The sequence below is a fragment of the Bufo gargarizans genome, chromosome 7 (genome assembly GCF_014858855.1).
Source record: "Bufo gargarizans isolate SCDJY-AF-19 chromosome 7, ASM1485885v1, whole genome shotgun sequence".
In the NCBI taxonomy this organism is placed as follows: domain Eukaryota; kingdom Metazoa; phylum Chordata; class Amphibia; order Anura; family Bufonidae; genus Bufo; species Bufo gargarizans.
Window position 1 is genome coordinate 145,572,469 of NC_058086.1, and position 72,089 is coordinate 145,644,557.

Genomic DNA, 72,089 nt, shown 5'->3' on the forward strand with positions numbered 1-72,089 from the left:
TCCTTTGCTCATTCGTAGAAACCTCTTCCCTTTCCGGGTTGTAGGGGCATACACAGATCTCTTAGGCCTCATGCACACGACCGTTGTGTTCCGTTCCGCAAAATGGGGTTCCGTTGTTCCGTGATCTGTTTCCGTTTTTGTTTCCGTGTGTCTTCCTTTATTTTTGGAGGATCACCAGACATGAAGGAAAGTAAAAAAAAAGTCAAGTTTGCCATGCAAATGATAGGAAAACAACGGACGCGGATGACAATCTTGCGTGCCTCTGCATTTTTTCACGGTCCCATTGACTTGAATGGGTCCGCAAACCGTTTTCCGTGAAAAAAATAGGACAGGTTATATTTTTTTGACGGACTGGAACCATGGATCACGGACGCGGAAGACAAACGGTGCATTAGCCGAGTTTTCAACGGACCCATTAAAAGTCAATGGGTCCGCAGAAAATCACGAAAAACTGAACAACGGACACGCAATGAAACAACGGTCGTGTGCATGAGGCCTTAGAGTCTCAAAGTAAAATTTAGTATGGACCTCCAACCCCAGTACATGCGCGTCACTCTCTGGTCAACTTGGAATGCAAAGTGTAATTTTTTTATTAAATAGGACCTTTCATGGGAATATGGGTTACAAACTGGCATGCTTACTAGATAGAGCGGCCCCTACAGATGCAAGCACTTTTTTTTCTAAACTATCCCTTTGTTCTGGAGCTGTGTCCCCCGCTATTTTTGACGCCTGATATGTTAATTTAGACCATCGGTAAAGGGAAGAGACATTTGGTTTTCTCAATGTACGCCTCCTTCTCCCTGGCTGTGACGCTCTCCGCTACGATTATATAAAAAAAAATTAGGCTCCTCACCCACTCGTCTTCTATGCTGGAAAAAAGTGGAACAGGAGCTTCAAAGATATGGTGCTCGTTTGGAACACCATATTTCTCAAGGTATTTTCACCAGACAAGTGGCATAAACACTATATATTGATAGTGTGTATGTCCTGCTTCCCTGCACACAGCATATCATAAAGCTGTCCGCCTGCAGCCACCACTAGGGGAATATATAAACTCTTTGCACTTGAGTTCCCTCTAGTGGTGGCTTCCAGAAAATGCAATGAATCTATCGTATGTTGGGAACAGAAGCAATTCAGAGCCAAGTCATTGGTCCAACAATATTCCCGTGGTTTACCATTAGGTTATGTACGCCACAAATTCACATCTCAATTTCTTCTTGCATAAAGTGAAATTTAATTTTGTATAATAATAAAATAATATGCACCAGGGTATACGTTATACAGCACCATTCATCTCTTTTATCATCTGCTATTTCTCAAGCTGAAACTGATGCGGTGCAGGCCCAGAGGTGTGAAGATTGCACAAGCTGTATTGTATTACAGTATAGATAGGGAAAAAACACACAGCAGTCTGCAGGGAAATCACACAGACTGTGTGCTGGGGCGCACAGAGAAAGGAGAGGACCCATGGCAGACTCTACACAGGAACCTTCATGGCCTATCGATCAATGTTCTATAAAAATGAGGATGTTTTTGTAATGGAGAGCTGTTAAGGCGTACCTGAGTTTTCACAAAAAGTTTGCATAGCGGCTGTGCTTCTTTGCAAAATCATAACTGTGAAGGAACAGTTATGTTTCGGTTTCCCGAAAGTTTCTCTCAGCCATTTTATTCTCTTTTTCAGCTGCACAGCCAGATGCATTTTTCTCAGAAGCAGCAGGTGTCTCCCTTCTGCTAGCACTGTATACAGTGACCTCACCTCCCAATATGCTCTAGGGAGCTCAGGAAACTGATAAGAAGGGAGAGATCAGACTTACAGACATATAGGAGCTTCTCTGCTCTTCAGAATCAGGCTCAGAATCTCAGCTAGCTCTGCCACACTCCCACTTCCTCTCTATGCCATCTTCTGAGTCTCTGTTCCCAGGGGCGCATCTTGCCTGACAACAGGCAGCGGTCTGCAACTTAGGTGGAAGTAAGACCCCTAGTGGCCATGACTTTCCAGATTTTTTTCAGGTGGATGCAGGCAGATATTTAAATTAAGTTAGAAATTTGCTAGTTTACACCTATTAAATGAAATTGTGTGAAAGTGCAGTGACTTTAAGTCATTTTACATAATTGTGTGGTGTTGAACAGGAAGATGACATTGAAAATCCTTGATTGGATGTTACAGAGGAAAAAAATAAAAAATATGGGAAATTGTGGTTATATATATTATTACAGTTGTATATATCTCCTCACGTCTCACGTTACGACCCAACAAGGAGTTTTCACAATGTCCGCAATGACATTCCATTAAAGGGAACCTGTCACCCAAAAATCGCCTATTAAGCTGTTTACAGTACCTTATAGTGCTGTATACTCGGTTCTTGATGCACTTTTTGTTCGTTTTCCCGCATGTCTGCTCATTCAGAAATCGTAGTTATATTCAGCTGCTGCCCCGTGCTGCAAGTCAGGCTTGAAGTCACGGGGGCAGCGGCCTCGGCGTCTTACATGGCCCTCTCCCCGCCCCCTGCCTCTGTTACTGACAGCCGAACTCCGAATCCGGGACCGCGCTCAACGGCCGCATGCGCAGTAAAGGGCGGCAGGAGCGCGGTCCCGGCTGCCGCGCGTACTACGCGCCGTCTTACTTTCGCCGCACTGCGCATGCGCCCGACATCCTGTATCAAACGCGCCCGCGCCCAGATGCCGGGCGCGGGCGCGTTTGATACAGGATGTCGGGCGCATGCGCAGTGCGGCGAAAGTAAGACGGCGCGTAGTACGCGCGGCAGCCGGGACCGCGCTCCTGCCGCCCTTTACTGCGCATGCGGCCGTTGAGCGCGGTCCCGGATTCGGAGTTCGGCTGTCAGTAACAGAGGCAGGGGGCGGGGAGAGGGCCATGTAAGACGCCGAGGCCGCTGCCCCCGTGACTTCAAGCCTGACTTGCAGCACGGGGCAGCAGCTGAATATAACTACGATTTCTGAATGAGCAGACATGCGGGAAAACGAACAAAAAGTGCATCAAGAACCGAGTATACAGCACTATAAGGTACTGTAAACAGCTTAATAGGCGATTTTTGGGTGACAGGTTCCCTTTAAAGGGGTATTCCAGTAGATAAAAGCTATCCCCTATCCACATGATAGGGGATAACTATCAGATTGTGAGGGTTCTACTGCTGGGACCCCCACTGATCAGCTGTTTGAAAATGCAGCAGTGCTGGCAGTAGCGCCACAGCCATCTCACAACTTTTCTTAGGCCAGTGACGACTTTAACAGTCACATGGCCTAGACGCAGCTCAGCCCCATAGAAGTGAATGGGGCTGAGCGCGATACCAAACATGGCCGCTATACAATGTAAGGCGCTGTGCTTAGTAAGTTGCGAGAAGGCCGTACACCGGCGCCTTCTCAAACAGCTGATTTGCGGGTGTCCCGGGTGTCAGCCTCCCTCTGATCACATACTGATGACCTGTCCAGAGGAGAGGTCATCAGTATAAAAGTCTTGGAAAAGCCTTTTAACTTGTTTACTTTCACTTTTATTCTGATTTCCGCAATATATTTCCTAAGTATTTGAATGAAAATGTTTTCTATATAAGTTGTGCACTAAATCTGATATTTCAAGACATGTTTTAGATGTTTTCTTTTATGTGGCTTCATTTATTGGTGCAGTCACTTCCCACTGCATGAGGTCTGTCGCACATTGTTTCTAATGTTCTATGCTTGAGCGGACCTAATTAAGGAGCGTTCCGCTCCAGAAACGCATCCTCCCAATAAATCTTGAGAACTTACCTGCAGTGTGATTCCATTGACAGCACTATCCAGTTGAAGCAATGCACCTTGTTTTTATTTTTAGATAGATGTAATGTAGAGGCTTTTTGTGCTGATATTATGGATGCAACACTCAGACCTCAGATATAGCACTGTGACCGCTGCAGCCAATCTCCACACTTAGCGATCACAGTGGCTTGAATGCTACATCACACCAGCCGCCTGGATAGCTCCAAGGCTGGACAACCGCTTTAATTAGGGTTACAGTTTGTACGTGTGTGTGGATGGAAAATGATATACTCATATTAACCTCAGTATTTGCATGCAAAAGTTAATTTCTTTAACACATACAGCAGTGAAGGCAGACGGGTTGTATATATGAGCTCATATCCTACAGTTATTGGCAGATTATATTTTATTTGCATATGGACTATGCTAGAGTCTGCATTTTAGTTACAAATTTCATTTTTTTGCAATTTTTGCTTGTAATTAGGGATGAGCGAAGTGAGCTTCGTTTTCTTGATCCAAAGGTGCTTCGCTCAAAACTTTGTTTTAATGCTGCACAGAGATCCGTCTCCTTACAGCATTAAAATGTATGGCCTCCGACGAGGTGTAATGAATTATTACCAAAGTCTCGTGGTACTTTGCTGAATGACTTCAGCATTTAAATATTAAATTGGAAAACCAATAAAACAGGTATCCGAAGTCGGCTTCAGTACCGACTGGTACCTCGGTACCGAAGCCGACTTCGGAACCAAGTTTTAAAATGGTTTTAAAGTTGAAAAATCAAATCCTAAAGTTATTCACCGTAGTCCCGCGAGACTTCAGTAATAATTAATTTCGCCTTGCCAGAGCCCATACATTGTAATGCTGTACAGATACGAATCTCCGTATAGCATTAAAATAAAGTTTTGAGTGAAACGACTTCAGATCTAGGGTCTGAAGCTCACTTCAGTCATCCCTACTTGTAATCAATGTTTGCAAAGCTGCATGAAGGTGGTTGTGTGTGTATGTATTATTTTTTATACATGGTATAGAGCGAAAATGTCGTTTTTAATAACATAGCGGCTGTTTACAGTGGACAGTACATATTTTTAATACATTGATGATGCCTAAAATATTGCATTAACTTGAGTTTCTGTGAGAGCACAAACTCTTGTTGATGTATACATGAGCTATGCAAACATTTAAATAATTTTTTGCATTCTTTTTATGTGTAAACTCTTTGGATGTAAGAGTTAGGCGCGATGTTTGTTTTGTTTTGCTCTTTTTAAATCATTCAGTTTTTTCACAAAGTTAAATGAAGGTACGTATGATATAACCGTCAACAGCCCATCAAGACAAGTGCAATCATAAGTGTAGCTGGCCAGCTAGGACCTGTCCTAGGTTGCTAGTATAGCTTATATGTGTATAGAGCAAGACCTGCTAATAACCTTAACAGTGATGGCCAGTTCGCAGTGTTCGCCGACGAACACATGCGATCTGCCATCTTCACTCCCAAGTCCGGCGATGCAGAGGTAAGTCCTTACCTGTGCTTGCACCGCGAGCCGCTCTGAAACACATGCGGTCACCGGGAGCAGGCAGTTCAGAGAACAGCCTTCATCGGGCTGTTCTCAGAACTGCCTGCTCCCGGTGACCGCTTGTGTTTCAGAGCGGCTTGCGGCGCAGGCACAGGTAAGGACTTACCTCTGCATCGCCGGACTTGGGAGTGAAGATGGCAGATCGCATGTGTTCTTCGGCGAACACTGCGAACTGGCCATCACTGAACCTTAATACAGTTCCTATGTTTATGTGTTAAAGACAAAAGCAGAGTTATTAACTGTGGCATCATGTTTTGGATGTCATATAACTGTTATATTTTGAGGCAGAAAAAGATAATATGCCTTTAAGATTCATTTTGTAATGTAAGGTAAGCTCAGTGAGAGACAACAGAAAGCATAGTGTTAATTTGTTGTTGCTGGGCAGAAGTCTAGACCAATCGCAGCCAGCTTCTAACACAGCAAGAGTTTTCACCAATCACAGCCAGCCTCACATACAGCCTGTCTGGGAATTCCCCTAGCAGGAGCTGCTAGAATCATTATTCACCAGAGACAGGAGCTGAAGAGACATTCACTCCACTGAGAGCTGTGTTTTTATGGAAGCAGAGAGGCCAAAAAAGTTTCACCAAATTGCAAGCATGCAGATACAAATTGCTAATACAAATTGCAAGCATACAATTGCAAACCACAAATTTAATTTGCAAGCTACAAATTGCAAGCTACAATTGCAAACTACAAAGTTCACAATTCAAATTCCATATTGCAATCCAAATTGCATACAACCATACCAGATCATTCTCAACCAATCTGCAAATAGTTACTGTAAACTGCAAACCCAGTTTAGCCAGTAGAATTGTTAAATCTCAGATATACTTCTCAGAGAGATCATAAAGTGCTTAAATAACTTAAAGTGACCATTTTATGTTGAATGACAAGCTTGAACAGTTAAACCAAATTCTTATGCATACTGCCATTTTGTGATATCTTTTCAACACATATTTTGTACATAGACTATCTGCTGCGGAGGTTGCAGTGTTATATATGAAGAAAAATTGAAGTTAATAAAGAAGTTATTTGAAGCATTTGGTGTGCTCTTTGAAACAAACTGTTTCCATAGAATTACAGAGTAAGGTTATATGCACACAACCGTGCCGTTTTTTGCAGGCCATTGTAGAAATGCCTATTCTTGTCCGCAAAACGGATAAGAATAGGACATGTTATATTTTTTTTGCAGGGCCACGGAATGGAGCAATGGATGCGGAAGTGAATGGGTCCACATCCGAGCCACAAAAACTGCGGCTCGGATGCGGACAAAAACAACGGCCGTGTGCATGAGGCTTAATAGACAGTCTGGTTAGACTAAAAGTTAGAGATGTCAAAATTCTTCTAATGCCACAGCGCATAAGGCACTTTATAGTGCTGCGACTGCCATAATAAGGTTGTGTGCTTTCAGGAAATATATAGGTTTTGAGGGTGCACTTTGTTTTCAAAATGCATAATTTCAGGATTTTATAGGTTGTTTTTTTCTTTTAGAATTTCCAACTTAAAAACTGATTTGTGGCCTTAAGGTTAGTTTCACAATAGACAATTACCGAATTGCAGGTGAACCTTCTACAGTGAACTCATCTACTTGCCGAACTATAGAGAAACACTCTATGGCAACGAGTTGGTAAGACCATTCTTTTTTATAATTTTTGACTAGTACACGGTCTACTATATTTGTTTACATTACAGTATTTCTGTACATACACTTTTTGTTTTGTGTGGTGCCTTTGTTTTTTTTGTAATTTTTTAAACAGTCTCTTAGTAAAAGTTAGGTTTTATATGGTCCCCCTCCCGAGTGGAGGTATTTTTTATTTTGTGACTTTGGGATTCATTGCTTGGTAGCAGGAAACTGCACTCCAAGCCAGTATAATTTAGTTTCACAATAGTGTTATAACCATCCGGAAGGCTGTTGCGGCAGAGGACAAGCCTGCCGGAGTTCATTGTATACGTGTCACCACCAGACATCTGAGAAGCTCTGACAGATGCCTTTCAGAACCTCCTCCTTGAGCTTCCTTTTGTTTTGCTTTCATTTTCTCATCTCGTTAGCCTCTCTCAGCTGTCATGTAGTTGCACTGATTGCATCCCTTTAAATCCCTTCCCAGACTGCTTCACTTTGCGGTTTATATTCCTTCCTGGAGTGTGTGCATGCTGATCCTACTTCTGAGTCTTCTACAGATAAGTTTTGTTCATTCATTTGTGTTTTTCTGTTTGCTGGATCCTAGGTGACCCTGACTCCCTCCGTATCAAGTGTAGGGAACCGGTGGCCGTGTCCCCTCACTATTATAGGGTGTTCAGGTGTTATACAGTCGAGGTACGAGGATATGCGATCATCTACCATTGGGATTTTCGCATAGGCTGAGCAGTCAGGGAGAGAGCCAGGTCTGATGCAGGGCTCTCCCTTTTGTTCCTTAGTTTTGGATCCAGTGAGTCGGATATTCATTTTGTGTCTTCTAGTTTCCTGTACACCTTCCGTGACAATACGCCATAGCTGGAAAGGGCCGGAGCTCTGCCAGGTCTGTTGACTATAATGGAACCCGGTGGGAATCTGGCCTGTTTCAGACATTAGCTTGCAGTAGTTTTCATCCACCCGAATCCCAGTAGTAATGCCGGACACAGGCCAGGTCCCATTATAGTCAATGGGTTCCATTGTGGAAAGGCAGTACACGATTTACTCCGGCAGGCTGTTCCTTTGCCAGAACAGTATGCTGGGTGGTTTAAAGCTCGTGTGAAACTAACCTTACAGTTTTGGTGACTTTATGAAGATGTGTAAATGTAAGTAGTATGAATGAACTCTGCCTGTATTGAACTTTTATTTTTAGGAGGTGTGGTGTGCATAACTTTATACTTGGGTCACACTTTTACCCACTAATATCCACTTTTTATGATAGCAGTTTGATGCAAAATTTCACAAAGGTAGCATATTGACAATGTGCCATGGTATACAAAATATATAGGTATGGTTGGTTAGTATGGCCTCAGTTATGACTTTTCCCCAAGCAGCATGTTACTACTGTGTCCTGTGCCACTTGGGGACATTTCAACACTGAGGTCAAGGATTGGCTAAAGTAGTGCACATAACTCCACCTACGTATGTACAGTACTGGGACTGAAAGCATTGCTGAGAGGAGCATCTGTGCTAAAACTAACCAGTAAGGAGCAGGTAAGGGAATTTCTTTAGGTTGGGCACAGTACTGGACAAATGTTCCCTAAAGCTGAAATACCCCTTTAAAGCTAACCTGTAGCAAAATTATGTTCTAAATGTATATCCTGCAAATGAAAGCATGACAAGGAACAGTAATGAATGTACAATAAAACAGTTACAATATTTTACCCAATATACAGTAGATACCACAGATAACCATGGTAAGTAACATTGAGCTGTTCTGTTTTGTGAGCAGATATTTGAAGTTTTTGCTAAAGTTAGGAATATTTAGTCCACTAAACTTGTGCACGATTGATAAGAACGAATAATGGAAAGTACCACCATATTATTTCATCTTCAGGCCTCTTGATACAAAGCATATACAGTAATTGTGAAATGTGCATGGGTCCTTCATGTGCTCAATCTGATTATTATCTCTCCTATGACAGTCCAATTCCCACAAGCAATGTAATCAGGAATGCCAGGTTCCCACACAGGTAGATAATTAGCAGATAAACCTCTGATTTCACCTGAAATAAAGAAAGGGAAATGAAATTCAAAGAGAAAAAACAAAACAAATACAGCATAAGGGCTCATGCACACGACCGTGGTTTTGGTTTGTGAGTCAGATGCGGACCCATTCACTTCGACGAGGCCGCAAAAAATGGTGACAGCACTCCATGTGCTGTCCACATCCGTATGTCCGTTGTATCCGCTTAAATATAGAATATGTCCTATTCTTGCCCGTATTACTACCGACAAGGATAGGATTGTTCTATTATGGGCTGGACGTTCCATTCTGGTCATGTGCATGAGCTCTAATACATAGAGATGTAAATAGATTAAAGAGAGTCCATCAGCGTTCCTGGCATGTCTGTTTTTGTAAATGCTTCCATTCTCCTTTAACCCCATTCCGACATCTGCCGCAAATGGGCGGGCCGAGTAGATAGGTTATAATAGCGTGTCACCTGGCTAACAGAAGCCATCAAAGAATACACCATTGTATAAGGGTCCATTCACACGTCCGCGGATCCGCAAAACACGGACATCGCCGGCACTTAATAGAAAATGCCTATTCTTGTCCGCAATTGCGGACAAGAATAGGAAATATTCTATTTTTTTGGGGATCGGAATTGTGGACCCGGAAGTGCGGATCCGCAATTCCGGATCCGGGCAGCACATCGAAATGAATGGGTCTGCAATTCCGTTCCGCAAAATGCGGAACGAAATTGTGGACGTGTGAATGGACCCTTTAAGCTGTATTCTTTGATAGCTCCTAATTGTGGAATAATACTAAACGTAACAAAGCTTATTTGCTAATTATTACCGAGGCTTCTTTGCTTTCCTTGTCTGCTAATTTATTCATTTCTAAAGATAAAGAAAAAAAGAGACATAGAATTTTAAATCATGGTTAGTAGGTAACTTTTCAAGCCTGGCCTGGATTTGATACATCTTATACTTAAATGTGAAGTTAAAAAAGTTGTGTTGGTGAATGAAATGCAGACCAATATCTGGTTAAACTCTACTAATAAATTTGAAGCCTTCAGTAGAATACCTTCAGTATTCCACTAAAGAAATCCTTTATTTATACAATCACATGGCGCGGTTGTGCTGCAATTGCGATGAGCATCATGTCACCGTAAGAGCCACAGAGAGCTCCAATTAACTAATTAGGACCGCACCGTTTAGTCAGTCTGCATTGTTAATGGCTCCACAGATCACACAATACGGCCATGCAGACCAACTAAAAAGTGCAACCCTAATTACTTAGTTGGTGCTCACTGTGACTCATATGGCCACATGGTACTTGATTGCACCTTGGCTACATAGCAACCACGGCACGACTGCACAGTTTGGTTGCGCCCCTCGGATATGGGAGATCAGTAAGTAAAATCAAGTTTAAACATGGCTGCTCTATGCTTTTTGCTAACTTTCTTTACTTGTAGGCTGCAAACTTTATTACTATTATAAGGGCACTATAGGAGCAGACAGGGATTGCTGGAGCTCTTCTCTTTCCAACTGTTGACTTTATGTGCAGGAGAAGATGGCCCAGCCACACATTCAGGTTTCTGTATGCAGTTTTGGAAGCCAAAACCCAAAATGGATCATAAAGAGAGAGAGTATAAAGGACAGTGTCACGAGTTAGAGATCCAGGAACAGACCTCTGCGTCATCAAGCAATAATCAAACGGAAATCAGGTACCGACACACAGGAGTTTATTGCACAAACAAAAGACCAGGGAAGGCAGCACAGACAAAACATGAGCTCTATGTACCGTCAGCACAGTGGGAGAAAACTCCCACCGCGCCACTGTCTAGTAATACTCCAGAGGGGCATGACTAAGCAACTCCTGGTATTCACTAGGGCCACTGATGGTAGGGTTAGGCTTTGCAGCAGGAAGTTGCCAGGGTCCACTTCAGAGCGTAAACTAGACAGTGACAGCAAGAACGACCGGACAACAGGTACCAGAAGGTACTGGCGGTACATAGGCAAACATAACATAGACAGGCACATACAAACAAGGCAACTAGTAACACAAGCAGGAGTACATCGCAAGGAACCAGGAGTGGCAATGAGCAGAGAAGGACTTGCTCCACCAGAAGTAAACTGCATGGCCTTGCCCATGGCACTCTGCAGCAAAGAAAGCTACAGCAAGGACTTGCTGAACAGAATAACCCCTAACGCAGAAACAGAACCCTCCATACGGAGGAACGAATATGAAATAGGGGAAGACAGGTACGAAACAAGACAAATCAGGGCAGAGGAATAAAGAAATAATAATACACACAGGGGAACTCAAACATAACTGGCAACCCTGATAAGAGAAACACAGGAGAAAGGACGACAATGAGCAAGAAGGCGAACTCACAGAACATATACTGACACGGATCCCATGGGTCAGCAGCATAGGAGACAAAGTACAAACAAAGAGAAGGACAAGACAAACACACACTAGAAGAGCTGACCCAGAACTAAGGGAAATTCAGCCAAATATACAGATTCAATCAGTGCAGCAGAGAGGCCACACCCATGGAGCAGACATAGAGGATTAACTCCTAATAGGCACACAGGGGAGTTAACCCATAAAGAACCACAAACAACACACAGGAACAGAACTGCAGCGAGAGCAAAGACAGAAGGTCACAGCCAGAGGTAACGGCTGTGACAGACAGATACTAAGTCTCTGTTTTGAATCCACTCCTGGTTTTGTCTTCCAAAACTACATCAGGAATCCTGATCATCTGGACATACCCATATTGCTAAATTAACTTGAATATAGTTTCTGGACAGGGAACTACAAGATGTGTGTCTGTAGAGGGAACTTGCAGGTCACTAAAGTAATTTGAATACAGCAGCATTGCAACATTGTCACTTCAACTGTGAGCTACCAGGCGTGTAGAAATATCTTTTATATGGTGGTCATCTTCCTGTTAGCGAATTAGGAAAGAGAGGTCAGAAACATAAACAGCTAGACTTTAAAGAGTTAGGCTAGTTTCACTTCTGCGGCAGAGCTTCCCGCAGGCTGGTCCTGGAGAGAGCAGCCTACTGGAGTTCTCTTGATTGAGCACTGCCGGGTACTGCTGCCTGCCCACTGGATCCCATTGACTATAATGGGGTCCGGCAGAGATCCGGACATCACCTGGCAAAAACCACTGCACTCAGCAGTTTGTGTCTGGCCGATTCCCGGCATTCTCTGCCACAGATGTGAAACTAGCCTAACTATACTTCACATACAGTCTATGAGGCTGTCTTCACTTCCGTCTTCAGCACCAAAGAGACAGCGTTCAGTGAGCACTTTTAACTCCTCGTTTTAGAAATCATTTTGAGCCTCAGCTGTTGGACCCCCATCGATCAAAACTTTGATGTATCAGTATCTCATATCAAAAGTTGATGTAAAATGTAGATACTCTTTAAAGGTAAACGCTTAAAGAGTCTATATGCAAGTCACAAATATGTTCTTATTAAAAATTCTCTGCCTGTGTCTAACTTTGTTAAGTGCTGCCCCCTTGTTTGGTCTCCTTGGACCACACAGAGATCCCACCTTGAAATGGCCTATAATGAAGGTTCATGTGATCTGATCCCTCTATCAATCTCCACTGAACAATGCTTCCCAGGGGACACTAGAACATGCATTGTGTGAGGATGCTGATGGACGTAGCTGGTCACATGACCCTCTATCATGGCCTTCTCAAGATGGGAGTTCCATGTGGTCTGAGGAGGATGCTTCACTTTTAAAAGGGAAGCATTTAACCAAGCAACACATTGGAACAGAACTTTTATTAGTAACTGATTAATATCAGATCAATGGGGGTCTGATACCTCACACCCTTGCTGATCATTTGTTCGGGAGTAGCTCCAGCGCTGGGTCTACATGTTTTATCAAAACTATAGTACCTAATGATCTAAGAGAACTGTGAAGTTTTCCCACTGGAAGTAGAGTTTAATAGCTGGATTTTCTAGTACATAATGAGTTGTCAAATTGTTCCATGATTTCCACTAGATAACATAAATAAATAAAATAGAGAATAATAGTTACTTTAAATGCAATTTGGTTACCTTTCCTGGCTAGATAAGCATTGATCTCAAAGCAAATGACGGTTAAAGCTCCCCAGCCAACAAAGCCTCCCATGACTTTAACCATCCATCCGAGTCTCTGATCGATGAACTGAAAGCCCAGGAAAAGATTTGCCACTGTAAGAGATCAGTAATATTAAGAGTTGCCATTCTTCTTCAGAGCCTTTATTTGTTACAAATTTCAGCTCTCATAGCTATATCTTTGCCATAGGAAAGGTGAAACACGCACCTGCCAAGACTTTCATCACCAGGGCATTGGCTACATGAAACCAATAAAAAATGTATCTCCTAATAGAACAGGAAGGAAATAAAATTATAAGCATGGACCCAGAAGAAGCCCTGTCCTCACATAGTTCATAACTTACTGCTTGCTCTCTGGTGAAGGTCGAAAAAAGGCAATTATGGGTTGGAAAAAGGCCAGAATCATCACAATGCACCCAAGAATAGCATGAGTGCTGACATACTGAAAATAAAAAAAGAAATAAAATAATTGAAAACTAGAGGTCACATGTGTTGTATATTCTGCAAACAGATTTGCACATTTTATGAAATTGTCAGTTTCCACCTCATATGGATTTGTACAGCCAGTATTAAATTCGATGGGAAGGTGTATGCATCTCTATACAGAAAGCTCCCCCTAGTGGTAGCAGAAGACAGCAGTTTATCGTTTAATCTGGTTCTTCCACAACAGCAAGATCTGAATGGTAAACGTTTACATGTGGATGCCTGATAATAAGCATTATTCACCATGATCTGCAGCTACACCATGATCTTCTTACCGGGTCCCTGCTAGTTGCTGCTTCCTAGTCTGGCTTGTCATGCAAGAAATGCCTGGAGATGCCTGTATAAACAGTCACTGGCTGCATTGGGTCACTAAGAAGTGACGACCAGCCAGGACCTGGTAAGTGATGTATCAGCAGTGGTGGAGGATCAGTGAGGTGAATAATGTTTATATTTGTTTAACCCACATTGCCCCATATATAGAAAATGTATTCTGTATCAAAAACCCTTTGAAGGGATACTTCCACCAGAAAGAGGTATTTTTTTTAACTCCATATTCATAGAACAATAGTTTTTCCTTTACGCTGAAAATGAAATGCTTATCCCGGTTGTTACAAGTTATCTCCAATGCACGGGATAGGGGATAATGATCGGCGGTGCCCCCCTAATAATGAGGCCCCCCATACCGCTTGGACCTCCTTGAAATGAATGGAGCGGCAGGTCGAGCATGCAAAGTGGTGCTCCATTCATATCTCGGCCAATAAATATTATTTTGATTTGGAATGACTGGACTATTTAGGGTACTTGCTGAAAATTTAAATCCAGTAATAATTCAGTGTTTTTAGTGTTGTGTGTTTAATCAGGTTCCCTTTGTTTAACCTGATATCATGTTTGTGGTACTGGGAGTTAAACCTGCTCCACTGTAAATGAATGGTGCAGGTTTAAAGCTCTTCCTCCTGCAATCTAGTCCATGGGAGAAGACAGAAGTGGATTATTCCCGCTTCTGCCTTCTCTTTTTTAGGGCATACTGGAAGCGGTGGACCCAGATGATCTCTGATGTCACCATGGGGGCTGTTTTCCCTGTAGCTGAGTCTCCTATATGAAAACTGAAAATGCCATTAGAAAAACTATGCCTGCATCCACACCCCAAAAAATTACTAATAAACAGCCCAATGTGTCACAAAAAAGGAAAAACACTGCAAAATGATTTAGATAGCTTAACAACAAAAAATAAAAAATAGGGCTGTAAAATCCCACAAGTGTTAAATTACAAACATAAATGTCAGGTCATTAAAGGGCACTAGGTTGGGTCTAGGGACTGCAATACATACCTTTTGTAAAGATTTTACTACCAAGTGTAGCGTGAATATGAACATTTATTCTGTCAGATTCTGCTCCTTAACCCCTTGGATACCGGATGTTTAATTTTTGCATTTTCATTTTTCTTCGCGGAGCCATAACTTTTTTATTTTTCCGTTCACATAGCTAGCTGTATGAGGACTTGTATTTTCTAATGCCACCATTTAATATGGCATATAATGTAGTTGGAAGCGGTAAAAGAATCCCAAAAGGGGTCAGTAATTCCAAAACTGACCTGTGCCCTTCATTCTCTGGGTCAGTACGATTACTACAATACCACATATGTGTAGGTTTTGGTGTTTTAATACAGAAAAAATAAAAAAAAACTTAGAAAAAATATGTTTTTTTACATCATCATATTCTGGCTCCAATAACTTTTTTTTATAGTTATGTCTACTGAGTTGTGTGTGTGTGGGGGGAGGGCTTATTTTTTTGTGGGACGATCTGTAGTTTTTTTTTATACCATTTTGGAGTGTGTGTCACTTTTTGATCACATTTTATTCAATTTTTTGGGGGTAAGTGAAGCGATAAAAAAATGGTTAATCTGCCATTTTTCTTTTTCCCCTTACACCATTCGCCGTAGGGGATAAGTATTTTTATATTTTAATAGTACGGGCATTTTAGGACGTGGCAATGCCTACGATGTTTATATTTTTTATTGTTTAAGTATTTAGCCCCTCTAGGAGGCTACAATATTCACTAGCTTAGGCCTCCTGCACACAAACATGTGTGCCCCTTTGCCGTATTGCGGACTGTATTTGCGTGTCCGCAATACATGTGTGCCGTTCCGTGAGCTGCAGATGCGGAACAGAAGCACGGAACAGAACCCTACGGAAGCACGACGGAATGCTTCCGTGGGGTTTCGTCCCGTACTTCCGTTCCTCAAAAAGATAGAACATGTCCTATCGTTTGGTAGAACAGCCGAATCACGGACCCATTAAAGTGAATGGGTCCTCGATCTGCTGCGGCTGCCCCATGGACGGTGTTTGTGCATTGCGGCCCGCAGCACGACCACTGGGTGCACATGTTCGTGTGCAGGAGGCCTTATACTGTAGTTCCATAGAACTACAGTGTAAGCTGAATTTGCCATTATCCTATGTTGACCTGCCACCATCAGGCCAACATAGGAACTGCAGTTGTAAGACATGGGTCTCTTCAGAGAGAGTCAGCATATTAGATTGAAGGACTAGCTTCCCCGATAGCTGCACAGGGGAGCCTGTCTTAACCTGGAAGCGTGTGCTTCTGGGTTTTTCGCTATTTAGATGCCCTGGTCGCACCTGACCATAGCATCTAAAGGGACACCTATTAAAATGTGGCCTTAAGTGCATATAGATGACTGCAGGTGCACATTCAGAACAATATACACCGATAAAACAGAAATAGCACACTGCTTCTAAAAATCCATAAAAGATATATCTTTATTTAGTTAACATAACATTTTAAAGACATGTATATGGTTTTGCTATTCGAAGCCACGAGGAGGTGTAAAGATATGGTCATATTACAAATATTGCAAAATGTAAATGGTATAAACAATACAAATATAAATTATTCCATTTACAATATTTGTAATATAATATGTAATATGGAAATCACTGACCAAAACACTGACATGTGAACTAATCCATACAGTGGTGTCTGAGTTAAATAAAAGCTTAGAAAGTGGCTGTAAATGTGATAAAATAATAAAAGAAGTGATAGCACTTTTCTCCCCTGCCACTTCTAGTATCGCGCTCTGGTCCTCCTCGCCACTGTTCGTGGATGCAGAACTGATGTTCCATGCACACCACATCACTGCTGTAGCCAATCATTGTCCTCAGCAGTCACATCCTGTATACTGCTGAGGCCAATGATTGGCTGCAGGGTTACCTGTGTGGATGGAACGCCACCACTGCAGCTAGTAGGATGAGTTCAACGGTGTAGGACGGGAAAGCTATACTGGAAGTGACGGGAGAAAAGCGGTAAGTTGCTTCCCTTGTTATTTTATCACATATACAGCTAGCGCCTTCGTTTTTTATTTAACTCACACAACCCCTTTAGCATGCATATGCTGAATTTATGCTATCAGTAATATCAAAATAATGTTACTACTTACGTACACCCATCCTTTAGCTTGTACAAATGATAATACAAATGCCACTATTGTTGCAGCCACTGTCAAAACCATGAACACTAGGTGAGCCTGCAATTTAATAATAACACATGTTCACATTCTTTGGTATCAGTTATAGCAAGGAGTAAACACTGTAAAATATACATTGAAAATGACTTCACATAATCTCTAAGAAAAATTAGTATATTTAGGTAAAGTTGGAGATGTGGGTCAGGGTTTTAAGAATGCTTTAACAAATTGTGGATCTTGGTGGTACTTGTTCTCCTAGTGGTGAGCACCTAGTAGACATAAGGAATCTTATAGGCCAGGCAATGCTGAGGTAAGAAAAAGGCATTCAAATTAGCTCTCTTTCCAAAAGAAAAAAGAGCTGTGCTTCTGGTGCCACCAGTTGGAGGGTATGTACCTATCCTATAAGTCAATGTTCAACCTTTTAACTAGTTCAAGACCTGGCCATTTAACTACCTACCCTGCCAGGCTAATTTCTGTATTCAAATTTTTTTTTCTAGCACATACATTTTTGAAAGTCATAACTTCTTTTTTTCATTCGGTTATGTAAATAATTTGGGACTTTATTTTTATGTTATTTTTATTTTAGTATCTTTTTTGTTTTCATTTTTTTATGACTAGGAAATTGAAAAAAGGGAGGAAAATAGCTTTTCAAATTCTTTTAATTTTTTTTGTAGAACATCATATATTTTTTATTTTATCCCCTTCCATAACAATCATTTTTATATATGGTATGTATGGGTTATGGTTGATGGGTGTGGGGCTATAAGCTTCAGTGTGGCATGTAGTTGTTTTTTTTTTTTTTTTTTTCAGTTTTACACTTTGTTGCCCCCATAAGGTCATACAGAACCTTTTGGGGACATTCAACTTTACATTTTTTGTTTTGTTTATAGTGCTGATTTCTCCTGTAGCTGGGGCTGGCATATTAGCCCCATTTACAGGGAGGAATACAGCCCCAAGGGAGGTTGTACATGGTGCTACAACCTCACTGCAGAGCTGATCTCATGGTCCCCGGCAATACATGACCGGGTTCCTGCAGTGATCGGGCACGCACAGCTCTTCTGCCTGATTAGCATGACGTACTCAGGGGCGGACTTACCACCTGTGCAGCGCGTTTGGCTGCACAGGGGTTCAGTGCGGGAGGGGGTGCCCGTGAGAGGTTTGGAGACAGGGCACAGGGAGATCAGCACTTCCATTGTGGAAGCGCCCATTTCTATATTCATCCGTATCGCCGTCCTCAGGACAGCAATACAGATGGATGCTGTGGCGGGGCAAGGGAAAGGCATGCCTGAGCCGTACAAAGTGGGACACAGGCTAGAAGAGGCCTGCACCGCTTCACTGACAGTATGAGTTTATTTTTTTATTAACACTATGCTGTTGCCCACATGGGGGGAGAGGAGCACTATGGAGGCATCTACTATGGGGAATTATTTACTGGCACAGATGGGGGGGAGCACTATGGGGAAATCTACTAGGGGGCATTATTTACTGGCAGACATGGGGGGAGAGGAGCACTATGGGGGTATCTACTAGGGGTCATTATATACTGGCACACATGGGGGAGCACTATGGGGGCATCTACTAGGGGCCATTATATACTGGCACACATGAGGGGAGAGGAGCACTATGGAGGCATCTAATAGGGGGCAATATTTACTGGCACACCGGGGGGAGAGGAGCACTATGGGGGCATCTACTGGGAGCCCTATATATTAGAATTATACTGGCACTATGGGGGGAGAGGAGCACTATGAGGGCATCTACTGGGGGCCAGGGCCGGCGCTACCATAAGGCAGGCCAAGCGGCTGCCTTAGGGCGCGCCCTGCGCAGGGCGGAAGAACGGAAGAATGAATGAATGCCTTTTTTTTGCACTTGCTTGTGCTGCAGCGCCGCCGCCGTCAGTGAACCTGCCCGCCCCCAGCCTGCGTGTGCCGGCCGGCAGCTGCGGCGCTCGTCATAGTCAGGGCAACATTACCACCCGTCCCCAGCCTGCGTGCGTCGGCCGGCGGCGCTCATCGTAGTCAGGGCAACAGTACACAACACAGTCACCTGCAGAGGGGGCGTGACTGGTGTGAGAGCGGCACGGCGGCGGCGGGTAGCGCAGGTACCATAGGCGAGGCTCGAGCTGACTGATTGTGTCTGAGTCAGACACAGGCAGCCGCGCCCGCCAGTAAGATGAGAGCAGATGATTCAGATCAGAGTCAGACGCACACTGGCCCTCTGGCAGCCAGCAGCAGCAGGAGACGTGGTCAGGACAGGACAGGTCAGGACTTGTTAGGGTAGGCGTAGGTCTGAATTGAATTTTTAATGCTATTTTATAATAATTAATATCAGATCATTTGTTTTAAAATTAATTCAAAATGATGAGATGAGCGCCCATGAGCAAAAAGCGCTAGGCTAGCGCACACACTGACTAGCGCCAGAGCAGAGGCGCTCAGGCTTAGCATGGCATCAATGATGTGTTTAATAAAATTAATTACAAAACAATCATTAATATTGGGGGGGTCACACACCCCGCCCCCCCCCCCCTAATATTAATTATTGTTGTTTTGTAATTAATTTTTTTAAACACATCATTGATGCCGTGCTAAGCCTGAGCGCCTCTGCTCTGGCGCTAGTTTGTGTGACCGTGACATGATGGAGGGCGGGCAGGGGGGACAATGTAAATGTCTGTACTCTGAGTATGCCACTGTATGTGACATGGGAATGGGGCCAGGCCGCCAGGAAGGGTCGGGGGGGGGGGGGGGGGGAAATGTTCCATGGGGGGGTAAAATGGTAAAATGTGACACAATAGGGGGTAATGATGTGATCATGGATGGGGCCAGAGCCGTCCGTCAGGGGGGGGATTAAGTGCCATGGGGGGGGGGAGAAATGTGACACAATAGCCTATTGTGTGTCACATTTCTCCCCCCCATGGCACATCATTCCCACCCCTCCCGCCCGGTCGGCCCTGGCCCCATCCATGATCACATCATTACCCCCTATTGTCAATAGGGGGTAATGATGTGATCATGGATGGGGCCAGGGCCGTCCGGGCGGGGGTTAATGATGTGATCATGGATGGGGCGCGGGAAAGGGGGGGGGGCGCTAAAATGTAGCTTCGCTTGTGTTGGCAAAAATCCTTGCACCGGCCCTGCTGGGGGCCCTATATATTGTCATTATATACTGTAACACATGGGGGGCACTATGGAGAAGTGGGGGAGAGGAGCACTATGGGGGCATCTACTGGGGGCATTTTATACTGGCAAAAACTATATGTGCAATAAGGGGGTGGGGATGAGTACTATAGGGGCATTTTATACTGGCACACATTATGGGGACACTATGGGGAAGGGGGAGGAGCACTATGGGGGCATCTACTGGGAGCACTATATAGGAGTATTTTATACTGGTGCAAATTATGGGGCACTTACCCTGTATGTTTTGTATTGCTGTATGTAATGTTAGGAGGGAATGGATTAGGTTGAGAATTTAGCATGGGGGTGGGGGGGACCAGACACATTCTTTGCACAGGGGCCCACTGCTGTCTGTGTCCTCCCCTGGATGTACTATTATGTCAATTTGCGGGAAGTCACTTTCCGCTGTGATGTAATAGTACATCACATATCAGGAAGGAATTAAGATTTGAGTATTGCGTTGTTTTTTTAAAACTCTTAAACACCTATTGCAGCGATTTTCACACATTATCATTACTTGCTGTCCCAGTGGAGAGCAAAATCTAAATTCCCTATAGTATATGTTAGGAGTGTGGGAGGAAACCGGAGTATCTGGAGGAAACCCACGCAAACACGGGGAGAATATACAAACTCCACGCAAATGATGTTCTTGGTCAAATTGGAACCCAGAACCCCAGGGCTGTAAGGCATTAGTGCTAACCTCTGAGCCACCGTTCTGCCCCACCGAATATTTATCTATCTATCTATCTATCTATCTATCTATCTATCTATCTACAAATTATAAATAAAGAAATTCCGCAGCACATCCACGTAGTAGAAAAATAAAAAGACTTTATTCACCCAGCGTGCGACGTTTCAATCCTCTCAATGGGATTTTCCTCAAGCAGTGACATGGTAGGTTGTGCACTATGCATATTTAAGCACAGACCCATAATTAAGCAATTGATATATCAATTACATTCATTACAATTAGTGTACAAAAATTATACAATAAACAATATAGAAAATATATAATAACACAGTTATATCATATCAAAAAACATATACGTGCAATAATGTGACATAAAAAATGTCCCCAATTCATTCAATATATAATATACAGAGACATTCATTAATACCAATAAAAATCAATTCAGGTGTGTATCATCCAAATAATTGAATTGTGCAGGTGTACCTTCGAAAATGGATGAACACAATTGTAGAGGTATGCAGCGGGGATCCATGCTCGTGGATGTCAGCGTCTCAGACATACCATTGCGCATGTCTCAAGGACCTTCCTGAGGCTCTCCATCACATGATCACATATCTTAGTCATTTCCTAAAGTGCGCATGTCCAAGGACCTTTCGGCATGTGATCATCCTGCGGTCACATGCCCGGACATGTCACATGATCGGAATGAGTCAGATCGGAACCACAATGTATGTTGATAATACAGATTCATGTATAGCTGATAACATTAGCAATAGTAGTGATCGCATATAACCATCAATCTACAGGTTATACCCATATATACATCCAAGTTTGTATATGTGAAACATACAACTTTTACACATATAATTTATACCTCCGTTGCATCAGCCCGTGTCAGAAATGAAGATCCGGCACACAGTCATGGGAATCACAGAGCCCGTGAGCCGTGCGACTAGGGGGGGATCGACCCCATTCCACAATGTATCGATCCACACGAGGGGCCACATATAAGAGACAAATGTCATAAGGGGGATGTAGGTGGGAATACCATAATAATATATAGGGAGGGGCGGAAGTACCGCCACTTCTCTCATTCAATGTTGAGTACAGTATAGTCGTTGTTTAAAGAACCCCTAGTCTTGTCGAGGACTTCAGTATGAGTGGCCAATGTTGTCATCATCAGGTCACAAACTGAGTAATTCCCCCTGTCAGTTGGTTACCATTCCTGGAAACCTAAACAAACAGACCCGGGAACATCCTCTAGATTACAGGGACTCGCTTATCCATATCCAAAAATATATATATCTCCCACCCATCTCCCCAAAGACAGTTGTTCAAAAAGAGGCCAATCAAGTTGTGAATCTAGACACGCGGATGTGTCGACCCAATACCCCCGTTCGCACAAAGCACCAATCCCGTTATCACATGCATGTATGCGGATCCAAAAAACGCCCGGGCAATGCAACGGGGGACATAAGTAAATCGATCATGTTGTGTATTCAATTTGAGATTACATCACATACAAAGTACATTCATGTATTATGCGATATTAACACAATGTCTTGTGAACCTTCATACTCAAGGTTTAATCGTAAGAACAGAAATATGAAAAAGATCTATATAAAAAAGTTATAATGGTAAGTCTCATGATGGTCCAATGCAGAGACCTTCCATCATTCCCCCTACTGCAACCACGCAAGATGTTCACCCTTAATCCTAGAAATGAAAAAAAACAATATAAAGATGTAAAATCACCCTGTTCAATGAACAGGGGGCACAACCACATATTATTCCTGATAGAAGCAGGAGAGCAGAATCCGAGGCACAAACACCTAAGACAATAACCAGGGTCTATAATCCACATTCAATCCCTGAGGTTTTACTGTATTGAGTTTGGCAATCCATCTCATCTCACATCTCTTGAGTAGAGCATGTCTATCTCCACCTCTCCGTGGAGTGGGGATGTGATCCACCAACATGCATTTGAGGTCCCTCTCCTTGTGACCCACATCAGTAAAGTGTTTGGGGACTGGAAGATCCATCCGTTTTTTGCGGATGGTGTAACGATGTTGGTTAATCCTACTTTTAAAATCCCATGAGGTCTCTCCAATATATAATAATTGACATGGGCACCACAAGATGTATATGACAAACGAAGATTCGCATGTTAAGAAGTGCTTGATATAATATTTTTTGTGTGTTAGCGGATGTATGAAGAAACTCCCCTTTTGCATATATCTACAGTTGATACAGTGTAGACATGGGAAACTTCCCAATTTAGGTTTATGCAAAAAGGTTTGACCCTGTTCTTTTTGTGGACCTATATCGGTATGGATAAGTCTATCCTTAAGGTTCTTGGTTCTTTTGTATGACATGAGGGGAGGAAGATGAAATTCTTCAATACCCTCATGTCCACATTTTAAGACCGACCAATGTTTCAAAATGATTTGTCGAATTTGTGAACTGTCTTCCGTATATACCGTCACCAGAGGAATTCTCTTGTTTTGTTTGTTAATATCACCTTCACTCCTAGTCAGTAAGGATGTACGTGATTTGTCCTGGATTGTAGTAAGATGTTGTTCTAGTAAGGTTGCTGGGTAATCCCTATCTAGGAAGGACTGTGTCATGCCCTTCAAAATCCCTGATAGTTCATGATTGTTACTCACTATGCGTTTTGCACGATAGAATTGGCTAAGGGGGAGAGACTTGACCATGGCCCTGGGGTGTGCACTGTTGTATTTCAATAGTGTGTTGCGATCGGTGGGCTTAGTATATAAGCTCGTTGATAACACACGGTCATGTAGACACACAACCGTGTCCAAAAAGTGTATTTTATCACGTGAGTGTTCTAAAGTAAATTTAATATCTGCATCGATGGTATTCAGAAATTGAAAAAATTCCATTAGTGCCTCCTCCGACCCCGTCCAAATCAAAAAAATATCATCTATGTATCGCCACCACCTCAGAACCTGTTGACAGGTTCTGAGGTGGTGGCGATACATAGATGATATTTTTTTGATTTGGACGGGGTCGGAGGAGGCACTAATGGAATTTTTTCAATTTCTGAATACCATCGATGCAGATATTAAATTTACTTTAGAACACTCACGTGATAAAATACACTTTTTGGACACGGTTGTGTGTCTACATGACCGTGTGTTATCAACGAGCTTATATACTAAGCCCACCGATCGCAACACACTATTGAAATACAACAGTGCACACCCCAGGGCCATGGTCAAGTCTCTCCCCCTTAGCCAATTCTATCGTGCAAAACGCATAGTGAGTAACAATCATGAACTATCAGGGATTTTGAAGGGCATGACACAGTCCTTCCTAGATAGGGATTACCCAGCAACCTTACTAGAACAACATCTTACTACAATCCAGGACAAATCACGTACATCCTTACTGACTAGGAGTGAAGGTGATATTAACAAACAAAACAAGAGAATTCCTCTGGTGACGGTATATACGGAAGACAGTTCACAAATTCGACAAATCATTTTGAAACATTGGTCGGTCTTAAAATGTGGACATGAGGGTATTGAAGAATTTCATCTTCCTCCCCTCATGTCATACAAAAGAACCAAGAACCTTAAGGATAGACTTATCCATACCGATATAGGTCCACAAAAAGAACAGGGTCAAACCTTTTTGCATAAACCTAAATTGGGAAGTTTCCCATGTCTACACTGTATCAACTGTAGATATATGCAAAAGGGGAGTTTCTTCATACATCCGCTAACACACAAAAAATATTATATCAAGCACTTCTTAACATGCGAATCTTCGTTTGTCATATACATCTTGTGGTGCCCATGTCAATTATTATATATTGGAGAGACCTCATGGGATTTTAAAAGTAGGATTAACCAACATCGTTACACCATCCGCAAAAAACGGATGGATCTTCCAGTCCCCAAACACTTTACTGATGTGGGTCACAAGGAGAGGGACCTCAAATGCATGTTGGTGGATCACATCCCCACTCCACGGAGAGGTGGAGATAGACATGCTCTACTCAAGAGATGTGAGATGAGATGGATTGCCAAACTCAATACAGTAAAACCTCAGGGATTGAATGTGGATTATAGACCCTGGTTATTGTCTTAGGTGTTTGTGCCTCGGATTCTGCTCTCCTGCTTCTATCAGGAATAATATGTGGTTGTGCCCCCTGTTCATTGAACAGGGTGATTTTACATCTTTATATTGTTTTTTTTCATTTCTAGGATTAAGGGTGAACATCTTGCGTGGTTGCAGTAGGGGGAATGATGGAAGGTCTCTGCATTGGACCATCATGAGACTTACCATTATAACTTTTTTATATAGATCTTTTTCATATTTCTGTTCTTACGATTAAACCTTGAGTATGAAGGTTCACAAGACATTGTGTTAATATCGCATAATACATGAATGTACTTTGTATGTGATGTAATCTCAAATTGAATACACAACATGATCGATTTACTTATGTCCCCCGTTGCATTGCCCGGGCGTTTTTTGGATCCGCATACATGCATGTGATAACGGGATTGGTGCTTTGTGCGAACGGGGGTATTGGGTCGACACATCCGCGTGTCTAGATTCACAACTTGATTGGCCTCTTTTTGAACAACTGTCTTTGGGGAGATGGGTGGGAGATATATATATTTTTGGATATGGATAAGCGAGTCCCTGTAATCTAGAGGATGTTCCCGGGTCTGTTTGTTTAGGTTTCCAGGAATGGTAACCAACTGACAGGGGGAATTACTCAGTTTGTGACCTGATGATGACAACATTGGCCACTCATACTGAAGTCCTCGACAAGACTAGGGGTTCTTTAAACAACGACTATACTGTACTCAACATTGAATGAGAGAAGTGGCGGTACTTCCGCCCCTCCCTATATATTATTATGGTATTCCCACCTACATCCCCCTTATGACATTTGTCTCTTATATGTGGCCCCTCGTGTGGATCGATACATTGTGGAATGGGGTCGATCCCCCCCTAGTCGCACGGCTCACGGGCTCTGTGATTCCCATGACTGTGTGCCGGATCTTCATTTCTGACACGGGCTGATGCAACGGAGGTATAAATTATATGTGTAAAAGTTGTATGTTTCACATATACAAACTTGGATGTATATATGGGTATAACCTGTAGATTGATGGTTATATGCGATCACTACTATTGCTAATGTTATCAGCTATACATGAATCTGTATTATCAACATACATTGTGGTTCCGATCTGACTCATTCCGATCATGTGACATGTCCGGGCATGTGACCGCAGGATGATCACATGCCGAAAGGTCCTTGGACATGCGCACTTTAGGAAATGACTAAGATATGTGATCATGTGATGGAGAGCCTCAGGAAGGTCCTTGAGACATGCGCAATGGTATGTCTGAGACGCTGACATCCACGAGCATGGATCCCCGCTGCATACCTCTACAATTGTGTTCATCCATTTTCGAAGGTACACCTGCACAATTCAATTATTTGGATGATACACACCTGAATTGATTTTTATTGGTATTAATGAATGTCTCTGTATATTATATATTGAATGAATTGGGGACATTTTTTATGTCACATTATTGCACGTATATGTTTTTTGATATGATATAACTGTGTTATTATATATTTTCTATATTGTTTATTGTATAATTTTTGTACACTAATTGTAATGAATGTAATTGATATATCAATTGCTTAATTATGGGTCTGTGCTTAAATATGCATAGTGCACAACCTACCATGTCACTGCTTGAGGAAAATCCCATTGAGAGGATTGAAACGTCGCACGCTGGGTGAATAAAGTCTTTTTATTTTTCTACTACGTGGATGTGCTGCGGAATTTCTTTATTTATAATTTGGAGGTGGATCGCCGACTCAGCCGCTGGCACTCCCATTACAGAACACGGATAGTGGTGCTGCCCACATTGCTTTTTCTATCTATCTATCTATCTATCTATCTATCTATCTGTCTGTCTGTCTATTAATCATGCAATATGGGACATGATTATAAATATCACATTATGGTACATGATATGGTGTGGCTTTACATTACCTGGAACCAAAGTGCTTTGCCCAAAATTGGTTTCTTTGCAGCAGTTTTGAAATATCGAGCAATAATCATCCCTAAACTTCCTGTAGTCATCCAAGCAATAAGCATGAGGGCCCCTGCAAACGTGAAAGGATGCGATATCATATCACTTAATGTACAATTCTGTCACACAATTTTTAGCTATGTATTGAAACGTTATGTATGAACTGTCACTTATGCACAAAAGACATGTGTGTGCAGAGCAGGATTTTAGAGCAGCACTAGCTAAATGTGCTGTTTGGTCTTTAAGGGAACCTACCACCATGAAAATGCAAAGTAATCTTGAGGCAGCATGTTATAGAGCAGGAGGAGCTCAGCATACTGATATATAGTTTTATAGGAAAAAATTCAATATAAACTGGAATTTACTCACTTATAACTATGCTTATTCTGGCTTTAAAGTCATAGAGGCGGTCTTATCAGTGATTGACAGCCTTTCCTCTATGACTGTGCATACAGAGATAGCTGTCAATCACTGATAGGGCCGCCTCCTGGACTTCAAAGCCCAGAATGAGCAGAAATAATGAATGTAATAAATTACAAGTTTTACTGAATCTTTTCATGTGAAACCATACAGTAATTTGCTCAGCTCCTCTTCTATAACATTCTGCCTGCAGCTCAGACACCATGTTCAATGTGACAGGTTCCCTTTAAAGGTCCCCACAATATGTTGGGTTGCCACCACTAGTCTAGAGTCTAATGATCTGTTAGTGTTAGTCATTCATATCTGATGCTCTTTAATAATAGTATAGACTCTGGATTCACAGTGACAGGCTTGTATATTCATGCACGAGAGTGTGACTATAAAATTAATGTAAGGGGTTCCCATATTAGGGCAGTGTCCATATGTCATAACAAGGCATATGGACACCATCGAGAGGGGGGTCTTAAGCAGGAAAACCTGCTCCTTTATAATATCCTACAGAGAATGGAAAGCCACTCTGTGACTTGAATGACCAGCATATAATGCTATATTCCTCCTGCAGCAGGAGGAACAGCTAGTCACTGGGGACGAGAAGCCAGACCTATGGCCATCAGTCAGCTTCTGTTTGAAAAGGGGTTGTGTTCGTGGCTAACTCCTTTATTTGTTTTTTGCTTTAGAACTAGTATTATAATCTCAATTAAAAGGGTTATCGAGAAATGGATAATGATGACCTATCCTAATTATAGTTTATCATTATCACATCGGCGGGAGTCCAAGCACACCTGCAGCTGTCAATGGAGCTGTTACCAGATAACCCCTTTAACCACTTCACATCTTGTCCATTTGCCCCCTTCCTGACCAGGCCTAATTTTGCCAATCTTACATATCTCACTTTATGTGGTAATAACTTTGGAACGCTTATCCAAGCCATTCACAGATTGTTTTCTCGTGACACATTGTACTTTATGCTAGTCATAAATTTGAGTCAATATATTTCACCTTTATTTATGAAAAAATCCCAAATTTACCCAAAGTTTTGAAGAATTAGCAATTTTCTAAATTTCAATTTATCTGCTTTTAAAACAGAAAGTCATACCTCATAAAATATTTATTACTTAAAATTCCCCATATTAGAAGCAATTCTTAAAATTTTTAAGAAAATTGCCAAAACCCACTTTTTAAGGACCAGTTCAGTTCTGAAGTCACTTTGTGGGGCCTACGTAGTGGATACCCCCATAAATGACCCCATTGTAGAAACTGCACCCCACAAGTTACTGAAAAGCGATTTTACAAACCTTGTTAACCCTTTAGGCTTTCCACAAGAATTAAAGGAATTTTTAAATTTCACTTTTTTGACAGATTTTCCATTATAATCAAATTTTTACTAAAGAGCTGGTTGTTACGGACGCGGCGATACCGAATATGTATACTTTTTTTTATTTATTTCACTTTAACAAAATATTAGCATTTCTGAAACAAAAAGAAAATTAAAGTTTCAGTTTTTTTTTATGGTGTTTATCGGACTGGGTCGATCATGTGATATATTTATAGAGCTGATCGTGACGGATGCGGCAATACCAAATGTCTATTTTATTTAATTTTTTCTGTTTAAAAAAAATATATATTCTTTACATGGGGAATTTTTTTTTTACATGTGAAACCTTTTTTTATTTTTTAACACTTTATTTTATTTTTACACTTTGCAAGACCTCACTGTTGATTTCTCCTGTAACTGGGGCTGACATAGTAGCCCCAGTTAAATGAGAAATACACCCCCCAGAGAGGCTGTACAGCGCAATACAGCGCTGTCCAGCCTCAGTGCAGGGCTGATCGAGGTTTCTGAAAGACCTCACAGCTCTTGCACTCTCCGGCCCTGGCGATCACATGACCGCCGGGCCGGAACTGGAAGCGCATAGTGCTTCCTGCTCTGTATACACAGTGCTCGGGAGCACTGTGTATATATCGATCTAGAAGGCAGGGACACCTGGGCACTGTCCCTGCCTTCTCTAAGGGTTGCCCTACTATCACTGACAGCGGGCAGCCCGATCAGCGTGCAGCTGCGATCTCTGAATGGACGTTTTAAAACGTTCATTCAGAGATAGAGAACCACCTCCCGGACGTTTATATTCTATGGGCGGATGGGAGGTGGTTAACAATTGATTGTCCCTCTATCAAGTGGATAGTGGCTATAAAAAGAGCATCTCTCTATGTGGAGGTCCTAACAACTCCATGCATTTCATGAACATACCATTGATTCATTGGGCACCATATACATATAATGTTTAATTATTCCTGTGGTGACACTGAGAAGAAGCAGCAGTGGAAACACCTGTGATCAACTACTGTAATTATTTGGGGACCTTTCTTACAAAAAGTGATTGTCTCCTTTTTGACTATTATTCATATTTATTATCACTCCTATAAACAATATATGTAAGGCTACTTTCACACTAGCGTTCGGGTTTCCGTTCGTGAGCTCCGTTTGAAGGAGCTCACGAGCGGACCCGAACGCAGCCGTCCAGCCCTGATGCAGTCTGAATGGAGGCGGATCCGCTCAGACTGCATCAGTCTGGTGGCGTTCAGCCTCCGCTCCGCTCGCCTCCGCACGGACAGGCGGACAGCTGAACGCTGCTTGCAGCGTTCGGGTGTCCGCCTGGCCGTTCGGAGGCGTGCGGATCCGTGCGGATCCGTCCAGACTTTCAATGTAAGTCAATGGGGACGGATCCGTTTGAAGATGCCACAATGTGGCTCAATCTTCAAGCGGATCCGTCCCCCATTGACTTTACATTGAAAGTCTGGACGGATCCGTACTAGGCTATTTTCACACTTAGCTTTTTTTTGCTAAAATAATGCAGACGGATCCGTACTGAACGGAGCCTCCGTCTGCATTATTATGATCGGATCCGTTCAGAACGGATCCGATTGAACGCTAGCCGAACGCTAGTGTGAAAGTAGCCTAAAGGGATAAAACTGGATTTACACAGACCAACTAAACAGCAGATTGTCAGGAAGGAACGCTCTTTCCCGGCAGTTGGCTGCTCGTTCAGTGAAGGAGACAGCTGCATTTAGATGTAGCTATCTCCTTCATTGTATGAGGACAGGGGCTCTCTATTGTGATCCCTCGTCTTCATACAGATTCATGGTTTCTGATCAGCAGATCGCTGTTTAGATAGCACGATCTGCTGCCCGGAAGCCATGATCTGAGGTGCCTGCATGAACTACAGGAACACCCGATCAACTATCGTTTTGGTCATTTATCGGGTGATTGGCTGCACATTTATATGGTTGTTCCAGATAATCTGCCTGATTCTCGGGCTGTATAAATGCACCTTAAACATGAAAACTCAAGTTTGAGCGTAGCTAAGCATATCTCACCCTCATCATATTATTTAAATTAAGATATTGTATTATATTTTTTGTTTTAACACAACAAAATATGAACAGTAATAATCCACCCCCTTATCTTATTAACACTACGAATGTTCAGACTTATGCTGCGATTTGCGGGTTCCTTGCAATCAAGGGCAGATCCAGATGTTCCTGAGGCTTCATAAATATGTTTATTTGCAGTCACCATAGGAGAGCACACTGGCAACAATTCATACTGCTCCACATAATAATAACAAGATAAAGTGCAAGTGCAATTATGTCAGTATAATAAATCGTCAAAGCAGAATATATTACCCATACTGTGCCTCCTCCGGGATGGCACCAACCCTGATACGCGTTTCGGCGAACCTTCATCCCCAGATATGTTGGGAAATCTACTGTGAAGGGGGCACATATCTTGGCATATCTACTGTGAGGGGGCATATATCTTGCCACATGGGGGCTCATTGAGACTTTATCGCCCAAGGGCCCACATGAACCTGGAGCCGGCCCTGCATGGGTCTTCCGTATTCCAGTGGCACTGCTAGGCTCAAAATTAGTTTCATGAGAATCTCCTACCAATGGTCCATGAAAAACACAGACTAAACCCAGATGGTATCCATGTTGTGTCCGTGGTTTTCATGAACCATAGACCATGATGTGAGTGAGGGATCTGTAATCACAATAGGGCATACTTCAGTGGAAAACCACTGACGTGTTAATACACACATTAAAATGAATGGGTACGTGTGCTGACCATAAAGAACATGGACAGCACACGTCCATGAGTCACTGATGTGTGAAGGAAGCCTTAATCATTTATAATTGTATTGCATGGCAGAGTGGTCAGACATCAGAGCCTGGTTGCGACAACAACCTATGCAAATAGTATTATTTGGAGGCTTTGTCAGGAAGGTGGAGGCAGTGTTCATACTAACCGTGCGTCTTTACCATTATGGGCGTGCTGTACTCTTTCTGAGTCACATTGGAAGCTACAGCGAGATTAATTTTGGTGTCACTGGAGAATACACCTGGCCCATGAAATCGGATTCTTCCTGGAAAAAAAAGCGTTAAAGAGTTAAAACAAGGTTCTCACAACAACTAGAAGCTATCAAGGAGGTTGCACTCTGTATAATGTTCTAGGTCCACCCTCAGCAGAATGCCCGTACTTCTAACATACTTCTTCAAAGATTTCAAAATAGCTATTATGGGTACATTCACTCTGTAGCTGCTCAAACGGATTTTTTTTTTTAACGGATGTTTTCTCAGAAGTGACCATTAAAACTGGCCCCTTTCAATTGTAGGGGTCTTTGAAAATGGCCAAAATAGGACACCCTATTTTTTAATGGCCATTATTCACTTGATGTTAAAAAAAAAAACGCCATATGAATATTTCCATAGACTTCCACTAGAATTTTCCTGAAAATGGTCGTATGGCAACTGTTAAAAATAAAATGTCATGGTGTGAATGCACCCTAAAGGTTTGAATCTATAGTACAGATAAACAACATTATTATTGGGGAACATAACACATGAAAGGGGTATTTATATTTCATCATGTGATGGCTTATATCTAGGATGATCGGCGGGAGTCCAGCCTGTCGGACCCCCACAGATCCAAATAATGAAGGGGATAGTCGCCACCTGTTGTGCATGGATCTATTAAATGATGGTTTCCAGGACTAAAGTATTGATAAGCTATGCTCAGTATAGGTCATCATTATCTGATCAGTGGGGGTCTAGCTCCAGACTCCCCATCAATCAGCAGTTTGAAGAGGCTGTAGGCTTGGCCTAAGTAAATACAGTAGACCTGAGCTGGAACACCAAACGTAGCCACTATACAATGTACGACGCTGTGCTTGATAAGCTGTGAGGAGGGCACAGCACTCACCAAAGCGCCACAGCCTCTTCAACCAGCAGATTGGCTGGGATGCCGGGAGTTGGACCCCCCCGCCCCCCCCCCCCACGATCAGTTATTGATGACCTATCCTAAAGTAAATGAGGTTGTGCTGCAGTCAGTCCCCTACAGAGCTTAGTGCCGTTGTGAAAACATAGAGGGGGGTGCATTGCTGAGCAAGCAGTAATGGATTGCCTACTACATGAGGGTGATCTGTCTTCATCTAGCTCCTTGTATATTCAGCAAGGAAATTAGCTATGTATCTATTTGAATCATGAAATCATACTAATAATTGGTCTATCACCTTTCTCCAAGCACATTTGATAATGTATCCATTTGTTGTACATAGTGAACTAGCATGTACTTCAAACTAGATATTACAAACCGTTTTCAGCAGATCCATAAGCAAATAATATGTAGTACGTATCAGAACTGTTACTGGATCGGGCTTGGCGGGCAGGAAGTTGCGTTGAGATCTGATTTCTTGAAGTGAAAGAACATTGTATCACGCCGCTGGTGAATGATGTCATGCTGACATTTACATTACCCTGTCAGATAGGATAAAGATAAAGAACACCTTAATAGGGCCGTCATCATGTAAGTAAATCTGAGCAAAAAAACAAAAGAATGCAGAGAATTGTCTTATCTCACTTCTAGCCAGTTGTCCAGTATTTTGCCATTTATAAGTGCATTCCCAAACTCTTCTGCTTCAGAGGCCTATTACCTGAGAAACGTGTCTCATTTTAGTATATTACAACAGCATGTGATCCATAAATGCGGTTGTGGCTGGTTAAATGGGTTGTTTGTGTTGTTTTTTATAGGGACACTGTTAGGCCTCATGCACACAAACGTATTTTGTTTCTGGGTCAGTTCCATTTACTTTGCGGATAGGGTGCAGATCCATTTATTTCAATAGGTCTCCAAAAAATGCGGACAGCACACAGTGTGCTGTACACATCCGTATGTCCGTTCCGTTGCACCAGAAAAAAAGATAGAACATGTCCTATTCTTGTCCGGTCATGTAAATGTAGCCTTAGAATAATACAAAATAAAAAATAAATGATATTCACTGTCTAGAAATCCCTCTGTTCCAATGCTGCTGCTTCCAATCTCCCCACCACTGCAGCCATGACTTCATGTTTTGGCTGCAGCAATCAAGTGGCTGTACACTACACATGACCACTGCAGTCACTGGCTTCAGCAGTATATGTCATAAGACCACTGAGACCAGTGATTGGTTACAGTTGTCATGTGAGGTCAGGAGTGGTGGCACTGGAATGAAGGGTGTGTTGGGTTTTTATTCCAATAGTGTATGATTTTTTCAAATATAAAGTAATTACTTGGACAACCCCTTTAAGTGAATGGTGTTGAACTGCAGCAGGGGCAGACTGGGAATGTAAAGTGGAAAAAAAAACAACTAAAAGTGGCCCCATGATGTAGGCAGGTCCAAAAAAGACAGAAGGCAGGGCCAACACAAAAAGGTTGGGACAACAGAAGTAGGCCGGGCCTGGAATACCATAGTGCAGCACAAAATACCATCTCAACAGAACCAAATACCACCGTGCTGCACAAAATACTAATGCCCTCACCACAGTATTCAATGGTATCACTGTATTGAAGGCAGAGATACAGCTGAGTTCAGGAGGGAAACTGCGGCAGCTGGCAAAATAAATGCTGAGAGCATCAGATCATTATATACCCGGCTGGCAGCCATGAGGAGAGCTCAGGCGGCCCCATGGGCATTGGCCCACCAGGAATTTTCCCTTTAGGGTCTATGGCCAATCCGCCCCTGAACTGCAGTACCAAGCAAAACCTCTTGTACAGAAGTGCTGAACAACAGTTGCAGCAAGTGTGATGATTGGTTGGCGTCCTGGTTTGGACCCTCACCAATCATTCATTGATGACCGATCCTGAGGATATGGAATGCCCTTTTAATTTTACTTTAACTTTTTTACAAAAAAAAATTTCTCTATATATTTAGGAAGCCTTGCTGAAGATCCAGGGGTGTATATTGAGGATCAGTATGTATCTTTAGAAATGTAAAATGCACATGATGGAAAAGAGATGAGACGGAGAAGATAACTATGAGAAGGAATCCAATGGGTGACATTGATCTGACAAAAAACAGTAACAACAAAACAACACTGTTCTACTAGAAAAAAGATGTCACAATGACATATGTTGTCTGTTGCTTGATGATAAATTCCGTATATGTTATTCATATGGTAAATATATGGCCTCTATAGACTTTGAAGGACACCTTCTCTTTCTTCCAGTAAGAACTTACCAAAGGTAAACTGAGAGGTGTTTTCCTTCCTTCAGTGTAGGCATGCTGGATTTCTACTTGTCCATTTGAATTTATCCCACAGATGTATACGTCATCTTCTCCCTGGAAAACAGAGAATCTGAGCTCACGATTATTTAGTTTTTTGTAAACTGAAAGATCACATCTCCTTTAAGAAGGACCTGTTACCATTCGTGACATGCGTATTCATGAATATTTGTATTCTCCGTCAATTCTTGAGCAGATCTCTACATTGTGCCATTACTCAGGTATTCCACCTAAAAATGTATGAATACATTGACTCATGGGTGTGTGTGTGTGGGGGAGGGGGGGGGGGGTTCCAAAATTGTTTCACATTATTGGAATCAGTACTGACAGTATCAGACTATGTAGGGACACACCGCTTTGACAAAGATAAAACACATGGATTGCACATCCACATCCAAGAATCAAAACAGCACCATTTCATTTAAAAGTTTCTAAAAGGAATAATAGCAGAATGGCAGATTTATGAGAAAATATGTTATTTAATGAGGAATAATTGTACTGTATTTACTAAAACAGACATGACAGGAGAGGTGACAGGTCGTCTTTCAGTAGAATGTAGGCAGTTTTAGTTTTCTCACCATGAGCTGGTCATCTGAAAAGCCAATTGAAACATATCCTCCAGAAAGGCCGCTGATCTCAAAATTATATGCACCGTCATCAGTCATAGCAGAGGACATAAAGAAGCAGTTACTACTTTTGGAGGGGTCACAGTCAGAAGGACTGCTGAGGCAAATCTTCTGTGTACCGCAAGTCTCACTGGAAATGTAAGTAGGAGGAGGAGGATGGCTGGACGAAAGAGAACTCGGAGGTACTGAACTACTGGCACTTGAAGTGTTGGAAGCAGCAGTAGACGGCACAATGGGGCTGTTTGTTGTGTTGGAAGCAGCAGTAGACGGCACAATGGGGCCGTTTGTTGTGTTGGAAGCAGCAGTAGACGGCACAATTGGGCTGCTTGTTGTGTTGGAAGCAGCAGTAGACGGCACAATTGGGCTGCTTGTTGTGTTGGTAGCAGCAGTAGACGGCACAATTGGGCTGCTTGTTGTGTTGGAAGCAGCAGTAGACAGCACAATGGGGCTGTTTGTTGTGTTGGAAGCAGCAGTAGACGGCACAATGGGGCTGTTTGTTGTGTTGGAAGCAGCAGTAGACGGCACAATGGGGCTGTTTGTTGTGTTGGAAGCAGCAGTAGACGGCACAATGGGGCTGTTTGTTGTGTTGGAAGCAGCAGTAGACGGCACAATTGGGCTGCTTGTTGTGTTGGAGTTAGGGTTGGAAACCTAATGAAAGGAAAATAAGCACTGGAAATATTATTCTGCATGAATGAAATAATCAATATCTAAAGAGAACCTGTCACATTGAACATGGCATCTCATCTTCCAGCAGTATTTTATAGAGCAGGAAAGGCTGAGAAGATTGATATATATTTTGTGGAAAAACACTCTGTATAACTTATTATTATTAAAAAGGGGTTTTCTGACCCAATACACTCCTCTGAAATGTGGCTAATAATTGTTGACCCAGACATCTCCCAATATCTTTTCCCTCTGTATCCAGGTGTCTATGTGACTCCCATTCTCCTTCCTGTAATTCTTTCCCCACCAAACTCATAATTCTTATAGATGCCTTCACCAACCCCATACAACCCCTCTCCACATGTGGCAAGGAAGAAAGAATAGTTCTGGCCAAGGCATTGATGGTGGTAGTAGTAAGCACAGTGACAGTCCTCACCCTGCCACTCTTTGGGCCCTGCAGTGAAGGGAGGGGAGCAACCTTTCTTTCACACCCTAGTTTGGGAGTTCCCTTGCCTGGTGGCGGTTGGGGTGCTCTTGATGTTGGTGAGTTTTGGGGTTAAAAAGGCAGGGGTCTCATGAGATGCGGTTCAGTACAATCCTGTAGTAATGCATTTTACTGCTAATGAGGCGGCTTGGTTTAGGTGAAAACAAGTCCACTGAATTCTAGTGAAGCAACTGGGCAGTTGTTACATATGTGCTCCTGCAAGAATAGGCACAGGGGCATTTATCATGAGAGCAATATTTGAAGTCAGTCTGCATTGTCTTACCTTGGCCACATTTATCAAATGTCATGTTTGAATTTGTCTTATCCTTCAACCTAACACTTTTGTCTAGGAAAGCTACTCCGGGTTTCCTAATCCACCCTCCTACTGGAGACAGTGCCATGTTTTTGCGACTTTTCTTTTTTTTTAAATGTCTCAATGATAAATCTGGAGTGAAACCCATCAACATAGCTAACCACACCCACTTTCCTACCCCCATTGCAAAACTGGAGTGAGTGATGTAAAAATGTAAAAAGTCGCAAAATCTTGTGTGAGTGCAAAAAAGTTGCACAATTTTGCACAATTGCTTTAATTTTGCACAAGCCAGTGCAAAAGGTGGCAAAAGCCCTATATTTTTGGACTTTTTGACGCCATAATTCTGGAGTGAAGGTATGATAAATTAGGGCCACAATCTTTATATGTTGTATATGTTGCATAAATTACCTTTCCTAAAGCAATTTGGTAGTTCTCGCTCTGAATCCCTTTACAGACAAACTATGCAATCTTCCCAAATCTGCCAAGGGGTGCAATTTTTCACTCTCAATAATTCTGTTTCTCTGTGCTCACAAATGCGGCACTACAGTGCCCAGTTGAGGGGTGTAGTCCCTTTAACAGTTGGCCAGTGTGTCTCTTAAATATGACTGAGAGCCCCCAGCCTGATAAGTGCAATACCTTCACTGGCCTCCTCCAGCACTCTCCCTGGTATGTGGCCTCTCTACACTCCATTAAATCTCATTCAGCTTTTCCTCAGAGGCTGGCACTTGTTCCGCAGGGCAGGTGTCTCTCTGATCACTGCAGACTAACTGAACTAGTGCAGCAGCCTCCTAGCAAGAGGGGTGGGTCCAGCCCACATCCAGCAACTGTTCCTAGGGCTAGCTAATTAACCCCTCATCCCTACACATAGCCTGTGGGACACAAGGTGCATAACACAAACACATTACTAAATTAAGGCCTTTATGGCAGTGAACCCCTTCAAAGCAAGGACCACAGGGTCACTGCAGACAGGCATCACATGACTGGGTTGGGGAGCTGCTAATCCTCTCCACGTTGGGATAAGTATATCTGAAAGCTCTTAATTTGGGAGTAAGGAGACCAAAGGACAGTTGTTATATTCTGGAAAGCCTGTTAAATTGCATTCTCTGACTTTCTATGCCTAGGAGACAAGTGGTTGGTCTGACTGAGATCTGTCTTTGTATGCACAGTCATACAGAGATCGCCCACTGGCCTCCAAAAGGGTTCCACAGCTTTTTTAGCTTTCAGACCCAGTCTGTTATACCTGCTGACAAAACCATACTCACCTACTCCCTTCTGCTCCGTTCCAGCTTGTAAACTTCTGGATGGAAAATGTCACATGTACTGCTGCATCCAATGACTGGCCTCAGTGATGTGTTCCCAAGTGACATGTGCCCCAGCAGTGATGTGGCGCTTGAGAGACACATCCCTGCTGATCAGTCATTGGCCGCAGCTGTATAGAAGTTTACAGGATGGTGACAGGAAGCCTGCTGATAGGAGCTAGAACGGAGTAGTGGGGAGCGGGTGAGTATACTACAACAGGCTGGGGTTAAAAGTTAAAAATCTTCACAAACCTGGACAACCCCTTTAAGCACAGAAAGAGCAGGGATTTAAATTAATAAAAACACAAAACTAAATCTTTTTCCCATAAAACTATATCACTATGCTAAACTTCCACTCTATAACATGCTGTCTGCAGATAGTACTGAACATGTGACAATGTAATGTTCCCTTTAACCTATAGCTTAGGCCTCATGCACATGGCTGTAGTTTCGGTCCGCATCCGATCCACATTTTTTTGCGGATCAAATGCACACCCATTCATTTCAATAGGGCCACAAAAGATGCGGACAGCACACTACCGTATATGCTGTCCACATCTGTATGTCCATTCCGCGACCCTGCCAAAAAAGTAGAACATGTCTTTTTCTTGTCAGTTTTGCGCAAGCATAGAGGGCATTTCTAACAAAGGGGAGGACGTGCGGATCTGCAAAATGCACACGGCCTGTATCTGTGTTTTGCGGATCAGCGATTCGCAGACTGCAAAAACTGGTATGGTCATGTGCATGAGGCACATGAGAAGTAAACAGCTATTGAGCTACACAACATATATTATATAATTGAACGGGCTGTGCTGTGGACCGTTTATTCTCAGGATCAATGGGGAGTCCAGATCATAACGTGATGGCATATCCTAATCTTCACTAGTTCCCAACATCTGACATGTCAGAAGTTGTGCAAAATGTTCTTTTAACAAGATGTGGTACTGCTGATCAGCAAAATATTTACAAGTCAATTTACAAAGCCCCAGAAGAGAGCGTTTGGATGACAGTTATCTCATGTGTATGGCTGGCTTTATGCACACTCCCAAAAGACAAGTATTTGAATATTGATAAACCAAACAGCAGATAACCTCTTGGATAAAAGATTGAGTCACGCGATACGGTATACAGCACTCCAATGTTAACAGTGTTCCAGAAATATGAAGGCAAAGGTGGCTTAAAATAATGAAGGAACAGGAAATATTTTAAGATAATATTTTGTTAATTATACAGTATTTAATTAATTAATATTACACTATTTTGAATAACTACAAAATTTTGCTTGACACATGGGGCTTTATTTTTGTCATTTAAATTTTTAATATTTTAGTTTTATTTTTTATAAAAAGGAAAAATGTTAAAATAAAGTGGAAAATTTATTATTTCACATTTTTGTTTGTTAATAGCACAAAATGCACCTAAAATACTCTTATATTACTTTCCCGTTCCATAATAGTTGTTTTGGTAGTCATCAAAGAGCTGCAGCAGAAAGAACACACCCCTGAGAAAAGACAGTTTGAAGAAAATCCAGTACAGCAACTGGAGCAATGGACAGGGGAAGCTCTGGATCCATGTGAGGTAGTAAGTTGGTTCCAGCTTTGTTAGTAGGAGCTTGTCATGTACTATATGATGTCTGATTTTAATTTTTACATTAATCATGGGATAACCCGTTTAAATGCGTTTTCTGGATCGCTGTGGTTTTGAAGATATTTGCTCATAAAGTTGCTTACCTCCTGTACATCTTCCCCATGTTTTTTTTCAATTTGGACTCTTTTGACCAATTTTCATAATTTAACCCCTTCAGGACCCTGCCATTTTTCGCCTTAAGGACCAGGCCATTTTTTGCAAATTTGACATGTGTGACACGTTTACTTATCCAAGCCATTCTGAGATTGTTTTCTTGTTACATATCGTACTTCATGACAGTGGTAAATTTGAGTCAAAATATTTAATATTTATTTATAAAAAAATACAAAATTTACAAAATATTTGGCAAAATTTGAAAATCACAAATTTCAATTTCTCTGCTTTTAAAACAGATAGTGATACCTCCTAAAATAGTTATTTCATTACCATTCCCATATGTCTATTTCATGTTTGGATCATTTTGTAAATGACATTTTCTTTTTTTGGGACATTAGAAGGCTTAGAAGTTTACAAGCAAATATTAAAATTTTTAAGAGCATTTCCAAAATTTGTATAATATATAGGTCTGAAGTCACTTTGTGGGGCTTACATAATAGAAACCACCCATAAATGGCCCCATTTTAGAAACTACACCTGTCAATGTATTAAAAACAGATTTTACAATCTTTGTTGACCCTTTAGGTGTTCCACAAGAATTAAAGGAAAATGTAGATGACATTTCAGAATTTCACTTTTTTGGCAGATTTTGCATTTTAATCCATTCTTTTCTTTAACACATCGAGGGTTAACAGCCAAACAAAACTCAGTATTTATTACCCTGATTCTGTGGTTTACAGAAACACCCTATACGTGGTCGTAAACTGCTGTAAGGGCACACGGCAGGGCGCAGAAGAAAAGGAGCGCCATATGGTTTGGAAGGCAGATTTTGGTAGACTTGTTTTTAGATGCCATGTCCCATTTGAAGCCCCCTGATGCTGCCTTACAGTAGAAACTCCCAAAAAGTTACTCCATTTTGGAAACTAGGGGATAAGGGGACAGTTTTATTGGTACTATTTTGGGGTACATATGATTTGTAATTGCTCTATATTATTTTTTTTGTGAGGCAAGGTAACCCAAAAATGGCTGTTTTGGCGCCGTTTTCATTTTTACAACATTCATCTGACAGGGTAGATCATGTGCTATTTTTATAGAGCAGGTTGTTACGGACTACGGACGCAATTATATCAAATATATTTACTTTGTTTGCTTGTTTCAGTTTTACATAATAAAGCATTTAAAAAAAAATCTGTTTTGTGTCTCCATTTTTTGAACGCCATATTATGTTTATTTTTCTGCCGATCATCTTGTGCAGGGGCTTATTTTTTTGCAGGTACCATTTTTGGGTACATATAATTTTTTGATCATTCATTATTACACTTTATGGGGCAAGGTGACCAAAAAATTGGTTGTTTTGGCACAGTTTTTATTTATTTATTTTTACATTGTGAAGATGAGGGGTTAGATCATGTGACATTTTATAGAACAGGTCATTATGGAAGTGGCCATAACTAATATGTATACTTTTTCTTATTTATTTAAGTTTTACACAATAATAGCATTTTTGGTACCGAAAATGTATGGGCTAATTTTTTGCGGGATGAGGTGACGGTTTTATTGGTACCATTTTGTGGAACATACACCTTTTTGATCACTTGGTGTTGCACTTTTTGTGATGTAAGGTGACAAAAAAGGCTTTTTTTGACACAGTTTTTATTTTATTTTTTTATGGTGTTTATCAGACGAGGTAGATCATGTGATATATTTATAGAGCCGGTCATTATGGACGTGGTGATACCTAATATGTGTGTTTTTTCCTTTTATTTTTCTATTTTTTATTATAAAATCAGGGGAAAGTGTTTTTTTTTTCTTTTTGAAACTTTATTTTCTTATTAAAAACACTTTTTTTTTTTGCTTTTTTTTAAAACTTTATTTCTGTCCCACTCTGGGACTTCAACTTTTGTTGTTCAAATTCTTTTATTAGAGAACAAAACAATGAAAAGCAGCCCGAGTACAAACCGAGGCTGTGTACAATAGTTGTATATATTCGGATGATCACAAATAATATATGCAAATACATTTTAGGAAAATGGATGTGGAAATATAACTCGTGATCACATCTTCCATTGTAAAGGTATCTCATAATCTCAGTTATAGGTGGAGAGAGACAAAAAGCTCCAACTTATACTGCAGAACAAGAAAATAACAGACTAGGACAAGAACACATAGGGAAAGGAGGGAGAGGGGAGGGGATTTCCTGACGAGACAAGTAGTGGTATAATAAACAGGGTAGAGTAAGTCCCAAGGTGCACGGACCTCAGGTAGAGTACTCCCTAGCTTAGACAAAACTATTAGTGCTGGCAAAGATAATGGAACTCTACATGGAAGGTGTATTCTCCCTAGGGACCGGTGACACCTCTATTTAACCAATTGACATAATCAGGAGATCCCTTGAACAGGATCCAAGGAGTCCAAATTTTTAAAAACTTGGTGGAGTTACCCATGTCCTCCGCCCATAGCTCCTCCATTTTGTAATTTTTTTCAAAAGTGATGAGCCAGTCCCTAGGGAGAGGGGCTGATGTGGATTTCCAGAACCTAGGGATAACCAGACGGGATGCTTGTACAAAGAATCTCAGGAGACCCTTTTTCAGAGCGGAGGTAGAGCTAGGAAACATGGAAAGCAAAGCGCCCTCAGGAGCCCACCTGGAGGAGCTACCACTGACCATGTCATACAAATCATTGATAGCTTCCCAAAAAGGAGTGATTTTGCTGCAGAACCACCAAATATGAGACATGTTGCCCTCCTCCCGGCCACATCTCCAGCAAGAGCTAGGGCATGTAGGAAGGAAAGAGTGTAGTAGGGCCGGGGTCCTGTACCATCTGGACATAATCTTAAAATTCTTCTCTTGGAGTCCGCAGCTTACAGATAACTTATGAGATAACTTGAATGCCTTCTCCCAAAGGTCAGAAGGAAATGACTACCTCAGCTCTTTTTCCCAAACCCTTACAAAGGGTAAGTCGGAGATACTATCATCTTTCCCCTGGAGTAGCCCGTATACTAGAGACACTAAGTGTGTGTGTGTGTGTGTGGGGGGGGGGGGGGGGGGGGAGTTTGGGTGCACAGCGCCACAAAGGGGGTAAGATCTCTAGAGAGAGAGTTATTGGGGCCTAAGGAGGATAAGAAATTTTTTAAGCCAATGTACCAAAGCCATGCCCCTTTAGGTGCCCCAGAAATTACTTACGACCCATGCCCAAAGGGAAATCAGGATTGTTAAGAAGGGGAGTCATAGGGCTGGGGAACTGAGTGAGACCTAGTGGTAATGCAACTCTATCCCAAATTTTCAGAATGCCCGAGGTCAGCAGGGGGAGGCGCAAGGGTCTCCTAGGTTTAGAGATCCAGAGTAGATTTTGGGTTGGGAACCCCACCTCAAGTTTCTCGAACTGGACCCACCTTTTAGATTGTCCATTGTGGAACCAATCCAGTATGTATGAAAGGATTGCCACTTTATGGTAGTTTGGTAGGTCTGGGACCCCCGCGCCTCCCCTTGGTCTGCTGTGCACCAAAAATCTCATCCCCATCCTAGGAGAGGAGCCTGTCCAGATAAATTTAAGGAACATAGATCGAAGAGTTCTGAAGAAGGTGTTTGGGAGGGGCATGGGAATGGTGGGAAAGAGGTATAAGATACGTGGGAGAATATTCATTTATTTTGAGTGTGTGTATCCTGCCGAACCAAGACAATGGTAGCCCCTTCCAGGCCCTCAAGTCCCTCCGAACGTCCTCAATAAGGGGGGTGAAATTCAAAGAGAAGAGACTAGCTAAGTCAGAAGGAATGGCCGTACCCAGATAAGCTATGTGGCCATGAGCCCAGCGGAAGGGGAAAGAGGACTGCAGATTGTTGACCAATTCCTGGGGCAAAGTAATATTAAGGACCTCCGATTTGTGGAGGTTCACTTTAAAATTGCTAAGGTCTCCAAAGGTTGAGAATTCCTTCAAAATGTTAGGGAAGCTGACCAGCAGATCTGTGCAGTAGATGAGGAGATCATCTGCATAGATGGCAATCTTTGACTCCAAATCACCCATGCTTAGGCCCAGGGCCGGTGCTACCATAAGGCAGACCAAGCGGCTGCCTTAGGGCGCACCCTGGGGGAGGGCGGAAAAATGTGACATGGAGGGGGAGAAATGTGACATGGAGGGCTGATGTGACATAGGGGGGTGATTTGACATGGAGGGGAAAAATTGTGACATGGGGGCTGATGGCTGACATGGGGGCATGATGGCTTACATGGGGGCTGAGCTGCGAGGGGGGGGGGCGCCAAAATGTAGCTTCGCTTGTGTTGGCAAAAATCCTTGCACCGGCCCTGCTTAGGCCCTTGATGGATTCATTGGCCCTAAGGGCTCTGGCTAAAAATTCTATAACCATAATGTATAGCAGAGGGGGACTTCAACTTTTGAGGGTCTGATCCCCTCTGCAATGCATTACAATACATCTGTATTGTAATGCATTGCCTGTTAGTGTATTACACTGAGTAATACACTAACAAGTTGCCTAGGAGACGAGCCTGGGGCTGGATCTCCTCGGCCCCCATAGAAGGCAGGTCCAGATGCTGTGCAAGGCATTGGGCAGCCTGTGCATGACATTGGGCTGCCTCATCACCCATCGGGTCCCATGGCACCACGGGGACCCGATGGGCTCCCTCGCCCGCCACATGCACCTTCTATGCCACAGTCAGCGCTGACTGTGGCATAGAAGGGGTTAATCCGCTGGCATAAGCTTTTACAGCGATGTCGGCGGATACAGCAAGGACCTGCCCGATCACCATGACTTAATAGTACGTCAAAATGCGGCAAGTCGCTAGCCACCATGAAGTACTATTACGTCATATGTCGGGAAGGGGTTAACAACACCCAGATAATTTATAGCTCCTCCCACCCATCTAGTTACATAGACACTCCCCTATCACTGCCACTGTTGCTGCTTTGACATGCTCATGGACCAGGGCCGTCTTTAATATTGATTGGACTCTGGGCAAGAGGGAGAACACAAGTGCCACTGCCGTATTCATGGGTCCATACTTTATTAACTAAGTAGTAGGACATGCAGGGCATACATGGGGGATGTCCCTGCACTTACTATCATTTCTCGGCGCCGCTTTGTTGCACCGCTGTGGCCCCCGTCACATTCTCCCGCACTGTAGGCTAAGTAACAGCATCGGAACACCGGGGAGGAGACATCAGCTTTTCTCTGTGGGCGTTCCTCAGGGGCGTAACTAGAAGTGACTGGGCCCCTCAGCAAATATTTGTAAGGGCCCCCCTCAGCGCGCTTCACACCTCCCTCCTCCTGTGTAAACCCCACTCCTTTGGCACAGTGTAGCGGTATACTGTATATTGTGTGGCACAGTATAGAGGTATACTATATATTGTGTGGCACAGTGTAGCGGTATACTGTATATTGTGTGGCACAGTGTAGAGGTATATTGTGAGGCACAGTGTAGCGGTATACTGTATATTGTGTGGCACAGTGTAGCGGTATATTGTGAGGCACAGTGTAGAGGTATACTGTATATTGTGTGGCACAGTGTAGCGGTATACTGTATATTGTGGGGCACAGTGTAGAGGTATACTGTATATTGTGTGGCACAGTGTAGGCTATATGTGCATAACATAAACATACTCCACATGAACACTTACAGTTACTTGGCTTGGCCCTTGGGGATCTCGGACGCCACTTCCACACTTTGACCGGGGGCTCGGCGGAGCTGATGTTGTGTTTTATCCTAATGAGAAAGATTTTATAATAAGGATTTGGAGAAGGGGCAGAGGGATAGCAGAGCAGGGAGAGGCCGGTGCTGCTACTAGGGGGTCATACCATGAGGCAGTAATAAAACCCACCATAATGCCCCCCCCAGTAGTAATAATTCTCCTTATAATGTGACAGTGCAAAAAATACCCCCTTGTAATGCCCCCAGTTGAGCTAATGTCCCCATAGTGCCCCCATAATGTGCCAGTATAAAATACCCCTATATAGTGCCCCCAGTAAATTCCCCCATAGTGCTCCTCTCCCCCCTTCCTGCTAGTGCCCCCCAAAATGTACCAGTATAAAATGCCCCATATATAGTGCCCCAGTAGATGCCCCTCAGTGTCCGGCCTCTGATAGGCTGCCGGCCTAGTGTCCCCCATAATGCCCCCCAATAATGTGCCAGTAAGTGCCCCCCATCATGTGCCAGTATCAAGTGCCTCTCCCCCCCCACATGTCCCAGTATCATAGTGCCATCTCCCCCCATGTGCCAGTATCAAGTGCCTCTCTCCTTCCCACCCCCCATGTGCCAGTATCAAGTGCCTCTCTCTTCCCCCCATGTGCCAGTATCATAGTGCCATCTCCCTTGCAAAAAAGTGCCAGTATTAAGTGCCTCTCCCCCCATGTGCCAGTATCATAGTGCCAACCCCCCCCCCCCACATGCCAGTATCAAGTGCCTCTCTCCTCCCCCCCATGTCCCAGTATCATAGTGCCATCTCCCCCCCCCAACTAAAAAGTGCCAATATCAAGTGCCTCTCTCCCTCCCCCCTCCCCATGTGCCAGTATCAGGTGCCTCCCCCCCCCATGTGCCAGTATCAAGTGCCAACCCCCCCTCTCCCCTCCAGGTGCCAGTATCAGGTGCCTCCCCCCCCTATGTCCCAGTATCATAGTGCCATCTTCCCTCCCCCCCACCACCACAAAAAAAGTGCCAGTATCAAGTGCCTCTCTCCCTCCCCCCCCATGCCAGTATCAGGTGCCTCTCTCCCTCCCCCCCCCCATGCTAGTATCAGGTGCCAACCCCACTCCCCCCCATGTGCCAGTATCAGGTGCCTTCCGCTCCCCCATGGCAGTAACAGTCGGGTATAAAAAATAATAATAAACACTTCTACTTACCTCCATGTCAGCGATGCGATGCAGCCTCTTCCTGTGTCCCGCCTTGTATGTCCTTATATGGACTCAGTGCTTGTATTTCAGAAAAGAGTCTGCTGGGATTCGAACCCACGACCTTCTGCTTCAGAGGCAGAGCAGCTAACCACTAGACCATACGAGCTGCCTTGATGCTGACTGAAAAATTATGAGACTTCTACTGTTATAGCTGGCTAAGTGTACATCTATACACATGGCAGCTGCTCATATATAGAGATGTAGCAGAGCTGAATGTGCTGAGACAGCTGTCATATACAGATATAGCAGTATCTCAGATATATCTCTATATGACAGCTGTTCCAGCACACTCAGCTCTGCTATATCTCTATATATGATAGCTGCCCCAGCAAACCCAGCTCTGCTACATCTATGCATATGACAGCTGCCCAAACACACCCAGCACTGCTATATCTCTATATGACAGCTGTCCCAGCACACTCAGCCCTGCTATATCTCTATATATGACAGCTGCCCCAGCAAACCCAGCTCTGCTACATCTATACACATGACAGCTGCCCAAACACACCCAGCACTGCTATATCTCTATATGACAGCTGCCCCAGCACACTCAGCCCTGCTATATCTCTATATATGATAGCTGCTCCAGCACAACCAGCCCTGCTACATCTATATATCTTTAAGTATTGCTATACAGTAGATAGATATATAGAGATATAGCAGAGCTGAGTGTGCTGGGGCAGCTGTCATGTGTATAGATGTAGCAGAGCTGGCTGTGTTTCGGCAGCTGTCATGTGTATAGATGTAGTAGAGCTGGGTTTGCTGGGGCAGTTGTCATATATAGAGATATAGTAGAGCTGAGTGTGCTGGTGCAGCTGTCATGTGTATAGATGTAGCAGAGCTGGGTGTGTTTGGGCATCTGTCATGTATACATGTAGTAGAGCTGGGTTTGCTGGGGCAGCTGTCATATATAGAGATATAGCAGAGCTGAGTGTGCTGGTGCAGCTGTCATGTGTATAGATGTAGCAGAGCTGGGAGTGTTTAGGCATCTGTCATGTGTATAGATGTAGTAGAGCTGGGTTTGCTGGGGCAGCTGTCATATATAGAGATATAGCAGAGCTGAGTGTGCTGGGACAGCTGTCATATAGATATATAGCAGTGCTGGTGTGTTGGGGGCAGCTGTCATGTGTATAGATGTAGCAGAGCTGGCTGTGTTTCGGCAGCTGTCATGTGTATAGATGTAGTAGAGCTGGGTGTGTTTGGGCATCTGTCATGTATAGATGTAGTAGAGCTGGGTTTGCTGGGGCAGCTGTCATATATAGAGATATAGCAGAGCTGAGTGTGCTGGTGCAGCTGTCATGTGTATAGATGTAGCAGAGCTGGGTGTGTTTAGGCATCTGTCATGTGTATAGATGTAGTAGAGCTGGGTTTGCTGGGGCAGCTGTCATATATAGAGATACAGCAGAGCTGAGTGTGCTGGGACAGCTGTCATATAGATATATAGCAGTGCTGGTGTGTTGGGGGCAGCTGTCATGTGTATAGATGTAGCAGAGCTGGCTGTGTTTCGGCAGCTGTCATGTGTATAGATGTAGTAGAGCTGGGTTTGCTGCGGCAGCTGTCATATATAGAGATATAGCAGAGCTGAGTGTGCTGGGACAGCTGTCATATAGAGATATAGCACTGCCTGGTGTGTTGGGGGCAGCTGTCATGTGTATAGATGTAGCAGAGCTGGCTGTGTTTTGGCAGCTGTCATGTGTATAGATGTAGTAGAGCTGGGTTTGCTGGGGCAGCTGTCATAAATAGAGATATAGCAGAGCTGAGTGTGCAGGGACAGCTGTCATATACAGATATAGCAGTGCTAGGTGTGTTTGGGCAGCTGTCATGTGTATAGATGTATTATTATTTTTTTTCCCCCCAGTCAGTTGTAATGCAGCCTTTATGGCTGTGAGGGTAAATGCTTTGCCACTGATTCCCTGATAGATTGGAGGTTGTGGGTTCGAATCCCAGACCAGGAGACTTTAGCAGACAGTAAAATTAGATCACACTAGCGGCTGCTGTGAAGGGGCCCTGAACACGATATTTAACTAACTTGAAAATAAACTGTCACACACGCTGCTGGGGCGAGCTGCTTCCCCTGCTTCCCCGGTAGTTACGCCACTGGCGTTCCTTCTCGCTGGCTGTAGCGCTGTCCAATCGAAGAGCAGAATGTCACAGAAGGTGAGTTTTTTTTTCTCCCTGGCTGTGACGTGCTGCACTGCGATTGGACATCGCTACAGCCAGGGAGAAGGAGACGTCCACAGAGAAAAGCTGATGTATCCTCCCTGGTGTTCCAATGCTGTTACTTAGCATACAGCGCGGGAGAATGTAACGGGGGCCACCGCGGCGCAATGGAGCGGCGCCAAGAAATAATAGTAAGTGCAGGGACATACCCCATGTAAGCCCTACATGTCCTGCTACTTAGCTAATAAAGTATGAACCCATTAATGGTCCTCCAGTGGCCAGCAGGGCTCAAGAGGCAGTTGCCTTGGGCCCCCCAGGAGCAACTGGGCCCGGGGCAGGTGCCCCTTTTGCCCCGCGTTAAAGACAGCCCTGCCATGGACATAACATCACAGGAAATCAGAAAGAGCTGCATGGACATGGTCATTTGACCACAGCCAATAACTAATAATAGGAGCAATAAAGGTAAAAGAAAATACATAAAAAATAACAGCTAACTCCATTAATGATTATTTTAAAGGATGTTTTTTTTTATAATTTTTTTTTTTTCAAAAAAGAGATAAAAATGTACGATATACCAGTTCGTTATCAAAATACAGAATACAATGCAGCATATTCTCATCCTATGTTAAATCTCCCTCTTATTTTATACCCACCCACCTGTCCCTCCAACCCCCCTTTTCTTCCGCGGAGCTGCCGCACCTAATGTTTTTATTTCCAGCTACCCCATATCCGCTGCCAGACTGCTTTTTTTCCTACTGTATGGGCAAGATTGTATTCGTACAACTTTCCCTATTCATATATTCTATCCATTCCTGGAAATTGGGGTATTTAGTGGAACCCCAGTGTTTAACTATTATTATTTTAGCCAAAGCAATGCCCCGAAACCAAAGTAATTGCTCAGTTTTATTTTTATTCGTCTTTTATCCCTGGGCATTCCCACAGCAAGTGTTTGTACTCTCCTCTGTCCTTGTTGCATTTATAACAATTCTGTTCTCTGTCTTTATAGATAATGTGCAATAGTGCTGGTGTGTAGTAAAGGCGGTGTATAATTTTTAAAAGAATCCACGTATGGGCAGGGGAGACCGTAATTGTTCATATCAAAATTTATCAATAAATCCTAATGTGGTGTCAGGGAGAATTTCGTTTAGAGGCTTAAACTGTCCTTTATCAAAGACCTGTGCAATTAAATGTATCCCAATATATTAGGCTACTTTCACACCAGCGTTAATATTTTCTGGTGTTGAGATCTGTCATAGGGTCTCAGTACTGGAAAAAAACGCTTCCTTTTTGTCCCCATTCATTGACAATGAGGACAAAACGTAACTGAACAGAACGGAATGCTCCAAAATGCATTCTGTTCCGTTCTCATACCGTAGAGCAAAATGCAGCATGCTGCGGTTAGCTTTCTGTCCTGTGGAGCAAAACGGATCTGTTATGACCTATAATGCAAGTCAATGGGGACGGATCCATTTTCTCTGACACAATAGAAAACTGATCCGTGCCCCTTTGACTTTCAATGGAGTTCATGCCAGATCCGTCTTGGCTATGTTAAAGATAATACAACCGGATCCGTTCATAATGGATGCAGATGGTTATATTATCAGTAACGGAAGCGTTTTTGCTGAGCCCTGCAGGATCCAGCAAGAACGCTAGTGTGAAAGTAGCCTAAGTTAACTAATATAGGTTTTCAAGTGAAAGAAGACCAACGGAAGGCTTGAAGGACTATAACTCCCAGCATGTCATTGCCAATGACCTGTATAATAGAAAAAGTTGCTTAAAACACTTACAGTGAGCTCAGGACCTTCAACACCCACCCAGAATATACTCTTTGATTGAAGAAATGTTGCTCTAAATCAATGAAAAAAGTCATTAGAAACACACATAACTAAATACATTTAAATACATACATTTTTGAGTATTTGAAACCGTGTCACAGGCTGAGATCTAGAGAGAAATATACAATTAAAATATTTTTTTTTGGGGGGGGGGGGGGTACTATCTTTTTTTAGCTATGGGGAGCCTCCCATTTATCTTGATCATCTTTGAGATCTTTCTACACCTTGATTAGAGTCTACCTATGGTAAATTCCATTGATTGAACATGATTTAGAAAGACACATCCATGTCTATATAAGGTCTCACAGCTGGCAATGCATGTCAGAGCAAAAAGCAAGCCATAAGGAGGAAAGAACTGTCTGTAGAGCTCAGAGACAGGATTGTGTGGAGGCACAGATCTGGGGAGGGGTACTAACAAAATTTCTGCTGCACTGAAAGTTCCCAAAAACACAATGGCCTCATAATTCTTAAATGATGTTTGGAACAACCAGGACTTTCATAGAGCTAGCTGTCCACCAAACTAATTAATTGGGGAAGAAGGACCTTAGTAAGAGGGTAGACCAAGAACCCCATGGTGATTCTGGCCCAGCTCTAAAATCCTGTGTGCAGATGGAAGGAACTTACAGAAGGTCATCCATCATTTTTCACTCCACAAATGTGGGTTTTATGGCAAAGTGGCCATAAAGAAGCCCCTCCTGTGTAAAAGACTCATGAAAGCCCATCTCGAGTTTAAAAAAACAAAACACCTAAAGGATTCTCAGACTGTAAGCACCAAAATTCTCTGGTCTGATGAAACTAAGATTGAACTTTTTGGCCTCAATTGTAAGCGTCATGTCTAGAAGAAACCAGATACTATTAGTCACCTACTCAATACCATTCCTACAATGAAGTATGGTGGTGGGAGCATCATGCTGTGGGGGTTGAGGAAAAACTGAATGGAGCAAAGTACAGACATGTTCTCAATGAAAACCTGATCCAGAGTGCAGTGGACTTCAGACTGGACTGAAGGGTCACCTTCCAACAAGACAATGACCCTAATCACCCCACCAAGCCAGCACAGGAGTGGCTTGGGGACAACTCTGTGAATGTACTTGAGTGGCCCATCCAGAGCCCAGACTTAACCCAATCAAAAATCTCCTCAGAGACCTGAAAATGACTGTCCACTGTGCCAAAGGTCCCCATCTAACCTGATAGAGCTTGAGAGGCTCTTCAGCAGGGGCGGACTGGCTATAGACCCTACAGGGAAATTTCCCGGTGGGTTGATACCCAGGGGGTTGCCCAAGTCCTCCACATGGCCGCCTGTCATGTTCATGGCGATCTGATGCTCTCAGCATTAATTATTGCTAGGAGCATCTGCTACTTATGCACCTGGCTGGCAGAAAAAAGTGCCCGCCTGCCTTCAACTGTATGGCCGGTGATAGAGTTGAATGCTGCCCCCCCCCCCCCACCTTCTTATGTTGACCCTGCTTACTTATATTGGCCCTGCCTTCTGTCAGTTAGGGCCACTTTTAGCTTTTTTTTCCAGGACCACTTTAAGTTCCCATTCCACCCCTGATCTTGGGAGAAGAATGGCAGAAAATCCCCAAATTCAGGTATGCAAACAGTGGCGTAGCTATAGGGGTCGCAGCGGTCGCAATTGCGACCGGGCCCCTAAGTCAGGGGGGCCCACGGGGCCCCCTCAGCCAGGAGAACGCGGCCCGCAGCTGATATCAGTTTTAACTGCGTGAAACCAGATTCACATGGGGCGGAGGCGGGCGGAGGCGGGGCAGAGGCGAGGCCCTGCGTGACGTGCTCTGTGCAGGGCAGGCTAAGTAGGAGGAGGGAGGGGGAGCGGCTTCAGTTGAGGTCAGAAGACGAAAGAGGAAGCTGTGTGCAGCCGCCGGTACTGACTGACTCCGCCTCCTCTCCTGGCTGACTCCGCCTCCTCTCCTGGCTGACTCCGCCTCCTCTCCTGGCTGAGAGCTCCCCTCCTCAGCTCCTCCTATCCTGAGCCTGCGACTGCCTGCCAGACTGTCTGCTGTGCTGAGGTGAGCGTGGCTGGCTGGACCATCCGACCGGACCAGGGTCCTGGTGGTCCGGTCCAGACCAGTTAAAGTGTATGTCTGTGAACTGTGATTGTCCCTGAGTGAGTGAGTCTGGTCCGGGGGCCCTAACCCGCCTGGTGGGAGCGCCTGTGGCGGTGACATAGTCAGTGATAACTAAGCCCAGCAGCCCCAGACCAGTCAATACCCGCTCCTTTAGGAAAAAACAAATCAGTACTCTCATCAAATGTGACTGCAGGCAGCACAGCAGCAGGCCAGAAGCGATCGATCAGCCAGGATTAATGTGCACAGCCTGGGTGGGAGGCCCCCCTTACCCTGGCCTTAGGCAAGTGACAAACTGCCCCCCCCCCCCCTCAATCAGAGGCAAGTGACAAACTCAGCTCTGCTACATCTACAATGAGCAACTACAACAAATGTAATGCCAAACTGCAGTTCCTCTATGTGATTGTGATGCCTTGGATAGCTTCCACTGGACCCACAGCCTGTGGGTCCAGTGGAAGCTATCCAAGGCATCACATAGAGGAACTGCAGTTTGGCATTACATTTGTTGTAGTTGCTCATTGTAGATGTAGCAGAGCTGAGTTTGTCACTTGCATAAGAATGAGGGGGGCAGTTTGTCACTTGCCTAAGGGAGGCCTCCCACTGTGCACATTAATCCTGGATGATCGATCGCTGCTGCTCTCACATCTGATGAGAGATTTCCTAAGGGGGTATTGACTGGTATTAGGGACGGGCTGGTGGATGAGGGCAGCCACTCAGTCCTGCCTATGGATCACACAGTGTGCACTTAGTTATGCCCAGGCCCCATGCCAGGGGGTCCCTGATGTATTAACTGACCAATAACATGGAGATCCCAGTGCCAGCTGCCTTGCTGGTGGACGATTGGCATATACTTCTGCTGTGGGTCACAGCAGAAGTATATGCCAATCGTCCACCAGCAAGGCAGCTGGCACTGGGATCTCCATGTTATTGGTCAGTTAATACATCAGGGATGTATTAACTGGCGGCGTGATAAACTGGGTGTGGAGCACAATCCTGTTAGTTTAGCTTGAACATGGTGGGTGTGCAGGGGTCTGGTGGTGTTAGGAAACGGTATTGAGGGTAGGGGGGCCCCAAATTGAACTCTTGCACCAGGGCCCATGAGCCTATAGCTACGCCCCTGTATGCAAACCTTGTGGCATCATACCCAAAAAGACTGGTGGCTGTAATAGCTGCCTAAGGTGCTTCAACTAAGTATGTGTAAAGGGTCTGTATGCTTATGTCAATGCATTATGTTAGTTTTTCCCCTTTTTAATAAATTAGCAAAGATTTTGAACATTCTGTTTTCGCTTTCTTATTAAGGGGTAAGCTTAGAGAAAAACTTAAATTTTTTATTTTTTTTAGCACAAGGGCACAATATAACAAAATGGTGTGAAGACTCTGAATGCATATGCAATGCATTATGTCTAACATAAGATGATGCTCATAGAGGATTAAACTAGTTGGTGCCAAGAATGCTCTGAACCAATGTTTGAGGGCTGTATACTGTGCTTGGCATCCAACTGAAAAGGACATTTGGGGGAAACATTGTGAATAGATGCTGCTTTTAGCCAATGGGTGGCATCATAAGTGTTCTCAGCTCCGCTGACTGTCTCTCTTCTCATTTCTCCTCCCAAATGCCCTTTTCTGCTTTATACCTGGAATAATATTCAACCCCTCTTCCAAAATACAGGTTTGCAGCAGAATCATGGCACAAGGAAGTATAATCCCATTGCCTGAGAATAAAATGCAGTGTAGGACCTAAACTAAAATAATTAAAAATGTTGGTTCAGTCATGTTAAGAGTTGTCCACTACATGTCTAAAAACTGTAACTTTAAGGCCTCTTTCACACTACAGTATGTTGAATTCAGTGTTTTGCGTTCCGTTTTTCACGGATCCGTTGTTCCGTTTTTTGCTTCCGTTGTGGTTCCGTTTCCGTTCCGTTGTTCCGTTCCGTTTTTCCGTATGGCAAATACAGTATACAGTAATTTCATATAAAAAATTGGGCTGGGCATAACATTTTCAATAGATGGTTCCGCAAAAAACGGAACGGAAACGGAAGACATACGGATGCATTTCCGTATGTGTTCCGTTTTTTTTGCGGACCCATTGACTTGAATGGAGCCACGGACTGTGATTTGCAGCCAAATATAGGACATGTTCTATCTTTTCAACGGAACGGAAAAACGGAAATACGGAAACGGAATGCATACGGAACACATTCCGTTTTTTTGCGGAACCATTGAAATGAATGGTTCCGTATACGGAACGCAAAAAACGGACCGTATACGGAACGCAAAAAACTGTAGTGTGAAAGAGGCCTTAGAGCCAGCAGGGCTGGTGAGGCCAACAAATTACTTTGCTGTAGCCAGTTTATTTAAAGGGGTTTTCTGAGATCGGAAAATGTTTGGAAAAAGGTCTGAAATGCCATAAAATAAAAGAAGCATCGCTTAAATCCCCCACCACTCCAGCAATGCCTTTGTGGTCTCAGTCGGTGTTTGACATGTCTGTATGTTACTGACCTCAGTGATTGAGTGCTGTATACCACTGAGACCAGTGGGTGGCAGCAGAGGTCATTACTACTGCAACAAAGTCATCCAAGACCTCGGAGATCACCAGAGTGATGACAACGGAGGACAGTGGAAAATTTATTAGGTGAGTAATTGTTTTTTTTGTTATTTTATTTGGTTCTTTTTATTTGGTTATTTCTTCCCTGTTCTCTTAGGTCTGCTAATAAGGAGACAGTGCTGTACAGCAAATCTCAGCCAGATTAAATCTGCAGTTATTGTGTCCACTTGCTCCCAGATAAAAGCACACTCACTTAATTATTACACTGCTGATAGACGCTGGTGCCACCCACAGAGCTGAAATGTTGTTTTTTTTGCTTGAATCTGTCTGGGTAACAGTGGAATCCTGTGAAAGACACAACAAATAAAACAACAAATAGATTTAGCAAATGCTTCCAATGCTGGCCCGCTTTCTTAAAAGTGTTAGTTACAGTGGATAAGATTATGATTCACAAATAAGTAGCTATTAAATGTATAATTTATTCCGTTAGAGATGGGACCTGGTCTGCAACTGTCTGTCTAATGAAGCATTACAATAAGCAACTCTCTGGTGTATTACTTAGGATGCCCTTCATCTGAATGGACTTGTGTCAATCAACTAAGGGGTCTGTGATCATGCAGTTCCTAGCACAATAGTTTAGCATAGTCAAATATGCAGGGGGGGGGGGGGGATACAATTTCTCCTTATAGAGAGCGCCTAAACGGCGTGAGGAGTCTTATAGGCCAGGCAATGTTCCTCTGGAATTCTGGAAAGAGGGTATGCAAATGAGCCCTTAGCAAGCTGTGCCTATAATGCTACCATATGTAAAGCAGCTATCCTGTAAATCAATGTTCGATCTCTTCAACAGGCCTTGAGACATGAATTGGATAATAACTAAGCCATCATCTTATCTCCAGACAGCTGTTTCAGGATGATTGCCCCTCATCAGTACAGAGCAGGGAGTACTGGCTGAGAGGCCTAGGTTAGGATTCAGGGAATACTATTATCTCCTTAAGCCTCATGCACACGTCCATGGAACACGGACCGTGTGATACTGGCCTAGATTTCTTCTGAGTGCAAGAGCGCACGGCTGGGTTGCTAAGACGCCGTGCGCTTCCTGCACTCAGAAGAAATCCACGCCGGTATCACACGGTCCCTGTTCCACGGACGTGTGCATGAGGCTTTATGGAGAGTGCCTAAACCAGTGATGGCGCACGGGTGCCAGAGGCGGCACTCAGAGCCCTCTCTGTGGGCACCTGCGCCCTGGAAAAAGTCTATGACGTACCAATATGCTTTCGACTTTTCCTGCCATTTATCAGCACAGGACGCACTATGAACAGCACAGGCAGCGCACTGAATGTAGGCTATTAAGTTATTATAGCTATATGATAAAGTACATGAAAGATATACTATATTGTATTCAAGTTAAATTGCCGTGTTGGCACTTTGCGATAGATAAGTGGGTATTTGGTTGCAGTTTGGGCACTCAGTCTCTAAAAGGTTCACCATCACTGGCCAAAACGGTTGAACATTGACTTGTAGGATAGGTGTCTTACATCTGGTGGCATTAGAGGCAGAACTTACTGATTTGCATCCCTTCTTCCCAGGATAACCAAGGATGAATGCACACTGTAAAACAAAACTGATTAGATGCACCATCATGACAGTGAGCCCCGTGTCTTTATGTTTCATGACAAGGAGAGTACTTCACTATTTTTTAAATTCTAATTCCCCTCCGATCTCCGAAAAGTGGTGAATTTGTGGGGCATGGTAGGAATATTACTATTTCTGTATATGTACTCACCACATTCTCAGCACAAGTGAGATTTCTAGATTTAGGGTCTGTCACAATGAAATGGCCAACAATTTCATTTTCTGGTATACTGCGTGCTTGAAGGAGAAACCCTTCGAAATATGTTTCAGGACTTGCCTGCAGAGTGACTGAAAGAAGGCAGTAGAGTTATTTTTTACTTTTATTTGTTATGTCCATATTACCATGACTCTCATAATTAAATGTTAGCAACTTATGGAATCATCCTCCCCCCTCCCACCGTTAATTATTTATCAGTCTTGGAAACCTCTTGTGTTCAACAGAGGAAGTGGAAGTGCTCCCGCCTCTATTGGACCAAGCGATACATGACCCAGATCAGCTCTGCCTTTGACTATTCTAATGATAGAGATGTTCTTTCCCCTGTAACTGAGGCTACTATTGATGCCCCAGTTACAGCGAAAAAATACACAATGAAAAAAATGATTGACCCCCCCAGAGGTCATTTATGACTCTTCGGGAGACATATTACGTAACAAAAATGTATACTACATTAAGGGGGGGGGGGGGGGGGGAGAGGGGTACCAAAATTTTACTATTGATGGCCTATCCTCTGAAAAGGCCATTGATATTTAATTGGTAGGGCCTGACGCCCTTGCACCACAGCTATCAGCAGTTTTGGGGAAGCTCCAGCGGACAGCACAGTCCATCCATTGTGTAGTGGATGTTGCTGGCTACTTCAGCTCTGCTCCACTACACAATGGATGAAGCTGTGTAGTTGTGGCAACAACTTCAGCTGCTGGAGTTACCCTGAATCAGCTGAATGGTTGGGGTACAATCAGATCACAATGGGCCATCAATAGTAAAATCCCAGACAACCCCTTTAAAAATGTAATAAAAGTGTAAAAAATATAATAAAACAGCTTCCCCCAAAAGTAAAAATATACAAAAGATTTATTATAAATATTCTTGTACAAGTATTACATAGTTATACAATTTTTTCTTCACTACTTAGGTATCTACAATACATTTAGAGGAATGTAGAGAAAGGTTATTTAGTGTGAAGCATGAACAGCATAAAAAATAAATAAATTAATACCAAAACCTTTTTTTTAACATGCATATTACAAAACACAGAAAATAGTTTAAATAACATAGTAATTTATATGTATCCTCAAATGGAAAAAAATAAGACCACACATACCTACTTCACTGAAAAAAAAAATAAAAATAAAATTTAGCTGCTGAAACGCAGAGCGACAAGAACGAAAAAATGAAGCTGGTTATTAAGACTCTTTCAAGCCTGGTTATTAAGGGGTTATATAATCTACTGTAATAATCTACCATACAGAAGGATAAAATTATTGTAATTATTGTAAATATTATTTTAGCTGCTGAATATGTCAGTAATAACCGTTTCTTGTAAGATATTTAATTGGTTGTCAGTTCACACTTTTGAAAGGGCAGAGAATAGAAGCGACATCCTCTAGAGAACCATCCACTCCTATAGAAAGCTCATAGATTTAGACTGAAATCTGGTGGTACTCACCTGTGATTTCTTCTGCAGGTCTGTATGTGTGGCTAGAAGCAAACACACTGTATGGCGGCTCTGTTGTCTGTGCAGAGACGCCATGTTGTGGCGTCATTGTGTTACATGCTTTATAGACCAGTCCATTGCTATATGTGGACACGTGCGAGACCAGAAATCCAAAAATCAAAACTCGAAACACAAAAACTTTCATCTGATGAAAAAAATATATATGTCTTAATATATTTGGTATCACATTTATTGCCAATTCAGCAATACAATATGATAAGGATTAGTTATTAGCAAAGCTAATGAATAATAAATATCAGTTATAGAATTGTCAATGACTTATATAGTCGCCATAAAATAATAAAAGAACATATACTTTACTCACCTGTTTTTCCTTCCGTAGCTCCTTGCACCACTGCTCTAATCCTCCCATCTTCTTGGCTGCAGTGATGACATGCCCATAATGCCCTGAACATCTATGCCAATCATTGGCCTCAGCACAATATTGCACATGACTGCTGCGGTCAAGTCACGTGGCGTATAGCGGAATGTCATTACTGGATAGGTCATCAGTATCTAATTGGTGGAGGTCTGACCCCCGGGACCCCCGCTGATCAGCAATTTGAGAAAGCACCAGAGCTTGCAGTAGTGTCATGGGCTTCTCTCAGCAAACCAAGGAGAGTGACGTTAGGAGGACACTGGTCTGGCTAACAGCTAAACAGGGGAGAAGTTATCGAAGAGTAACACGGGGGACCTTGGCACTTGCAGAGACAAACAATGCTCCTTGGCACATGAGATGCTCTTTTGCATGTGCCTTCAAAGTTCATTTTTGGAGCATTATGGCTGAAGAAAAGCCAAAGACAGGTACCATTTGTTATCTGTGTATGTGACCCACAGTGTGGTGTGAGAAGTTTGAGATGACTAAACTTGGTGGCAGAAAATACAATTATTGTAACCATATCTCAGACATGATTTGCAATATTTGGCAACTTTCAATAAAACCTGTGATCGCTAAAGGTGAATTCACACATTGCTTATGCCACCAAAGAATGGCTTACAAATAAGATTAATGTTAAAGGGTTCTTTAAACTGATGATCTATCCTCTGGATACATCATCAGCATCTGATCGGCGGGGGTCCGACACTCGGGACCCCCGCCGATCAGCTGTTTGAGAAGGCAGCAGCGCTTCAGGACCGCCGCGGCCTGCTCTAGGTTTCCCTCAGGCCTAGTGACGTCACCACTAGTATCACTGGCCTGGGAAAGGCTAAGCTCTGATCACTCAAATGGATCTTAGCTGCGCCCAGGCCAGTGACACTAGTCGTGATGTCACTGGACTTGCAGTAAACAGCGAGAAGGCCTCGGCACTACTACCAACGCCGCTGCCTTCTCAAACAGCTGATCGGCGGGGGTCCCGAGTGTCGGACCCCCGCCGATCAGATGCTGATGACCTATCCAGAGGATAGATCATCAGTTTAAAGAACCCCTTTAACATTAATCTTATTTGTAAGCTATTCTTTGGTGGCATAAGCAATGTGTGAATTCACCTTTAGCGATCACAGGTTTTATTGAAAGTTGCCAAATATTGCAAATTATGTCTGAGATATGGTTACAATAATTACAATCAAATGCTGATGATCAATGCAGAGGATAGATCATCAGTTTAAAAGAACTGCAGAACCCCTTTAAGATAACATGTCTAGGTGATCTAGATGTATGTCATGAAGTAGCTGGGCTCAATAAATATTAAACATAATAAACTGGTCCCATGAAGGGGCATCATTAGATGAATAACTTCTAGGGTGTGATAAGTAATCCACCTTAGTTATCGTAAACTTACCTAGTATTAACTTCAAGCACCACACCTCATAATGCTTAGAAAGTTTTAAAAGATAATTACATGACCATCCCATATTCAGTAGCTTTGTACGATCATGGATTTTGTGCATAACCACTTTGCTTAACTAAACAATGCTATGCTCTCTTGCAAAAGCACCAGCTAATATAACTATATAATATATATAATATAAGTTCAACAAAATATTTGCAAAAGTGAGATGTGTTATATAAAAAAAATTACACAAATAGCATTAATAATAGGGGAACAACTACACCAGAGCAGAGGGAGAAACCTCCACAGTGAAGGGGGTTCTCCAGAGATCCCCTATTGAAACATGAGCTTATCTCACAAATCCCAGTACACTTCAAAAAGTCTGTGAGTAGCACAATATTTTAAAATATGTAATGAGAGTACTTTTTTGGATGGATTGGTTAGATACATTACAATACAGGGAGTGCAGAATTATTAGGCAAGTTGTATTTTTGAGGATTAATTTTATTATTGAACAACAACCATGTTCTCAATGAACCCAAAAAACTCATTAATATCAAAGCTGAATATTTTTGGAAGTAGTTTTTAGTTTGTTTTTAGTTTTAGCTATTTTAGGGGGATATCTGTGTGTGCAGGTGACTATTACTGTACATAATTATTAGGCAACTTAACAAAAAACTAATATATACCCATTTCAATTATTTATTTTTACCAGTGAAACCAATATAACATCTCAACATTCACAAATATACATTTCTGACATTCAAAAACAAAACAAAACAAATCAGTGACCAATATAGCCACCTTTCTTTGCAAGGACACTCAAAAGCCTGCCACCCATGGATTCTGTCAGTGTTTTGATCTGTTCACCATCAACATTGCGTGCAGCAGCAACCACAGCCTCCCAGACACTGTTCAGAGAGGTGTACTGTTTTCCCTCCTTGTAAATCTCACATTTGATGATGGACCACAGGTTCTCAATGGGGTTCAGATCAGGTGAACAAGGAGGCCATGTCATTAGATTTTCTTCTTTTATACCCTTTCTTGCCAGCCACGTTGTGGAGTACTTGGACGTGTGTCATGGAGCATTGTCCTGCATGAAAATCATGTTTTTCTTACCTTGCAGACTTCTTCCTGTACCACTGCTTGAAGAAGGTGTCTTCCAGAAACTGGCAGTAGGACTGGGAGTTGAGCTTGACTCCATCCTCAACCCAAAAAGGCCCCACAAGCTCATCTTTGATGATACCAGCCCAAACCAGTACTCCACCTCCACCTTGCTGGCGTCTGAGTCGGACTGGAGCTCTCTGCCCTTTACCAATCCAGCCATCTGGCCCATCAAGACTCACTCTCATTTCATCAGTCCATAAAACCTTAGAAAAATCAGTCTTGAGATATTTCTTGGCCCAGTATTGACTTTTTAGCTTGTGTGTCTTGTTCAGTGGTGGTCGTCTTTCAGCCTTTCTTACCTTGGCCATGTCTCTGAGTATTGCACACCTTGTGCTTTTGGGCACTCCAGTGATGTTGCAGCTCTGAAATATGGCCAAACTGGTGGCAAGTGGCATCTTGGCAGCTGCACGCTTGACTTTTCTCAGTTCATGGGCAGTTATTTTGCGCCTTGGTTTTTCCACACGCTTCTTGCGACCCTGTTGACTATTTTGAATGAAACGCTTGATTGTTCGATGATCACGCTTCAGAAGCTTTGCAATTTTAAGAGTGCTGCATCCCTCTGCAAGATATCTCAATATTTTTGACTTTTCTGAGCCTGTCAAGTCCTTCTTTTGACCCATTTTGCCAAAGGAAAGGAAGTTGCCTAATAATTATGCACACCTGATATAGGGTGTTGATGTCATTAGACCACACCCCTTCTCATTACAGAGATGCACAACACCTAATATGCTTAATTGGTAGTAGGCTTTCGAGCCTATACAGCTTGGAGTAAGACAACATGCATAAAGAGGATGATGTGGTCAAAATACTCATTTGCCTAATAATTCTGCACGTAGTGTAAGAGGAATTAACAGTGTTTTCAGTTCAGCCATCTTTTTTTAGCACTTTATTATGAGACAATTGTACCTATAGCCATAATAGCTTTATATCTATGCTTGTTATTTGAACTTTTGGCTTCATACACACCACCATATTTTTGATTCGTGCGCTATCCACATTTTTTGCAGATAACACACAGACTTATTATTTTCTGAGGGGCCAGGCACACATCTGAGATATGCTTTACAACAGCCACCATGGGCCATATGCAATACCCCAGAATAGAGTAAATGCAAAAGGATTAATTATTATGTTATTTGGTTTATTGAAATGTTATAATTTATTATGCCTGAATACTTTATGGTACCCTATGGATAGGTCAGAGTTAACAACCTTGACCCAGCCCCTTTAGGATGCTACGAGATGGACATGGGTCCGCCCTTAGTCAGTATAGAGAGTTTAGTCTAGCTGTGCTATGGAGAGGACACATGACTGCTTGCTCCTCAGGACTAGGCCTGTGTTTCAGAGAACCATAATTTCTGATACAGTTACAGTTATCCAAAGTGCTCCAGAGAGAAAGAGTAGTTGAGGTACTGTGCAAGTTTAAGGCTGATAAAGACATTGCTGCTGTGAGAAGAATATTGTCAGTGCATCTGTCACACTTTGATATGGTTTGACCAGCCAGGTCTTAATTCTGTACCCCTCATTCACATTACAGAACATCTACAAACAAGATCATTGCCAGCCTAAGGTTCTGCAGAGAGAAATAAAGTCAGAGAAGGAGTACCATGACCCCCATAGATTGCTACTGAGGAAGAATTGCACTATGATTTGTTTGGAACTCTGCCTTGAGACTGTTGGATGTACTACTACTCCTATTTTGCACTTTATTAAAGAGAGACTTATTATTCACTACAGCTGGCCTGATCACTGACTCCATTGCTGTGCACTGGCTATTGCACCTGATCCCATACTCCTGCCCTGCATCCTGCGAAAACACTTAAAGGGTTTCTGTCATCAGAAAAATGGGTATTAACCTGGCTGACATTAGCGATGTGCTAGTGTCAGCTGAACATAACTATATTAGTCCCATGTCACTATGTGCCTCCGTCATTTAGAAAAACAAACTTTTATAATATGTAAATGAGCCTTTAGGAGCAGGGGGGGGGGGCGTTGCACCTGCTCCTAGAGGCTCTGTTCGCTTATCTCTTTCCACGCCCTTCTACACTTGATTGACAGGGCCAGGCCAGCGTTGGTCTGCCGGGAAATCTCACACCTGCACCGTCCTGTTCAGTATTTGGCGCAGGTGCAGTGAGGGAAGGACGTTCGCCGACCGCCAGCTTCCTCACGGCGCCTGCGCTGAATACGTCGCAGTGAGGAAGCCGGCTGCCGGCGAAGTCCTTCCCTCACTGCGCCTGCGCCAAATACTGAACGGGATGGTGCAGGCGTGAGATTTCCCCAGCAGACAGGAGACCAACGCTGGCCTGGCCCTACTTTATGCAATGCCCCCCCTGCTCCTAGAGGCTCATTTGCATATTATAAAAGTTCGTTTTTCTAAATAACGGCAGCACATAGTGACAACCGACTAATATAGTTATGTTCAGCTGACATTAGCACATCGCTAATGTCAGCCAAGTTAATACCCACTTTTCTGATGACAGAAACCCTTTAACACCAAGGGCACCCAGCGATCACCAGGCAGAGCCTCATCACCAGGGTGTGCCCCGAGGAAAGAAAGGGTGTGCCCTCCTGTCACTGCATCTTCCTAAGGCCTCATGCACACGACAGTATTGCTTTTTCAGTGTTTTGCGGTCCGTTTTTTACGGATCCGTTGTTCCGTTTTTTGTTTCCGTTGTGTTTCCGTTTCCTTTCCGTTTTTCCAGTCCGTTTTTCCGTATGCCATATACAGTATACAGTAATTACATAGAAAAAATTGGGCTGGGCATAACATTTTCAATAGATGGTTCAGGAAAAAACGGAACGGAAACGGAAGACATACGGATGCATTTCCGTATGTGTTCCGTTTTTTTTGCGGACCCATTGACTTGAATGGAGCCAAGCACCGTGATTTGCGGACAAGTATAGGACATGTTCTATCTTTTCACGGCACGGAAATACTGAAATACTGAAACGGAATGCACACTGAGACACTTCAGTATTTTTTGCTGAACCATTGAAATGAATGGTTCAGTATATGTTCCGTATACTGAGCTCAAAAAACGTCCAGTATACTGAATGCAAAATACTGTCGTGTGCATGAGCCCTAAGAGGATACTGGTGTGCAGATCGCCACTGTGATCTATGTGTACACTCATTCTTGCCAGGCTACTACCACTGCCATCTTCCACTTGTTCATCCCTGCATATAACCACCATGAACAGGAGTTGACCTCCTTCACTTCTATGAGAGAGTTGTGAAGGCATGCTCTGTGACCTGTGCAGTGTTCAGGAGGGAGTAGATAAGTTGTGACATTGCCTATTGTGAATGGTGGATGCTGTGTTATCTATATATAGAGATGATATCTGCCATTGTAATCATGCCTTTAATAATAGGCAACACTTCTTGAAAAGTGATCTGCACAGACCAAGAAGTGCTGCCTATTATTAAAGGGGTTGTCCGGGTTCAGAGCTGAACCCGGACATACCTCCATTTTCACCCAGGCAGCCCCCCTGACTTGAGCATCGGACAATCCCTTTACGCTTAGCAGCCAGTGCGACTTAAAAAAAAAAATAGATAGTAACATGGAAAAAATGTTAAAAATATGTTTAACATAAAGATATGATTTAAACAATGAATCATTTTCTGATGACACAGTAATAAAGATCCCGCATGTATCACTGGCATAGGCAGATTCCTCAGTTGTTAGTATGTAATTGGTTACTCTTAAAGGGGTTATCCAATACTATACACTGCCCCCCATATGCCGGGCCCCTCACAGGGAATATGCTTACCCTGCTCCTGGTCTCGCGCCGCCGCTGCTGCTTCTCACCGTGCGCCAATGAAAACATTCGGTGTCGGGGGAGCAGTAAATGGCAGGCGGGGACGGGGACGATTTATAGTATTGGATAACCTCTTTAACCCCTTAAGGACCCACGCCGTACATGTATGGTGCTGGTGGACCTGACTTAAAGACCAGCACCGGACATGTACGGTAGGCTGATCGGGCGGGTGTAGGAGCTGCGCCCGCCCGAGCAGCGGCACGGGCCCCTGCTGCATACGCCGGCATCGGTGAAAACACAGATGCCGGCGTGTTAACCCCTTGTATGCTGCAGTCAAAGCTGACCGTGGCATGCAGAGGGTTCGCGGAGGGTACGGGTGCCCTCCGCTTCCCCATCGGGTCACTGCGGTGGGTACCCAATGGCAGAGAAGGCAAGTCCGATGCCTTGCCTTCTACGAAAGCCTGTGAGATCCAGCCCTTAGACTGGGTCTCACAGGCAGACTGTCAGCATAAAAGCTGACAGTCAATGCATTACAATAAAAGATGTATTGTAATACATTGCAGAGGGGATCAGACCCCAGAAGTTAAAGTCCCAGAGTGGGACAAAAAAAAAAGTAAAAAAAAAAAAAAAGTGTTTTTCATAATATAAAAAAAGTTTAAAAATTCCCAAAATAAAACACATAAAATTGTAAAAAGACAGAAAACAAATAAAACTGACATATTAGGTATTGCCACATCCATAACAACCGACTCTACAAAAATATCACATGATCCACCCCCTCACCTGAATGCCGTAGAAAAAATAAAATATAAACTGTGCTAAAACAATAATTTTGTTTGTCACCTGACATCACAAAAAGTGCAACACCAAGCGATCAAAAATGAGTATGCCCCCCAAAATAGTACCAATCAAACCGTCACCTCATCCTGCAAAAAATTTGCCCCTACATAAAACAATCGGGCAAAAAATATAAAAAACTATGGCTCTCAGAATATGGAGACACTTAAACATGATTTTTTTTGTTTCAAAAATACTTTTATTGTGTTAAAAGACATATAGACATATTAGGTATCGCCATGTTCATAACAACCAGGTCTATTAAAATATTACATGACCTAACCCCTCAGGTGAACACCGTAAAAAATAAAAACTGTGTCAATAAAGCCTTTTTTTGTCAACTTATATCACAAAAAGTATAATACCAAGCGATCAAAAAGTCATACGCACCCCAAAATAGTACCAATCAAACGCCATCTTATCCCGCAAACAGTTAGACCTTACCTAAGACAATTGTCCAAAAACTAAAAATAAAACTATGGCTTTTGGAATATGGAGACACTAAAATATCATTTTTATTGCTTCAAAACTGCTATTATTATGTTATAATGAAATAAGTAAATAAAAGTAGACATATTAGGTATTTATGCATCCGTAACAACCTGCTCTATAAAAATACCACATTACCTAACCCCTCAGATGAACACCGTAAAAAATAAAGTTAAAAACTGGGTCAAAAAAGCAATTTTTTATCACCTTACATCACAAAAAGTGTAATACCAAGCGATCAAAAAGTCATATGAACCCTAAAATAGTACCAATTAAACAGTCATCTCATCCCACAAAAAATGATACCCTACATAAGACAATTGCCCCCCCCCCCCCAAAAAAAAAATATGGCTTTCAGAATATAGAGACACTAAAATATAATACAAAATTTTTTTTTTTTTTCATATTTGGTATTGTCGCATCCGTAACAACCTGCTCTATAAAAATACCACACGATGTAACCTGTCAGATGAACATTGTAAAAAACAAAAATAAAAACAGTGTCAAAACAGCTATTTTTTGTTACCTTGCCTCACAAAAAATCTTATGTACCCTAAAATAGTACCAACAAAACTGCTACCTTATCCCGTAGTTTCCAAAATGGGTTCACTTTTTTGGAGTTTCTATTCTAAGGGTGCATGAGGGGGTTTTCAAAGTGCAAATTTTTTATGTTATCATCCTAAAATGTTTTGCGCTGGACTGTTTTATGTGCCAGCAGTTCATGCAATGAGTGCAGCGCAGTAGAGATGAACATAGAAGTACTTTGCTTTTCCTGAAATTCAATGACCTGTAGAAGCTTCCTGAACATAAGTGGCAAAGAAGCCAGATCATTTATATAACTTTGTTACCAAGTCTTTAGATTCTAAAGTGAAAACCTGCACCCTGTTGTAAACTATACAGTACATTGATACAAGGTGCAATCTAAACATGCAATTAAGCACAATATTCTCTGATAAAGCTGAATACTTCATCTGCTCACCTTGAGGATGATGAATCCCTCTTGATTTCATATAGTTATTGGAAACAGTAGTTTGCAGCAGAATGAGTAGCAGGTATACTTGTTGCAGTATATAGGTGGTTAGCTGTGTGTGCTGCAAGGCTGGCAGATTTCTCACCTTTCGTTTATGTCATTCAGTTGCAGTAATGATGAGGAGAGTTCAGAAAGTAATATGAACATTTACCACACCCAAAATCTCAGCAGCCAATAACTGCACAAGGAATACAAGGAAAGTTTGAAAGCAGCTGCCTGCTGTACCAGCAAACCTCACATAGCCTGGGTGAAAATGGAAAGTGATGAAATAGAAAGAGACAGTGAATGTGCTGAGATACAAAAAAACAAAAACAAATACAAAAGTAATGGCAAAAATTGTATATAATAGTAATAATAATAGAAAATAAAATGCAGTTCACATCACCCTACAAATACAGCAGTATGAGTGAACAAATCATTTTAACATACCTATATTTTCATGCTCTAAGATCAGTGTGTTAAGAATACACCCAATTAGTCAGGGCTTCTGAACTGGTAGCTCTGCCTCTTTCATTTACAGCCATATTAGTTAAGAGGAAGGAAACCTAGTATGAGTTCCTAGTATGAGAAAGGAAACCTATACGAGTTCCTAGTATGAGAAAGGAAACCTATACGAGTTCTTAGTATGAGGAAGGAAACCCATACGAGTTCTTAGTATGAGGAAGGAAACCCATACGAGTTCCTAGTATGAGTGAAGGAATCCCATACAAGTTCCTAGTAAGGAAAGCTATACAAGTTCCTAGTATGAGTGAAGGAATCCCATACAAGTTCCTAGTAAGGAAAGCTATACAAGTTCCTAGTATGAGTGAAGGAATCCCATACGAGTTTCTAGTATGAGGAAGGAAACCCGTACGAGTTCCTAGTAAGGAAAGCCATACACGTTCTTAGTATGAGGAAATAAACCCATACAAGTTCATAGTATAAGTGATGGAAACCCATAAAAGTTCCTGGTAAGAAACCCATACGAGTTACTTGTAAGGAAACCCATATGAGTTCCTAGTATGAGGAAGGAAACCCATACAAGTTCCTAGGATGAGAAAGGAAACCCATACAAGTTCCTAGGATGAGAAAGGAAACCCATACAAGTTCCTAGGATGAGAAAGGAAACCCATACAAGTTCCTAGTATGAGGAAGGAAACCCATACAAATTCCTAGTATGAGGAAGGAAACCCATACAAGTTCCTAGTATGAGAAAGGAAGCCCATACAAGTTCCTAGTATGAGAAAGGAAACCCATACGAGTTCCTAGTAAGGAAAGCCATACAAGTTCATAGTATAAGTGATGAAAACCCATACAAGTTCCTAGTAAGGAAACCCATATGAGTTCCTAGTATGAGGAAGGAAACCCATACAAGTTCCTAGTATGAGAAAGGAAACCCATACAAGTTCCTAGTATGAGAAAGGAAACCCATACAAGTTCCTAGTATGAGGAAGGAAACCCATACAAGTTCCTAGTATGAGGAAGGAAACCCATACAAGTTCCTAGTATGAGGAAGGAAACCCATACAAGTTCCTAGTATGAGGAAGGAAACCCATACATGTTCCTAGTATGAGTGAACAAATCATATTAACATGCCTTAAGAGAAGTGTCTTAAGAATACACCCAGTTAGTCCGGGCTCCTGCTCATCTGGTAGCTCTGCCTCTTTCATTTACAGCCATGGGAGTTCTACTTCTCTGTTTTGTACCCACTCCGAATGTTGACTTCAAAATCAGAAGAAAATAAAGAATAACATCATGTGACCGCTTTTCACAGTGGTCTATGTTTAAGAGCTAAAAGCGAGATTAGACCTGGATTATGGCTCATTCACTATGTGCAAGTTTTGCAATAGTCAAACCCATGCAAGGCAAAGGTGCACCAGTTTATAATTTTAGTGCAGGCACACAAAGCAAAGTCAGACTTAATACTAACATTAAACAACATTAAATGATAAATGACCCCCTTTGTATATAGGGAGGAAAGTTTTTTTCATGCATGTTCCAGTAAAACCTACTTACTACGCACTTCCTGAGCAAGCTGTATTTATTTCATTTCTTTGGAGAAAAAAAAGGAATGACCTTAAAAACTAGCCAAATGTGAAGAATAAAACCACAAAAATATGCATATTGTCCTAATACACCAGGGCAGGTATTTATTTTACGCCAGAATTTTGTGCTTGCACCACTTTAAAATTTATGATTTTGATTTTTTTTTATGTGTTTTTAAATCTGTGATGTTGTTTTAGAAAGTGGTGAAGGGATGATGAGACGCAATGTACCACAAAAATCACCATCTTTACACAATGGAGCTTTATACTATAAAAATGTTGCACCACCTTTTACACTTTGGAGCTGGCATAGTTTTTGACCAACACACTTTTTCTTTTCCGGTATTAAGTTCAGTCCTCGGGGCTCAATACCGGAAAAAACTGATCAGTTTTATCCTAATGCATTCTGAATGTAGAGCCTTCCGTTCAGTATACATCAGGATGCATCAGTTCAGTCCCTCTTACGTATTTTGGCTGGAGAAAATACCGTAGCATTCTACAGTTTTCTCTCCGGCCAAAAATCCTGAACACTTGCCGGAATGCCGGATCTGGCATTCATTTTTATTGAAATGTATTAGTGCATTAAAATTGCCGCATTGACGGTTCTGTTCTTCCGGTCCGCGCATGTGCAGGCCGACAACTGGAAAGACGGATCCGGTATTGCAATGCATTTGTCAGATGGAACTGCCTGCCGGAATCCTCTGCCACAAGTGTGAAAGTAGCCTAAGACTAGTAATAGAAACCGGACACTCACTCCAGCAATCCTGATGCAGGTTTCTGTGCAGAGGACCCGTTCCAGCACGTAGACAATCCACAAGAATAAAATCTTCAATCTTTTTTTCGATATTCATTCAAAATACACCTCCATGTATGTCAGGGGAATTCAAAGCCAATGCGTTTCGATCATTTGACAGATCTTACCATGCCAACGTGTTGGCTGTGAATACCCTGACATGGAGATGTGTAAATGAATATTGAATAAAGATTAAAGATTTTATTGTTGTGCTGGACGCCCCCCCATTTTCTATTACAAACAAGACTAGGACATAGGGAAAAAATGAATGATCATTTCTGTGGCTCCCAAAAAATGGCTACTGATGCAATGGATGCTTTTTTTGACTAGAGATCACCTAATTAATTTTAAAGCTCTTCTAAGGGTACTTTCACACTTGCGGCAGGATGGATCCGACAGGCTGTTCACCATGTCGGATTCGTCCTGCGGCTATTTCGCCGTGCCGCCGCTCCATCCCCATTGACTATAATGGGGACGGGGCGGAGCTCCGGCGCAGCACGGCGGTGCACGGAGAAAGGGCGCCGGACTAAAATGACTGCATGTCAGGCTTTTTAGTCCGGCGGCTTTCTCCGTGCACCGCCGTGCTGCGCCGGAGCTCCGCCCCCGTCCCCATTATAGTCAATGGGGACGGAGCGGCGGTCCGGCGGCACGGCGAAATAGCCGCAGGACGGATCCGACATGGTGAACAGCCTGTCTGATCCGTCCTGCCGCAAGTGTGAAAGTAGCCTTAAACATAGAAATTGCGTAACATTTACAGAGCTTAAGAATTCTCATTCCTCGATAGCTTTGCACTTTATCTGTGTGACCTTCTGAAGCAAACCTGAAATGAACTGATAACACTCAACTTCAGCCTTTTTCTAACTAAAGAAAATGTGAGATTTAAAGGGCTATTCTTAAGGAAGAGAAATAAAAAGAAGCTTACTGTTCATGAAAGACTCCTGCTTCTCCAATGAAATAATGAAAAATGTTGAAAAAAAAAGACAAGATCATTATATACCCAGCTATAACAGAGGACGCTGTGGACTTGATGACCTAGATAATAAGATATATATAGGTTTAGGGATGGGCCTATGTGCAGAACATGTGTCATAAAGACAATGTTTGTGCAAGAAGAATGTAGAGGTGCAGAAAATGACAGCAACTAAAGTCTAAGGTTAAATTATAAAAGGTTAGCTGCTTTCTGTTACATAATCACTGAGAACGGATTTACAGAGCTATACGTCACTG

At 42.8% G+C, this 72,089-nt stretch overlaps 1 protein-coding gene and 1 pseudogene across 1 annotated transcript; one reads left to right on the forward strand and one right to left on the reverse strand.

Moving 5' to 3' along the window:
• The window catches only part of LOC122944205, a 24,643-nt pseudogene extending 22,489 nt beyond the window's left edge, over positions 1-2,154 (forward strand).
• A 6,721-nt stretch (positions 2,155-8,875) lies between these two features.
• Positions 8,876-59,368, reverse strand: LOC122944206 (putative ferric-chelate reductase 1). The gene is made up of 14 exons (XM_044302429.1): positions 59,321-59,368; positions 58,948-59,140; positions 57,435-57,571; positions 35,580-36,275; positions 34,957-35,058; positions 33,055-33,217; positions 31,711-31,827; positions 26,944-27,056; positions 16,994-17,080; positions 13,404-13,501; positions 13,268-13,326; positions 13,021-13,155; positions 9,791-9,831; positions 8,876-8,993 (listed from the first exon to the last, which is right to left on the reverse strand). Exons 1-14 carry the CDS (start codon positions 59,366-59,368, stop codon positions 8,904-8,906), a joined length of 2,079 nt encoding a protein of 692 aa, XP_044158364.1. The 3' UTR covers positions 8,876-8,903.
• Positions 59,369-72,089: the final 12,721 nt, after the last annotated feature.

Bases quoted from the DNA above. Each gene is read 5' to 3' on its own strand.
- LOC122944206 (XM_044302429.1), bottom strand. From the start codon at position 59,368: ATGGGAGGATTAGAGCAGTGGTGCAAGGAGCTACGGAAGGAAAAACAG. The intron at 9,832-13,020 runs GTAACCAAATTG...CTTTATCTTTAG, and splicing joins TGCTTATCTAGCCAGGAAAG to AAATGAATAAATTAGCAGAC. The intron at 8,994-9,790 runs GTAATAATTAGC...TCTTTATTTCAG, and splicing joins AGGAAAGCAAAGAAGCCTCG to GTGAAATCAGAGGTTTATCT.